A 65,991-nucleotide genomic window follows, 5' to 3' on the forward strand; every position below is an offset into this window, starting at 1 on the left:
GCCTGCTCTTCTAAAGGATCGGGGTTCAATTCCCAGCACCCACATGGCAGCTCACAACTGTCTGTAACTCCAAGATCTGACACCCTCACACCAAAAAAGTAAATTAAAAAAAAAAATTCCTCAAATCTCTTCTCAACTCTCCCATTGTCTTCCTGCATCTACTCATTATTCACGTGAGTTGCTAAGTGGTTTCCCTGCTCTAAGTCCCCACCAGTCCATCTTTCAGTCAGCTGCCAAAATAGTTAACAATTAAGTTAGCACACGTAACCACTGTAAAAATGCATCAGTGGTTCTCCATTGCCAACCAGACAAAACTCCTCAGCATTTTATAATGTGGACCGTGGCTCCATTCTCCTGGCTTTGCCCATGGTCTACTCAGTTCTGCCCTGCACCAGGCACTCTGATCCCCAGTGTTCACTGGTACTTACTGCCCTGTGGGCAATGACAGCCTGTGCTGTGTCTTCTTGCAGCCTTGACTCTTTCATTCTCAGCACACTTAACCACTCTCCGTGCTCACGGCGCCTTGCTTAATACTCCTACGATTCTAAACTCCATGTGACGGCACATTAGTTGTGAATACACGCTTAGTAAATGCTTTTGTTTGTTTAAGACAAGGTCTCATTGCGCAGCCTAGGCAGGCCTTGAACTTGTGATCCTCCTTGCTTTGCCTTCCCAGTCCTGGGATGACAAGGATGCACCACCATGCCCTGCTAGTGTTTTTGAATAAACACTGAATGAAATAAAATACCGTCTCTAAACACCACAGTCCTGTTTGTGACTCAGCTAATTCTATGGTGGGGAGAGGAAGGGAGGGAGGGAGACACAAAGAGAGACTAGGGTAAGTAAGAGCTGTGGAAACTGAGGATGGCCTTTCAGAGAATGGGGAGAAAAGATGCCTTTGGGCACTAGACAGTTCGAAAGTCTCTGGCCACCGAGGAGGGAAACAATGGGGATGTGGTTGGACAGGGTCAACACACAGGGCTCAGATAGGTGCCTCGGCAGCCCCAAGACTGTGGGCAGGGGCCCTTGAGAACCAGCAGGAAGTAGTGTTCTCTGTTGGTTGAGGACAATGAAATTATCTTAGAAAACCCCGTATGTGAAGTAAAAAAGAACATTATTTTATCAATTTGGCTTTATTTTATGCACTCAATTTCACAGCATTTAACCTATTTATAAAGGTGGATTGATAGCACACTTGATAAGCACAAACATTTGAATGGGTGAACAGGCAGTGACTACAGCCATTTTTTGTTTCATTTAGTTTTCTGTGATGCTATGAATCGAACCCAAGGCCTTATATAAGCTTGGAAATGCTGTCACTCAGCTATATCCCCAGCCCACTGACTGCAGCTTTTTAAAATTTCATATTATTATACATGCACTATGATCATGGGTTTCATTATATTTCATATGTCTGTATGATATATTTTGACCCCGCCCACCCCTGCTAAGTGTCCAAAGACCAGAATCTCTGATGCTACGATTCTTATGTCTGTTTCAGAGGTGATCTCACAGTCTTGGTCTCTCGGGGGGGGGGGGGGGTGGCTAGCATCTACCCATTTGATGAAAACAGTTCCTCCCAGATTCACTTGGCTTCTCTAGTGTGCCACCATGCCTGGCTCAGGAATAATTTGTTTTTCTTTCTCTCTTTCATTCTTTCTTTCTTTCTTCTCTCTCTCTCTCTCTCTCGTTTTTGGTTTTTGGTTTTTTGAGACAGAGTTTCACTGTGAAGTAGCCTTGGCTGTCCTAGACTCACTTTGTACACCAGGCTGGCCTCAGACTCACATCAATCCGCCTGCCTCTGCCTCCTGAGCACTGGGATTAAAGGCGTTTGTTCGCAGGCATCTAATTAGTACAATCACTGAATTTGTTCTTCAATTCAATGAAAAAAACATATCAGGCAGCACTTCCAATTTCCCTTGCTTACCTTGTTACAGTATATATCACTTTGCATATTTGCTTTCTCTTCCTGTCATTAAACACTGGCCAAAATCACCCTGGGGAAGGAAAGAACTTACTTAGTATACAGGATACAGCCTAAGAAAAGGGAAGCCAGGTCAGAACCTGAAGCAGGGTTGACGGGGGAACACTGCTTACTGGCTTGCTTCCTCTGGCCTAATCTCACTTTTCTTATACAACCAGGACCACCTGCCCAGGAATGGCCCCGTCCACAGTGGGCTGAGGCTTCTCAGGTCATTAAACAATAAAATGGCCAGTCTGATGGAGTCGATTTTTCAACTGAAGGCCCTTCTTCCAAGGTGACTCTTATTTGTGGCAAATAGACAAAACCTCACCAACACACAAGAAGTGATATCATAGTTTGTGATGCCTTATTAATCCTGAATTGGTAAGGTGAAAAAAAAAAATCAAGTACCACTTTTGTTACCCAGTAATTCAATCCAAACTCCAGTGGCAATTTTTGGTAGTCCCAGGCTGCAGATACCATGATAACCAAACAAGATAGGGCTCTGCCACTCCCCGCAGCTCCTAGCACTCACTGTCTTCATCCAGGTACGTGATCATCTGGAATGTACGTGAGAAAAGTTTCATGTACGTCACAAACACAGTTCTTTTGAAACTGTGCAATTATTCAGAGATGAGCATGTAAAACAAAAACTACAATGTTGTGTTAGACGTTAGTGAGAGAATTGTAGGTGGCTGCCAGGGCCACCTAGAAACAGACAGCTGAGATTGTCTGATTCCTTATATCCCACGTCTAGAAACTGATGACTTTTTTTTTTTTAAAGGGCAAGTGTGGTCAAGGCCTTGCCTGCATTCCTGATTGATTATAGGACCATCTTCCCCATCCTATGTCTCCATCCCTAGCCCTCCTTACCACGGGGCCACTTCCCCCTAGGCTATCTCGTCTTTGAGTCTGGAGCTATCCAGGATTTCAGTTTACTGGATTTGTGGGTCTTGGGGGATGTTCTCAAGATGATCTGATGCTAGGTTCCTTCTTGCCGCCACACCACAGAGCGTCCTCTTTCTCCTCCAGAAATGAGGTGACGAATGATGGAGCCCTCAGTGGTTAACGCAGGGGTGTGCAATTTGAAAGATGGGTGCTTTAGTGGTCCCTGTGGCTCAAGTAACTGAGGAATCCAAGCTTCCTTTAGTGGGACTGGGACCAGCAGAGGCTTGCTGGGAAAACTTGCACATGTTGAGTGTGATGTGCCTGTGGGATCTGCAGGAGGTACACAGTGGACACCCAAGATATGCAGCTTGAAAGCTGCGGAGGCCATGTTATATTTATGCAAATATTTCTCAGTGTGTAAGCATGTGTGCCTACACACACACATACACACACACACACACACACACACACACACACACACACACACACACAGGCCAAGATAATATCCTCAAAGCTGAGTATCTATCTATCAGTGATCAAGGTTTCTATATTCATATACAGGGAGAAATATTGGCTGGAAGTTATTAGTGAATGAAGCTACATTTCTTTCCTTCTATGCAAATCTGGGCACGTGGTCAATCAACATTCTGAATAATTAGGAGCTCATTTCCATGGTAATGTAGAAAACCTCAACCACCCTGAAATGCGCCTAGATCCGGTAAGGCCAAACGTTGAATAAATATTTATTCAAAGAGGACCGTGACAGGTCAGTGCTTCTAACCTGAAAGTTAATCAGTCTGGGGCTGGCTTGGGTTTTACGGATCTGTGGTTAGGGTTAACTGCCTTGTACCTCGCGATTAGTAATTGTTATTCTTCATGTCTCATACTCCAAAGACAGCGCACTGAACATCCAGGAATACCTCTGCAAAAAAAAAAAAAAAACCTTCAAGATTTTATTCTACCACAAAAACAAAAACAAAATCAATACAAGAAACCCAGGGAGAATGAGCAACCCCACCCCACCCCACATCTGGAGGGTACAAGCTCCGTTAATGGGGCACTCGTAATTCCCATTACAGGTAATGGGATGGCGTGTGTGTGTGTGTGTGTGTGTGTGTGTGTGTGTGTGTAGAAGAACACAGGCTCACTCCCACTATCAGAACATGATTCCTTTTGTGTTGATCTCCTCGCTGTGTTTTCATTCCGCCTTTTAAAACCATTACACCTAACGGAGTTTTGAGTGCATTACAGGCAACTTTAGGAAGCCGTCATTCTCTCTTCTCTCTTAACCACATAATAGGGGGTAGAAAAGTGAGAGTACAGGATATACACCACGCTGAGTAGAAAGAACTTGCCTTGAATTTTTGAGTCCCTCGGCCTATTTTCTGTAATGTTCAGTGGTGAATCACTCTAAAGTGCTCCATCATTTGCCAGGATATGTGCCTCCGCGCCAAAGGTTGCCAGATTACAAAAGTAGTCTCAGCTCAGAGAGGACTCCTAATTCACCACCACCTTATTTTGACACTAAGAGAGAAAATATGTGCATCAAGACAAGTAGAGGAAATAATGGGGGGAGGGGAATCCCGTATTAAGTTAACAATGCAGCGAACACGCTGCAGACCGGTGATAAGGATAATAGAAAAGTAATGCTATTAAATTATGAGAGACTTGCTGGTCAGCTCATGAGCACTCTCCTGAGGGAAGGGAGGTTCTTAAAGAGCTTTCCTTGCCTGTGAGAGGAAATGGGAAAGTTAAGATAGTTTCAAAGTTGGGAGAAAACATTTTCTTCTGTCAGTGTTTCTGAACAGGTCAAATACAGTTCCTGAAGGTGAAGTGTTTAGGGGAAAAAAATTAAAAGTGTGAGCAGCTCAGAGGAGCTGTTAACATTCAAAGACGAGCAATCTTTAAGTCCCAGAGGCAGAAGCCTCGTGAACTTGGATAACCAAAGTGAGATCTCAGACGACCCCTAATTAATGTGGGGTAAAGTAATAGCGATCACACATTTATGCAGAGATCGTGGAAAAAATGCTCTTTGCCTGCTGCGAAAGTCACAGAAATATATTTTCGAGTTAAATACATTTTATTTTAGTGAAAATGTATCTCACCAAGTGACAATACAGCTAAATACTAAATGGTGTAATTGCTAGTGTCTGGAGAGACAGATTAGCAGTTAAGAGACATACTGCTCTTCCAGAGGACAGGAGTTTGAGTCCCAATACCCGTGTCAGGCAACTCACAACCATTTGGCCTCTGCAGACACTCACACTCACAAGTATACACCCTGCACACAATACATATAATTTAAAAAATTATTTTTTTAAAAAGTGCCATGGCTTCAGACTACAGGCTTCTTGTCTACGCTGATGTCATTTCAGTAGTCTCTGAGATGAACATACACGCCACAAGGTCGTGGGCGAGTGATGGTAAGTGCTAAGGTTGACTATTCCGAAAAAGACCTGGTGAGTCCCGTGACTCTTTGGAGACCTGGAGCCTCTGGGTAGCAGAGTACAGCGGTGACCCTTTCAAATGCTTCCTCTTCCAGTTCAAGTGGGCGTGACTTCCTTTGGACAGATGCTTCACCGCTGCTTTTTGTTCTTAACTTCTCCATCACATACCGTATATACACAACAAGGAGGACCCATCCCAAAGGTCGAGTTCAGTGGGGCTTTCAGTGATATACAAATGAGTGCCGCCCCACCAGATCAGGGCGGAAGCACCATTACACTCCCATGTCCCGCCCCGCCCCCGCCCCCACCCCTGACCCCGTTTTTTTAATCTCCACGTGCTTATTTTATTGGGGTTTTGAGTTTCACTGTAAAACTTCCCAAGGGAAAGAGCTTTTGACATCCGAGAGGTCTCTTTTTTCACAACATACAGAGGTCATGAAACCGCATGGCCACGGCAGATGAGGTGGGGACAGTTGGTGCTGGGGAATCACATGGCAGTTCCAGCCGACTACTGCTGTGTGAGCTGCAGCCAACAGGTACCAGCCTTTTGTTTATTGAAAATGAGTTGGAGCGCTGGCCCTCACTCAGGCTCTGTCAGACTCTGTGGGGACTCCTGGGGAGCCCGAGGGTGACAGCAGAGACCGTAGGGCAGGGCACACAGTCTGCCTCATCCGTGGTTTTTATAAGTGAGTTTCGTCCAGTTGTGAAGACTGTCGCTCTCTGGCGTTTTCTTTTTCTGTCTTCTAAATACAAGTTTTCAGGCCCCAGCTGAGCAATCACAATACTAATACTAATTTACTCCAATACTAATTTCCAAGCCCTGGATTGCTGACTTCTTTCTTTCTTTCTTTCTTTCCTTTTCTTTCTCTTTCTTTTCCTTCTTCCCTCTCTTTCTTTCCTTTTTCTTTTTAAGGGAATGGCTGAGAAAATTTTTATTCTCCCCTCTGTACAGAATAAGAAGCAGGACATGGGGGCTGGAGAGATGGCTCAGAGGTTAAGAGCACTGTCTGCTCTTCCAGAGGTCCTGAGTTCAATTCCCAGCAACCACACGGTGGCTCATAACCATCTATAGTGAGAGCTGGTGCCCTCTTCTGGTGTGCAGGTGAACCTGCAGGATGCTGTATACATAATAAATAAATCTGAAGGAGGAGGAGGAGGAGGAGGAGGAGGAGGAGGAGGAGGAGGAGGAGGAGGAGGAGACGGAAGGGTATTCTTGCCCAAGTTATCTGAGCCATCCGACTGGGACAACGTTCCTTCATCCCTGAAGCTGTCTGTAATCCCAGAATAATTCTTCCCCATATCAGAAAATGAACCCATGAAGTCAAGTGTTGGCAGCAAACAAGGCTGGACATGAGAACTCTGGGTTTCCCTCAGGGTCTATGAGGGACTGTCTCCTATTGTCTGCTTCAGTTTTCTCTCCCCTCCTCCCCTCTCCTCTCCTCTCCTCTCCTCCCCTCCTCACCCCTCATCTCTTCTCCTCTGCTCTCCCCTCCTCCCCTCTCCCCTCCCCTCTCTGGGAGAGCTGTATTAATGAGGGTAAGGATGAAATGTAGTGAGCAGAGAAGCAGTAAGTGGGAAACAAGGAATGAGATGGGGGCCGAAGAGCTGGCTCCATGGGTTAATGCACTTGCTGGCCAACCTGATGACGCTGAGGTCAGTCCCCAGGACCGACTTGGTGAAGGAAGAGAACACATTTCTGTGAGTTGTCCTCTGATCTCCATATGTGCACTGTAGTACAAGGAAGCTCTCTCTCGCTCTCTGTCTCTCTCTGTCTCTTTCTCTCTCTCTCTGTCTCTCTCTTTCTCTCTCTTTCTCTCTCTCTCTCTCTCTCTCTCTCTCTCTCTCTCTCTCTCTCTCTTACACACACACACACACACACACACACACACACACACACACACACAGGAAAGTAGGCTCTCTGAGATGGCAGCTTCTATCCCCAGAAAATACTTTGAGGAGAAACATTGGGAAGGCTGGTTGGGAGATGGTTTCTAAGCAGGACCAACAGGGCAAAGGGGAGGACCCAGGGACTCTATAAAATACCCTGGCCAGCTGGGCATGGTGGCACACACCTTTAATCCCAGCACTTGGGAGGCAGAGGCAGGGGAATTGATGTGAGTTCAAGGTCAACCAAGGCCATATAGAGAAACCCTGTCTCAAAAAACCAACCAACCAACCAACCAACCAAACAAACAAACAAAAACCCGGCCAGAGTCCAGTTAGTGGGTTCAGAACCTTAGGGTATCTCCCATCCAGAAAAGAAAAGTCGTTACCTTCTCTTTCTCCAGTCTTTCATCCCACCACCCCATGCTCAATTTGTTCTTCCGCAGAACGAGCTCAGTGACTCCCTAGACAGCCAGCAACATCCGGTCCTAACATCTTCATTTTCCTGCTGTTGTATCCTTGCCTCGTGGCTTCCCCTGTTTTGTTTGTTTGTTTTGGTGTTGTTTTTTGAGACAGGGTTTCTCCACATAGCCCTGGCTATCTGGGAACTCACTACATAGACCAGGTTGGCTTTGAACTCACAAAGATCTGCCTGCCTCTGCCTGCCAACTGCTGGGACTAAAAGTGTATGACACCACATTCTTTCCTCTTAGGTCAAATTTAGCTGCAAAGCAGTCCTTAGAGAAGCCAAGATCAATTGCTGAAAGCAGAGTTTAGCATAAAAGGGCAGGGAAAGACTCTGAAGGACAAAGAAACTTCTGGTAAATGAGTCTTTCTCCAGACCATTTCTAAAGAACCATCTAAAATGTAAGCAATATCTTGTCATTCTTTTTCAATTAAAAAAATATATATCTACTTCTTTTTTTAAAAAAAGGTTTATTTATTATGTATACAATCTTTTTGCCCGCCTGTACTGTAGGCCTGCATGCCAGAAGAAGGCACCAGATCTCACTATAGATGGTTATGAGCTCACCATGTGGTTGCTGGGAATTGAACTCAGTACCTTTGGAAGAGCAGCCAGTGCTCTTAACCTCTGAGCCATTTCTTCAGCCCCACTCTTTCAATTAAAAAAAAATATTTTTAAATTTTAATTTATTCACTTTACATCCCATTTGTAACCCCCTCCCTCTTCGCCTCCCGGTTCCCCTCTCCATGTTTTTTCCCCTACTCCTCAGAAAGGGGAGCCCTCCTCCCCTATCACCTGACCTCAGCCTATCAAGTCTCATCTGGACTACCTGCATCCTCTTCCTCTGTGGCCTGGCAAGGCTGCCCCGCCAGGGGGAAGTGGTCAACAAGTGGGCAGTCTTTTACATTCCCCACCATGCGTCTCAATCTAGGCTGGCTAAGGGACTTTGCCCTTCCTATGGCTTCAATCCTGTTCTTATTTCAGCCTCCAGCCCTTCTGATTATTTCCTGGGTCTCCTCTACTATGCTCTCCCCTCTCATCTTTGTACTCTGAGCCTATTTTTCTCCTCCTCTCCTCCTCTTTTTCTTCTCCTTCTCCTATTTGCCCTGCATCTTGTTTGCATGGTTAACATCTAACCAACTTTCCAGAATCAAAGACTTGCCTCTGGAGTCATCTCTTGGTGAATGTTTTCCTTTCTTACCTAGTTCTATGGCTTAGTTACTCATCCTGTCTTTTTTTTTTTTTTTTTTTTTGTATGTATGTTTGTTTTTTTATTATTTTTTTCATTAGTTTATTCATATTACATCTCAATTGTTATCCCATTCCTTGTATCCTCCTGTTCCTCCCTCCCTCCCGCTTTCACCCTATTCCCCTTCCCTAGGTCTGTGACCGAGGGGGACATCCTCCCCCACTATATGGTCATAGGGTATCGCGTCTCTTCTTGGTAGTCTGCTTATCCTTCCTCTGAGTGCCACTGGGCCTCCCCATCAAGGGGACGTGGTCAAATATGGGGCATCAGAGTTCGTGTGAAAGTCAGTCATCCTGTCTTAACAGTCAGTTGAACTGAGAACCCAGTGTCTCTCCCTTGAGAAGAGGGAGATGTTTCGGCTCTTCCATACAGTATGAAGCTTCGGTCCTGGGACACGATGGGTGACCACTCATAAGCCTTTCTCAAGTGACAAAATGAAAGCTAAATATCTGGAGAGAAGGGAACAAAGCATGACTAAACACTCCCTGAAATTTTAGAGCTTCAAATCTGAGATCAAGCCTGAACTGAAGCAGTGTGCTTCTTGCAAACTTTCTCGAAGATGCTAAGAAAGATAATGCTTTGGAATTAGCTTTAGTGCTTGGCAAATAATGCTTCCAATTATTCAAATAAACTTTAAAAAACCTTTCAAGCCACATGTATCAGCCCAAGCACTTCTGATAAATTCATATTCCAGATATTTTCTTCATGTTAAAAATCTAATCAGTTCCAATAGTATAAAATGCTTTCTTACCAAACACACTTTTAGGGGAAAACTAGTCTGCTATAAAATCCTAGAAACTTTGTATGCTAACTACTATATTTTTATTTAGATCTTGTGTCGCAGGCTACAAGAATCCTCAGTAACTCCTCACCCCCAAATTCTATGTGCATGCCTATACACAAACTCTTAAATAAAGGAAAAAAAAGTGTCCTTTTCCCAGGTTCATTATGGAAAATAGAATTTCTTAAGATTTTGTCAGTGTTGGGCCACAGATCTTAAGATAACAACAGGAACAACACTGTTCAGCCAAAGAAAGCACCTTCAAGATAGGCTCTGGCATGGTCTCATTAACACTTTAATGGCAGAAGGAAGGCCTTGATGCTGGGGGCAGGAAAGCTGGGACAGAATACATATCCCAGCATACCTTGCCTCTATCGGGGACCACAACTCCCACAGAGCTCCGCTCGCCCACTAGGGCTCCTGGTTGCCGGGACTTGTAGTTCTCTGGGGGTGGTACAGGTTCCGCCCCAGGATGGGAAGTGCAGTTGTCCAGCTTTTTCCGAAGCGGAAATACTTTGGGCTCCGGGTCCTGTGTGTATCTGTTTTACCTGCCAGCTTCTCTTTTCCAAAAGGTAAGTCAAGGAGGTGTTTCCCTTCTCCGCCGAACGTCCAGGACTCTGCTTCTGTGAGAGAAAGCGCCTCGGCGCAGCTGTTTGTCCCTTGGCTCTCGCCGTAGCGGCCACCGCCCATCCCTCTTTGTGTGTCTGGGACGCCGCAGATCGGCGGTGGCGACAGTTGAAGAGGGACGTTCCCGGAAAGTTGCCGGCCAGAGGAAGCTTTCTTCACCCCGCCACCTGACAGGTGGGTCGGCCGTGCTTCCTTCAAGGGCCTTTTGCTTTCGATGGCGTCGTCGGAGCTCGTCGGGCCGCCCGATCGATCGTGCTGACAGCGCGGTCCCTGTGACTCAGGGCGGCCTGGGGAGGCCACCGAGGCCCTTGGCCACCTTTCGGGACCCTCTGCGGACGGCCCGGGGCCTCGGGGCTTGCCCCGCACTGGTCAGGCAGTCCCGGGACACACCGTAGCCCGGACCGCGCCCTCTTGGCCTTAAGCCCAGGGAGAAAGTAATTCCTTAAGCTTTGCCTAGTTTTTTATTTTTTAATAAATAAAGGTCACAGCTACTTGGGTCCGTAGCATGACCAGGCACCCTGCGTGTGTGTTGGAGGTCGCTGAACACTGAGAGGTTGTAACACCATTCTAGACACTTTCCTCTTCCCCGGAGTTTTAAGAAAATGGACCTGTCAGTCACGGAGCAGGCCTGGCTGAGGATGAAGGAGCTAGCTGGTCACCTGTGTTTAGCGGGACAGACAGACCAGTTATGGTTGACTGAAGAATTTCTTTAATCTAGATAGCAGGTGGCACTGGTATACTTAGTGACAGTTGGCCCTGAACAAAAAACAGTATGTTGAGCCTAGCATACGGAGTACTGTGTATTGGAAGCGCTCTTCTACAGCCCTTACTTACAGTGTGAAGCTTTTTTACAGACTCGGAAAGGGTGGGTGAGGAAACAGGGGCTCTCGCTTTTCGAGTTTGTTCAAGTAAATTGGCTGGGAATATGTGTAAGAATGTGTGTTAAAGAGATTCCCCTGTCACCTGCTCACCACTTTTTGTCCACTATCCTGCCATTCTTTCTGGAGTTATGTAGCCCCCTTTTTCACTTACAGTAGATGGAATTTGCCTCTTTACCAACTTGTCCTTAACCCAGATTTATTAATTGTGTTCCTAAGAGATTCTTCCCAAAATTTTAAGAGGTTTTTCTCCCAGTTTCCTTAATGTAAAGTATGTAATCCTGAAATTCTTTGGAGAGAGACACTGACAGAGATTAAACCAGTAATGTCTATAAAGGTAACAAATTCCTGGCTCCTACCTTGCATTCAGCCCCAAAGTTACTTTTCCAGTGCAGAAAGATCCTACTTCATCACTTCTTTGGTTTGTTGTTTGTTTGTTTTGTTTTTTTTTTTGGTTTTTCGAGACAAGGTTTCTCTGTGTAGTCTTAACTGTCCAGGACTCAGTTTGTAGACCAGGCTGGCCTCGAACTCACAGCAATCCACCTGCCTCTGTCTCCCGAGTGCTGGGATTAAAGGCGTGCGCCACCACTGCCCCGCTTCATCACTTCTTTGTAATAGTCAATATGAAGTCCTGTTCATGTTTGCATTTCCCATTTTGCATGATTCATTTAGACACTGTCAGTTCTATCAGTTTAATGTTAGGGTTGTCATGCCGTGAAGGTAACAAAAATGGCAAAATCACAGTTCCCAGATTCAAGTAGATGACAGTCCAGTAGGAAACATTTCAGGCCCATTCACAGATAATAATGAAAAAAAAAAAACCACAAGAAGGGGTTGGGGTGGAAATACTGTTTGGCTGACTGTTATGGAACTTCTATATGAAACTTAAAAGAACTTTTAGGAACCCCCTGTCTAACCATTGGGTGTTTTTTTTTAAATCAAGTTTCTAGGAACAGATGCAGACATCTCTGTTAACAGTTTGGTTTTATAGCTGAAGATGCAAGCATGCTTTAAAGCCTGTCTTGCTGTGTATGGTCCAGGCTGCCTGGAACTCGGAGTCTTCCCGCCTCACATCTGGAGAGCTGGAGTTACAGATGTGAGCCATCGTACTCGGCGAGGACTCACGCTTAGTGCCAGCAGTGCCTTCTGTTTTCAACACTAGTTATGATTTTTATTATCTACTAGTCAAATGCAGAGTCATCAGAAAACATTGGTTCTGGGGTGTGCTAACTGACTCCTGTAATCCCAGCACTGCAGAGTCTGAGGCAGGAGCATTGCCAGGAGTACAGCCCAGGCCACATGATTTCAAGGGCAGCCTGGCTACAGAGTGAGACGTCGTTAAATCCGGGCTTAGGAGCAGGAAAGTGCTCACGATGTGGTAGCCATTGTGCTCAAATTCTGAGCAGTGTTTGCTCATGTTTGTTTACAATCTTTTCTTATGCTTTAACAGTATGCATATAGGTTTTTATTATTTTACAAGTAGAGCTCGTGTGTTCTCCTCAGGTACCACTGAAATGCTTAGCCTCATGGTACGTGTCTTGAAGAACTAACTGTTTTTTAAAGCCTGCTGCTTTTTTTTTTAATGTAATAATCATTGCAAATGGTATGCTTTTTAAGGTCGCAACCATGTCGGACAAAAGTGAATTAAAAGCTGAGTTGGAACGTAAGAAGCAGCGGTTGGCCCAAATCAGGGAAGAAAAGAAGAGGAAAGAAGAGGAAAGGAAAAAAAAGGAGGTATGTTTGATTCACTAAAACAAACAAAACCCTTCAGTACGAATAAGGACATTCTGTTTCAAGTACTTAGACCTTCCTGTAATAACTTCAGAATAGCTGCAAATCCCACAGTTGCTATTGTCAGTGTGACGTTATCAGTGGATCTTACTTTGAAGCCAAGTATAGGAAACCGGTACAGTTTGATGTTTTTAATGGGCTAAAAGTATTTCATATAATTTAATGCATTTCTGAGATTTGAGTTATGGAAATTGAATTTACTCATGTAGTCTTCTAGGGATATGTTTTTTATGCAAAGTAAGTATCATCTGCATTATAGTGTTTTATAAGATAGCATATATATGCATATAGATAACAAATTAATTTACTGTGATAAATTCATTATCCAGATATTTTTCTTTCTTTTTAAGGAAATTCTTTTCATTTTATAATGATTTATTTATTGTTTATACAGTATTCTGCCTGCATGTGAGCCAGTAGGCCATAAGAGGGCATCAGATCTCATTGTAGATAGTTTTGAGCCACCATGTGGTTGCTGGGAATTGAACTCATGACCTTTGGAAGAGAAGTCAGGTCTGTTAACTTCTGAGCTATCTCTCCATCTCTACTTTGCTAGAACGATATTACTGGCAAACTGAACTATATATAACAATTTATATGAGTAGAGATCATGAGTCAGTCATTGAAATATAAGTGTGTTTGATAGTACCAAAAGGTAACTTTATCTTCTGATTTTTTTAATCATATGTAGTAATATACAAATATTACAAATATACATTGGCTCTGAGCTGGACATATTTTACTTGTCTCTCATTGATAGTTACCTATTCCCCATGCAGTTCTTTCAGGAAGATTTGTATACCTGTATTACAGATACTCTTCCAATGGCCAATATACCATAGCTTTCCCTAGTGCCTGTTGTGCAAGTGTATGTATATAAATGCCTGAGTAACAATAGCCAGGACTACAAGAAGACTGGTAGACCTCTCTCAGGAGCTAGAGAAAAAGCAATGGCGGGAAAACCAGAGTTTATCACAGTGACTCAAAAGCCGTACGTAGCGTTGCTAAGACAGTTCGAAGGACTGTAATTGGATGGTTTCCTGCTTTCTGTGATACACAGAAAAGGGCTGAAGCTTTGCAGTGAGCATTTGATCCACAGATAACTGGTAAAAGCGTAGTTCAGGCTGGCAGAGTCAGTACCAATAGTGTTTATTGCCTTCAGTAGTGAGCGCAAACTTGATTTGTTTCTTACAGGTGGCCATGAGTGGCCTCTACAGGATAATTAATCACTACAGGATTGGTGTCTAACTTAAAATCCTTAAAACACAAAGAGTTAATAAGCTGTGAGTCTACTGTATTACACACAGTGAGGGCTTAGCTTAGTAACATCTCTTTTGCTATATTTTGATGAAAATAAGTTAGTATGATATGAAATATTGTGACTTATAAAAGTCACTCAATATATGAATAATAGTTGTCTACTTGACAGGCTTTTCACTGAAAACTTAAGCTTTACTTGCTTTTTGTTTTTTGTTCTTGTTTTTTGGTTTTTCAAGACAGGGTTTCTCTGTGCAATAGCCCTGGCTGTCCTGGACTCTTTGTAGACCAGGCTGGCCTTGAACTCAGCGATTTACCTGCCTCTGCCTCCTGAATGCTGGCATTAAAGGTGTGCACCACCATACCTGGCTTTACTTGATGTTTTATATTCTCTAAGGATGTTGAGATTTGGCCAGTGTAGCTAGATTTTGCTAAAATTATATATAAATGGGTAGAATAAAAATTGACAAATTTTCCTAACAAAAATATTTTGTGTTATTTAAAAAATAAATTTTGATTTTAATCAGACCCAACTCTGTGTTTTTATTACTAAAGACCTGAGAGCTGGCTTTAGTGGTGCTTGTCTGTAGCCCTATACTTGGGATTTCTCAAGTCCATAGAGTTGAGGCCCGCATGGGTAACACAAAACCAAACAACCAAAACAGATAAAATAATGATAATGTCTGTAATTTAAAAAAAAAACTTTCTCTAGAAAATTTTTAAAAAATTATGTGCATGTGTGTGTGTGTATATATATATGAATGCTGGTGCCCAAGGAGGAGTCCAGAAGAGAGTGTTGGATTTCCTGCAGCTGGTGTTAACTGAATTTAGGTCCTGTGTAAAAGTGGTATGCACTCTCAACCACTGAGTCATCTCTTCAACCTCTCTGGAGAGTTTTTGACAAATAGTCTTTGTGTAAATTCACTGGAAATTTTATGTAGAACTTTAAAAAAATTTTTTTCAACAAATCTGTCTATTCAGAGATTTTGGGTTTTTTTTTCTTTTTCTTTTTTTGTTTTTGAGACAGGGTTTCTCTGTGTAAACTTGGCTGTCCTGGACCTACTTTGTAGACCAGGCTGGCCTTGATCTCACAGAGATCGGCCTGCCCCATGCCTTCCTGGAGTGCTAGGATTAGAGACGTGCACCAACACACCAGTCTTACTTAATTCTTAAATTTCTTTAATTTCCCCCCCTTCTGTCATAACTTATAACTAAGCTTTTTTTTTACTACTAGGGTTGGAGACTAACATGGTTCCTGTCTATGGTCATCAGTTTCATACTATAGAGAATTGGAACTTGACTGCTTTTTAAAGATGTATTTGCTTTTTAAAGTTATTTATGTATTTTAAGAGACCCTTGCAGATCGCTGAGGGTTCGAGGCTAGCCTGGTCTACAAAGCAAGTCCAAGACAGCCAAGGCTACACAGAGAGACCCTGTCTCAAAAAACAAACAAACAAACAAAAACCAAACCAAACAAACAAAAAAGACAGACCCTTGCCACTTAGCCTTGGCTGACCTGGAGCTTGCCACATAGACCACGCTGGCCTTGAACTTGGGGAAATCCTCTGAACTCTCGGATTATAGGCATGAGCTACTATTCCTGGATTTTTTGAAAATATAATCAAGAGACACCTTGATTATATATAAACATGAATCCCATGAGAATGATTTCTAAAAGAACTTTATATTAAAAACTAATTTCATTGTAAAAGTTTACAGTTATCACTTTATTTAAAAAGTGATTTGATATGAGGCTGGAGAGATGCCTTAGTGGTTACGTGCACACAGTGCTCTTCCAGAGGGCCAGGCTTGATTCCCAGCTCCCACATGGCAGCTCACAAGCATTGCCAGCTCCAGTTCTGGGCTTCCAGCTTCCTCTTTTGGCCTCCATGGGCACCAGGTGGTGCACATGCATACGTGCAAGCTAAACACCAAACACATAAAGTAAAATCAAAATAAAACTTTTAAATAAAGAAAAAATAGTTTTATAAGTAAAAATGTTTCATATTATACATAAAGGTGAGTTTCTGACTTAAACATTTTAGACGGATCAGAAGAAGGAAGCTGCTGCTTCTGTGCAGGAAGAGTCTGATCTTGAAAAAAAAAGGAGAGAAGCCGAGGCGTTGCTGCAGAGCATGGGGCTGACCACAGACTCCCCCATTGGTAAGGGCCTGCGTACATCTACTTACAGAAGGCAGGCATTTGTTCTGTCGAGCCCAGACATACCTGAGCTCGGTTCGTTGGTTTGATGTGTTTTGCATATTTTCTTTGCCTCATCAATCTTGTCATTTACTTGAAATTCCTTTTTTCCCCCAGATGTATCAGTACATGGTTATTTTGGTTATACAGGAGGTCAATATTAATGCCTATCAACACACAGCAAGCTACCAGTTGAATTTTCTTGTTTAAATCAGTAATTTACTATGCACCGTTGCTATGTTAAACTTAAAGATGGGTATTTCCTAATCTTATCTGTGTGTTCCTTTTTGTAGTCTAGGCAAAGGTATACTAAGTCAAAGTTATCACTAGTAAAAGCAGAGGAGCAGGAGGAGAAATTATAGTAAGAGACATAATACTAGTCGCTTCTTCTGGCAGTAAGTTTACTTGGTCTTGTTCTTTTTCCTAGGTTATTCATTTTGATAGTTATGCTAGACCAGCAGGCTGTGTAGAAGAGGTATTGGGAACAGGCTAGTTACACATTAAGCATTAGGTGTTAGGTGCTGCCACAGAGAATGCATCTTAGTGTGGCGTTTTGTCCTTTAGGGACCTGGCACTTCAAGGTTAGTTTTTGAGTTAATATCTTTGTGTGTTTGTGTGTGTGATGTGTGTTTGTGTATGTGCAGATTGGTGCCCATGCATGTAGAAGCCAGAAGACGATCTTGGGTGTTATTCCTTGCACGCTATCCTCTTTCCTGACCTAAGGCTCTCAGAGTAGGCCAGGCTGCTGCCTAGTGAGATCTACCGGTCTCTATGTCCCGCCTGAGATTACAAGCAAACACCACTCCAGCGGGTTCTGTGGCTAGAACTCAGGTCTTCATATGTGTACAGCAAGCAGGCACTTTACCAGCAGAACTGTCTCCTTAGCCGTGTTTTCACATTGTTGGGGTTTGTTCTATGATTTTTTTTTTCTTCCTTGTCCCCTGGCCCCACTTGGACTTCCATTTCACTGAGTTTACTTGCTCATGTGTCTTAATTTATAGCCCACCTCTGTTGCTTCTTGAAAGATCATCCTTACAGAAGCAGGGGAGGGGGCTTGCCCTCTTTCTCCATTTCTAATTCTTCTCCTTCTTGCCATACATAAAGTAACCACTCTTGAATTTTAGAAAATATAGGTCTTCTGAGTGCTCATATTTCTAGTGTTTTCCTATCTGTGTGTGTACACATTTAATATTGATGACATCGTGTTGTCCGGTTGTGTGGCCCACATTGTTGCATCTCTAGCTAGTGATTGTATTGTATTCTATTATGTTATTGCCCCAGCCACCTACTGCCATATGCCCTTGGGTTGCTTCAGTCTATATCATAAGCAACACTGCAAAGAATTCATGCCTTCCCTTTGAAGAGTAGAGGTTTCTCTGGGATATGTCCAGGAATTGACTTTGCTGTGATGTTTTATATAGGCTTACCTAGGTTCTGCTTCTCAGTCTCAAGAGTGCCTACAAATGCTAACCTCCCGTATCCATGTTAGCATCGAATATTATCCAACTTTCTAATTTTTGCCAACTTGATTGGCATTTCTGTGGCTGTGATCAAATATCACGACAAAAGACAACTTAGAGAAGAAGCATTTATTTTAGCTCACAGTTTCAGGTTACAGACTGTCAAGGGAAGTCAAGGTGTCAGGGACTCAGGATAGCGAGTCACATTACATGCACAGTCAAGGGCAAGGCAAAACGAATGCACTCATGCTGCTCGCTTGCTTGCTCCACTCAGTTTCTGCCTTTATACAGTTCTGAAGCCCCAGCCTGGAGAGTGGTGTCATCCACATCAGCTAATTTCCTAAAGACAACCCCCCAAAACATGCCCACAGACCAGCCTAATGTAGACAGCACCCCACTGAGACTCTGCCCAGGCGACTCTAGGGTGTGCCAAGCTGACACTAAGCTGAGCACTGTAGGCCATAAGCCCAGACTGTTTTAATGTGTACAGGGAAGTGATGGCCTCTCCTATAGCTGTCAGCCACTCAGCTTTCATCCTTTGAGATTTGCATATGTGTGTTGTTTTGCTTGTGTATTATTGAGGTTTTTATGTTTTCATTTGTAGATTTTTATATATTTTAGGACTTTTATCTGCATGGTCTTTAAAAACAAAACAAAACAAACAAAAAAGCATGCCTTTAATCCCAGCACTCAGGGAGGCAGTGGCAGGTAGATCTCTGTGAGTTCGAGGCTGGCCTGGTCTACAAAATGAGTCCAGGACAGCCAAGGAAAAACATGTCTTCAAAAACCAAAAACCAAAACCAAATCAAAACAAAACAAAAACCCCTTCTAATCGGTTACCTGTTGGCTCTATTCTTAATCTTTATTGAAGAGAGTTCTTTAATTTATGTAGTAACATCTATCAGTTGCCTTCTTGCTGTATAGCCCTGTCTGGACCTTCTGTGTAGACCTGGCTGCCAGTGTACTTAGGCTTTCCATGTGTAAAGATGGGAAAGGAGAGCCTTTCCATAGAAGGAATGTGAGCCAAGATCTGAAAATGGAAAACGTTAATGTGTGCTCAGAGCAATAGCACATGCTTTACTTTGGGTGACAAGGTAGGCAGAGAAAGAATGGCGGAAGTGAAGGCTGAGGCTGGACCTGAGAGGAGCTATTGGGAGGCACTTCACAGGCTTTACCTAGGAAGATGGTACGATCAGAAGCCCATTCCCAAGCCTGCTTTATCAAAAGTACTCAATATTTTTTTAAATTGAACAGTGGATGGGTAAATTTTTCTTAAAAAGCTGTAAAATGAAATGTTAGAAATTTGCCGGATGGTAGTGGCATACTCCTTTAATCCCAGCATTTGGGAGGCATAAACAGGCCAATCTCTGAGCTCAAAGCCAGCCTGGTCTACAGAGTAAGTTTCAGGACAGCCAGGGCTGCACAGAATAACCCTGTCTCAAAAGAGAGAGGCCAAGCTGTCTTGCTAGTTCTTCCTTACGCCATTGTTTTGTTCTAAGTGTAGACATGAGAGAAAAGGGGAGAACAAAAGGAAAAAGTATCGCCAGTCCTCAAACCCTGAGCTTGATGTTTTTGCCCACAGGTGGCTCCACCCGTAAAGGGATGGGCCCTCCTTCATCATAATTTAAAAACTGCCCCATAGGCCTGCCTGCTTCCAGTCTTACGGAGACATTTTTTCAATTGAGGCTCCTCCTCTCAGATGATTCTACCTTCTGTCAAGTTGACAGAAAACCAGCCAGCACATTCTGTTGAACATAATGTAAAGTCACGTGAGATCGTGTTTACCAAAAGAGCGTAAGCTGATTAACACCGAATTAATATCTTTAATAGCTGATGTGGGCTGGACTGGGTTTAGGATTTTAACCTTTCCTTTTCCTAGTCAGATCACTACATGTTTTTCCTTTATTTCTAAACTATTTTCCGTCTCTTAGCTGACTTAACATAATGAAACCAATAAAGGGCTAAACACATCATGATGATAAATACACAGCCTTTCAGCTTATATCATGACCTATATGGGTCCCTGGTCTCTCTTCACTAAAGAATTTCTTGGATAATTATCAAATATATTTACAGTTTGGAAATGTAAAAATATTACTCAAAACTCTCTAATATGATTTCTTTGTTTCTTTTTAAATTCAGCTAAAAGAAATCCTTTTTCTTTCTTTTATGTAGTATTGGCTAGACTGGAATACACAGAGCTCTGCCTGCCTCATGCCTCCCAAGTGCTGGGATTAATTGTGCAGACCACCATGCTTGACTAATTTTTTTTTGATGTCACTAATAAGGCATCTCAACATATTCACTGGTAGATTGTTGCTTAGTTGGCTAGTTGACTGGTTTTTATCTGATATTCTTAAGATTTATTTATTTATATATATTTATGTTTTGTCTGCATGTATGTCTCAATTCCCAAAGAGGGCATCAGATTCATTATAGATGGTTGTGAGCCACCATGTGGTTGCTGGGGATTGAACTCAGGACCTCTGGAAGAGCAGCCAGTGCTCTTAACCACTGAGCCATCTCTCCAACCCCCATGTCTGATATTCTGGAGAGCAGAACTCTCTCGTTTTTAACTCTGGTGCCAGCACAGGCTAGACTTTAAATATCTGTTCAGTTCTTATTAGACCATGTCTTTCTACTTGGAAAGGCCAAACAAAAGATAACCTTCCTTAAGATACTGTATGCAAGCACATAGCAGAAACTGAAATTTAAATATTAAGTCTACGCACAGCATTGCTACTTAAGTCTCACTTTATTGTGTTCCCTTTCTGAATTTTCTTGTAACTTTTGGATATTTTTGTTTTTGTTTTTGTTTTCGAGACAAGGTTTCTCTGTTGTAGCTTTGGCTGCCCTGAACTAGCTTTGTAGACTCACAGAGATCCTCTGGCCTCTGCCTCCCTGAGTGCTGGGATTAAAGACGTGAGCCACCACGCCCAGCTAACTGTTGGATATTTTAAATCAGATTTTTAGAGAAAACACTGTCCATATTGCCAGGTTGCTTTTTTAAGATACAAAATCAAAAATATTTATAGAAGTTTAATAATGTTTCAGATAGAACTTTAAAAAAAAAAAAACAGAAGAAACCAAAGAACTCATTCATATTCCAAATTTAATGTTTGTTTGTTTGTTTCTTTCTTTCTTTTTTTTTTATAAAACCAGTTCTCTGAAACAAGCATTTCAAAGCACAATTCAATAGCTTTTTACTAATACAGTGACTCTGAGACACCCAAATAAATGGCTGCATTTTGCAGCAGCCTTTGCACCAGTGAGAGTGGGAGCCGTCTGTTGAAAGCAACACGTTATCCCACTTAGATGAAAATACCTTCTGCTAGCGCCCACAGACACCGTTACTGGAGAGGACTTAGCTAATTATCCCAGGAAAATGCTGCCTCATCCGAAACTGGAAGTTCATAGTGGGCCCAAGGCATCTTATCTTTGAGCCACTTAAAAAAAAAAAGCTATTTTATTCAAATTAGCAATCTTCAGCAAGATACATAAAAAGAAAGGGCTTCTAAAACAGGAACATGAGCTCTTACATCAGTAACCTGACTACCATGCTAAAGTTATTAAATACTTACGAATAAAATTATATTAACATATATAAAAACCTCCTAACTTAAAAATCAAAAGTGAGGAACCACCACAGATGAAAGTTACTTGGTGAATTTTTTTTAATGCACATTTTTTAAAATGTCAGAAAAGAATGCTAGCTCACAATAGATTCTTACCGAATGCCACTGTCACTATCCTAGGTAGTTAAATTCTTAAAGTGGTGGCTTATTGGTGCTAGTATTCTTATGTTGTTTAATTTTAGCCAAGCTTCTGTATGAAGCTATAAGGTCTGGAAATGCTATACAATCCTTTATTGCCATATAATACTTGTAAATATGATCCTGCTCCCAAGCGAAATGAGTTATATGTTGTATATATGTGTATAGAAACACGCATGCGCAGTGCACATACACACATGTACACACACACATCCAGTTGGTCTTACTGCATTTTAAAGAGCTGTGTATATCAGTAGCATTCAAAACCCAAACAGACACCCTTGCTGTATCAATGAGGAAGTTATATAAACTTGGCCAGGCATGGTGGCACACACCTGTAATCCCAGCACTCTGGAGGCAGGGCCAGGCAGATCTCTGTGAGTTTGAGGCCAGCCCGGTCTACAAGCGAGTCTAGGACAACCAAGGCTACACAGAGAAACCCTGTCTTGAAACCCCCCCCAAAAAAAGAAAGAAAAACAAAAACCCAGAGTAAAGATCATGGCACCGGAGACTGCCTCTTTGACTCATGGCTCTTGTTTTGTGGAGACTTCCCCTACTCTGGAAAATGTTTTGCTTTTAGATATTCAAAATATTTAAGAGTATTTAAGCTTTCCAGTATGTCACATGTAAATGGAAAATATGTTTTACAAATAAAGGCAAATTAAAATAATATTTGCATCTTAGGGGAGAAAAACCCAGAAATGTTGCTAATTTTGCTTAAATTTGCCACATATAGGTTTAGAAATACACCCTCCCTGTCCAAAATCAGCTTAACATGCTTTCCAGCAACAAGTCATTCTTTTACCATTGTGCAGTTTAATTTTTAAGATCTGTTTCATGACAAGGAATGTTGGTTCTTAATGATATTTTAATACTGCAACTTTATTTTATCAACTTCATTTAAAAGCTTAATGCTCTAAATTATATTGAAGAGATTATTCTTAATGTTAATATTCATTATCAGAATAGAGGCATTGTAAATGGAGAAATTAGTATTTCAAAGTTAATATTTAAAGCAGTGTTCCTTGGAAAGACAAAGAACGCAGATAGCTTAGATGTTGAGCCGTAGGCTGGGAGCACGCGTGCCGACCCCCAGGGGCATGATGTGCGAGTACTCTGTGCGCATGGATGAGCTGGCCCAGAGACCTCGCCACCTTGGATTGTCCCATAGGCTTATTCTATCCGTTTACTGTTTTCTGCCAGTGTTCTCAACCTCTGCGTTCACGTCCCACACCTGCCTGCCTTTTCTATGCCCTTCGTCTTGGCAGAGTCTTTTTTCCAGAGACTTGACAACTACGTATTAATGCTTATGGTAGTTTCAAAGCCAATTATATTTACAAGCCATCCTTTAAAATGAATTCCAGAAGTGAGTCTTTTCTAAAATTTGGTAGCTCATGAGTTCAGGGTCTTTCTCCTTCTTGGGTGCTTGCTTTCATTACTTCATAAGTTTGTTAAGTCTGAGAGTCGCAGTTTCACCTCATTGAGTAATTACTCTATTCTTTTTTTTTTTTTTTTGAGACTAATTGAGTTACTAATTGGTAGTCAACTAATGTTCTCATTCCCTTGTTTTCTGTTAACATCCAGCTTCTGATAGTAATAGTGATGTGCATTCTTCATATTGTCCCTTCTGAGGTGCGTTACTGACAAGATGAAGTTGCTCAGCTAGACAACAGCTGAGCCTTTGTTAGCGTGTCCTCTCCATCACCTGCCTTACACTGCCGCGGAGCACTGAGAATATAGTTTGGGATGGAGATCTTTATCTACTTGTACATTTAAAGTCATAGTGATATTTCTCCTGGCTTAGTCACCATGAGAATTTGGTAGCCCTGTCACTCTTGATTTATTTACTTATTTTCTAGACTGGGTTAATACATCTATTTATGTATATGTAATTACTATTTAATCTGTTTCTAAAGAACCTTGCTGACATTTGTAATGCAGCCTTAACAAAGTGAGTTACTATTGAACTAAATAGAATCAGTGATACTGAAATCACCTGAAAGAGAAGACAACAAACATGGAAAATATTTCTGATGCATCCCAACAGATAAATAGATTAATAATAACCGTACTCTTTTCCCCAGTCTCCCTTATATATATCTGTAAGGAAATTAGTTTCCCAATTATGAGATTATATATACAATTTAAAGGACATAGACTTTCTGTTTTGAAGGTCTTTGGTATGGAAATATGGTGCCTCGCTCTGATTTAATAAACATGTATTTGTGTTTACAGCACAGTAGACAAGCAGCTGTTACACAGTGCCATTCCTGTGTGCAGCTGAGTTTAGACTAGCAGGAGCCCCCCCAGTGAGAGGGAGGAAAAGATAAGGAAGCAGGCCTTAGAGACGCGGAAGGGTTATGGCTTTAGATACATTCTTGTTTGGCCATATTGAACTATACAAGCAACACCTAACACAGAGCCAGCCATAAGTGAACTGTATCACGTTTCCTGTGGTTGCGTATTTGTTTCCATTGCATTTAATCAGGATATTAGAAACATTGTTTTAAAAATACTATTTCCTTACTGAAATATAAGCAAGAATTAACCCGTTAGCTTAGAAGACATTCTAGCTGTGCCTTTTTTTCTTTCCACATATTACTGATTATATCACTAGGAATTTGCCTTCTGTTTATTAGACTGTTAAGTGAAATCAGTGCAACATAAAATGTGTTAGTCACTTAATGTTGCACACTGAAAGATTATTTTAAAAAGATACTTGGGATTGGGGACATTGATGGTAAAAATTTAACCAGAAGATGGCAGTGATGAGCCTCCTAATACCTCCTGCTACGGTAATCAAAAAGTTTTCCAAATGTCATAGCATGAAATGTGCATGTTTAACTGCTGTTTCATAGTGTTGAGACAGTGGAGAAAAAAAGGTGCTATTGTTTTATATACTGTGAAGAATGTATGTTTTTCTCTAAGAAGGGATTAAGAATATTTTGGGTGTCTGTATCTTTGTCTGTACGTTCAGTTTTTTCTGAGTACTGGGGTAAGGAAGTTACCATACATGTTGCCATGTGTAATTTGCATGTGTCGCCTTTTGTTATGCATCGTGTCTAGAGCATGCTGTTTATGGCCTGTTTGCATTTTCCATCCAAATTGCTAGAAACTAATGAACATTTTAAAGGAGCCATTCCTTTAGCTGTATCATTTCTCTAAACTACCTCTTTTCAGTAGAGAGAAATGTATTCATTTTAAATACTGATTTTTTTTTTTGAGGCACCAGGGATCAAACCCAGGGCCTTGCACTTGCTATACAGGTCCTGAGCTACATCCCCAGCCCTAAAATTGTTTGAAAGAAAAAAAAAATTAGACAAAGGTTTAAAATTTTAAAACAGCTCTTGGAAACCAGAGATTAAATTACTTGAAGCATATTTCAAAGTTTTAATTTTGGCACTGTACTCAGTTAACCCTTTTGGCACTGTACTCAGTTAACCCATAAAAATGATGTTTTATAGGAGTGACACTAAAAAGGGGAGGGGGAATGTTCTCCTTTGAAATTAGTGGCCGCTTTGATGATGTACAAGGTGAAGCTACATCTTTCCATTGTCTTATCTTAAGAACACAGAGAGCCTGACTGCATCTTGCCAGAGGAGTTGCATGAGTCTTCAGCATGGTTGTTAATCTTGTCTTTTCCCCTTTCTTCCTACTGTTCATTTTCACCCTTGTATTTTTGTTGTCTGGTTTGTCATTATTTTTCCCTTTTTTTGTTTATTATTTCATGTTAAATTATTTTTGAAACGCCATAAGCTGAGCCACCTCTCCGTGTAGTAACAGCGGATACCTGTCTATTTCACTATTTAGTCCCTCCGCCTATGTCTCCATCCTCCAAATCGGTGAGCACGCCAAGTGAAGCTGGAAGCCAAGATTCTGGGGATGGCGCCGTGGGATCTAGGTATGTAATTCTCTCTTAATATCTTAATGATAGAATAGAATGCATTCAGTGCCAAATGCTGTCAGTGCTTTATAGGGAGCCTAAATATTTATGTTGACTTATTGCTTACAGCACAGAAATTCTCTGTTGTAAATTGGGTTAAATTTTTGCAGCAGTATTTTAGCTGTCGCATGTTAGTAGTAAATAGTTTAAGTAGTTAAGTGGTTTCTATGATAATTTATATTTAAAAAAGAGGTGTTTATGAATTTAAATTTGTTCTGTTTAAACAAATGTACCAGTTACTTTGTGAATGCTCTGACTTCGAATAGTGTAAAATATCTTTGTTGTGCTTAATTCTCCACTTGATGATGGAGCATTGAAACAATTCAGTTAAGCAGCCTAGTTCTCTTCTGTTAAGTAGCTAATTCTGCCAAATAAGATTTTTTAAAAAATCGTAACACAAAGTATCAGACCTGGAAAGATGGCCTCTTGCAGCAGACCTGGTGAGGTTCCCAGCACTCATGTCTCTCAGCCCACAGCCCTCTGTAACTTTAGTTACATGGTATCTCCTGACCTCTGTAGGCACTGCACACACACTGTGCACATACAGACAAGCATGGTGCACACACATACACATATACCAATAAAACTATAAATAATGTATAAAGTGTCAGTGCTAAGGAAGTACTGCCAAGAAAATACTGGGTTACCTGCAAGTTTCACTGAGCTCATGTCCGCCTCATAAGCTGTATTCCATGTTTGTTTTAGGATGCTGCATATATGTTGAAACTTGCTTTGCAGAAATTCAGTAATATATCCTCTTTTTCTAAAAGCCACATTGGGGACCAGTTCTTCCCGTGTCCTACTTGTACATAGCAGTAGGCATGTTTTTATTACCAGCAGCCCCATCACTACAGCTGAAAGGAGAGTAAACACAATGGGTCAATCCACAGCTGATTCAGAGTCCTCATGTGCAGCTAAGAAGTTAGGTATCCTGCCCAGGAAAATGTCTTAGCCTCATCTTAAAGGCTGGCTTATAGCTCAGTGACCAGGGCGTAGCTAGCATGTGCAAGGCCCTAGCTCTTGATCCCGAGCACTACAAGAGAAAACAGTTATTAAGATTTCTGTTTTATTTTTCCCTTCTGCATATGTGTGCATGTGCCTTATTAAAGATACAAATAGACAATAAAATCTGATAGAGAAAACAAACAAACAAAAACCCAGAAACAAACCCTGCAAATAAAAGGAATTGGATGGCCGAAAAAAAAATCAATGCTATATTCTGCTCTAAAATAATCAAATTATCACTAACAATTAAAAGGTACAGCAGTAGGCTGAAGAGGTGGCTCAGCAGCTAAGAGCGTGCATTGTTCTTGCTGAGGACCTGGATGTGGTGCCCAGCATCCACACAGAGGCTCACAACCAGCTCTAATTGTAGTTCCAGAGAATCTGCTGCCTTCTGACCTCTGCGGTATCAGGCACACATGCACTGGACAGACATAGATGCAAGCTAGCATTCATATATGTAAAGATAAAATCTAAAAAATAAAAGTACAGAAAGCTTGCCAGCTTGAAGCTGAAATGTGCTTTCCAAAAATGACAAATCTAGCAATGCTGTTGTTGCAGGTAAACAATAACTCCTATTTAAGGGGGGAAAAAAACCCCTTTCTTTTGACAAGTAATAGTACTCCTAAAATATATATTGTGAAGATGGTTTAATCTAAATTAATTTTTAAGACCAAAGTTATATTGTTTATGTTTCTAGGCTTTAAGGTTTTTTGTTTGTTTGTTTTTAAGATTTATTTATTATATATACAGTGTTCTGTCTGCTTGTATGCCTGCATGCCAGAAGAGGGCACCAGATCTCAGTAGAGATGGTTGTGAGCCACCATGTGGGTGCTGGGAATTGAACTCAGGACTTTTGGAAGAGCAAATGGTACTCTAACCTCTGAGCCATCTCTCCAGCCCCACTTTTTGTTGTTGTTTTTAAAATAGGGTCTAATTGTGTAGCCTAGGTGGCTTGGAATTTGCTCTGTAGACCAGGCTGGCTTCAAACTCAGAGATTCAAATATTTCTGTCTCCTAGTGCTAGGCTAAAAGGTGTGTGCCACCATGTATGACACATCCACATTATTTTATGCAAACTTGTCAATATTCCTTTAAATATTTAATATTTAGATATTTTCAAGTAAAAAGTGTTTTTCTCTTCTATAACCAACATTGTAACAGTGAAAATCTTTCTCAACGTAAGTTATTATATTTACTAAATTTCTTAGTATTGCATATTATCTTTATGTAAATAATCTATAGTTTATGAGCTCATTGTATCTCATTCAAATAGGAATAGAGGGATTATTTTAAAGCATTGTCAGTAAGTTTGTTTTTAAGAGTACTATGAAACACTTTATTTGTGTGTAGAGCAGATAGATATTCATTAAATTGCCAGCTTTTAAATTCTGTGATTACCACATAAAATAGATTTTTTGCTTTCACAGACTGCCACTCCAGTAATTGTATCATGAGCTTAAAGATGCATTTTCAAAACACTCAAAGGAGATTTTACTATCTTATGCTTACTGTAAAATGTATTTTATGACTTTCTGTAAAATAAGAAAATAAGTAACTTGATGATTTTAAGTGTTTGCTCTTATTAGAGAAAGTAAACAGTTTTTATCTAAGTGTAACAGGAAAGAAAAGAACTTTCAGACTTTAATTCAGAGTGTCCTGTGAAAGCACTGACTCACCTGCAAATAACTTTCAAGAAGGCTAAGTTTGTTCATTTTACACATACAAATAGAAATCTGAATTTTGTTGAGTCATCTCCAAGTTCCATAATGAGAAGAAAATTTGTAGATGCTTAAAACAGCAGTAAAATAATGCATTTTAAAATACATTGTATTTAAATAGAATACTCAGATCTGAAAGTAAAACGAAATGAGCTCATATGGAGCAGAAATGATCTTGAAAGAGTGAGAACAAATGTCACAGGAAATGTCTGAAGATGTGTTAGATGGACCTGTACACTCAGCTGCATTTTTTGGCCAGGATGGTCTAAGATTAGTCCACACAAGGAACAGGGAAAAGATAGAGTTGGCTTACAAGATAGGATGCTGTCAGATAACTCTTTAGATGATCAAGATTTCTGCTGGTACTGCTGATAATTTATGAGTAACTGTAAAAAGACGAGCTGCTCAGTTTTGCGTGGTGGAAGCTGTATTGCATCATCTCTACTTACTTTCTCAATCACTTCTGCGCTAAATTTAAGTGATAGTTATTCGATTAGGTAATCCATGCTTATTCATTTCCTTTTTCTACTTTTGATCAGTCTATTTCTAAGAATTAGGATTGTACTTTATGTGCCTAAAGAACCTTTTAATGTATAGAACCACACATTTTGAATGATGTATTTTTTAGTACTGGCCATATTCCGAAATGAAGTTTTGCTCAACCTTAGACTAAAATGACAACCTCAACAAGGAAGTTTATGTCCCTGGTCAGCTAGCGCCCTTGTGTGATGTAACGGCTGTTGACAGAGCATTCCGTGGAGACCGTCTCATCAAACCGCTGTGGCTTAACAAAGCTTCAGTGTGTTGCTGTTCATTGCTCAGTACAGAGTAGGTCCTCACTGGGCCCTCTGTTCTTCATTGTATGTATACAACCCTGTTTAAATCCCAAGATCCTTCCACAGAAGAGGAGGAAGGGTTTCATTTATTTTATCTAATCGGTTTTTATTGATAAATAATGCAGGCAAGCTGAGAAATCATTTGTCATATTAAATATTATAGAACTAAAACTAGTTGTATGTTCTATAATGTGAGAAGCAAAACTGTCCCACAAAACGCTAGGACTGAATGTGTGTCTACCCTGAGCCTTTCATATGGAACAGTGATGCTAACATGCAAGAAGGCCTGTGCTCGTAATGACTGGATTTAGCTTAGGTGGAAAAGATCAGATACAAGCTGTTTACCCACTAGGCAATGATAAAACATCACTATTTATTTAGGATTGAGCATTTTCCAAAAGCTAGGTAAATTCTTTTGAAAGGAATTTTTTCCCCTAGAGACAGAAGTCTTTGGCTCTTTTCTAAAGCAGTGACATGAAAGCCCAAGGCAGTGTTTAACCCATGACTTACAGCAAGGTCACAGTTTAGAAATGTTAGCTATTTTGTATCCCAGTGGGAAAGTCTTGGTTTTCTTACCAAAAGGCTTATGTGTTGACTCATTTCCGTTACCAGTATGGCAATTTCCTGCACACATGTAAAGCTTTGGGCAAGATTAGAATATGCTAACTGTTTTTACTAATCTTTTTTTTTTTCCAATTAGGAATCTTAAACCTTTTAACTCTTTCATAGCCACTTTGTTTATCATCCATAAATATGTATACTTGGTTTGTATGCTTTAGCTGTTTGTGTCCCCTTTTGTATTATACTAGTTTCCCACATTCTGAAAATGTACTGAATTATGCTGTTGTGTATCTGCATCTTTAACACTTGGTGCTTATTGTGTACACTGGAACACGGGAGTTAGACCTGGTGTTGGGGTTTGCTCTGGTCTTACTAACCAGCACTTGTAGTGCTTCGTTACAGTAAGTAGTACGTTAGCGCTGGCTGTTTATAGAATGCATTTGCTTGACTAACTTCTGACCTTTTTTACTAATGCTCCATGGTTGTCCTACAACCACTTAGGACGCTGCACTGGGATACAGATCCATCCGTCCTTCAGCTTCACTCAGATTCCGATTTGGGGTATTGCATAGATTTATTATCTTCCCTCTTTAATAATTAACTTGCTTCTTTGCGAAACTGTCCTAATCTTACTTTGCATAAGTTTCTAAAATTGTGTCTAGTTAAGACAAGAGTTGTATTTTACTGTGGCACTTCATTTATCCTTTTCTAATTAGTGAAGGAAATAGTCTTCATATGTGATTTTCTAGGTACCATAAGTTTGCCTGCTTAAATGGCAAAATTCTTTGTTATTTCCATTTTTGATACACTTTTCTAAAATACACTAAACATTTTTCAGATTTAAATACATATATACATACACACACACACTATTTTTAATTGACCCTTTTCTGAGTTATTTTATATGAAAATTAATTTTTCTACAATAAAATTAATCACTGAGTTTAAAGTCCTGGAAGGAACAAAGTATGTTAGTCTCTATACTATGGCCCTGAATTTCTGTTTATTTGTTGCATCACTTGTTCATTCATTCAATCTAGGCTCCAATACAAATTAAAAGTATTTGCTGTGGTTATTGTTTATGACTAAGGTAGCTCCTCTCCATTGGTAGTTTGCAGCTCCTGAGACATGCAGTCATATACCTGAGCACCTGAAGCAAGAATAAATAAGCCTTAGGTTACATATAGGAAAAAAATCTCTGAGCTTCTTGTCCATCAGCTTCAGGACCGCTCGCTCTCTGGCCACACCAAGTCTTCTCCCTCCCCTCTCGCCTTTCCCATTGGTTTCTTGCTTTCAGTAAATGTAGCGTTTGGAGAAGTGAGATATTACCTACCTCTTCTACAAATCTTAGAATTAAAAAATATATACTTCTCTTTTACTATTAGGTTTTTTGAACTTTCAGGTTAGTAATTTGCTCCTAGAGCTGTTAGCCTGCCCTCTCTCTTTTTTTCCCTAGGTAAGCAAATAATTTACCTGATGGTCGGCATCTTAAAAATTAAGAGTATGAAGTTATTACTTCAAACTTTATTCTTAGACTACTCTAGATTGCTTCAAGTCTCCTTAAATTTTACCATTTAATTATTTGATGGTACTTTTCCCCCTAAGGCTAAGCTATTCCTGAGGTAGAGAACATATTAACAATGTTCTATGGCTCACATGTAGTGCTTTAGAGCAAGAATTGTTTTGTTTTTAATTATGCTTTTCCTCTTTCAAGATAGTGTCTCGTGTAGCCCAGGCTGGCCTCAGACTGCTGAATCCTATGTGCATGTCTCCCAGGTGCTGGGACTGCAGATGTGCACCACCATGCCTGGCTCAGAAACTAATTTTTCCAGTGTATTAAATTTATTCCACTTTTTTCATAAAGAATCTAATATAGTTGTTAAATAAAATGGGAACATGTTTACTATGTATTAACAGTGACATAAAACAGTGTTTATGAAACACGGGAGACATTTATTGCAGATACTAGGGAAGTTGTAACAACATCGATATTGGATGTCCTCTCAAGAGATTTTTATCATTGAGGACTTTTGGCAGGGTGGAAGCATACTTTAGCTTATAATTTAAATACCGAATAATCAAGCGAAAATCCCTGGAATAACTAATAAGAGGTATTTTTCTCTTGGTCTGTATTTCAACTCTCCTGTTATTTCTTCTATTTCCTAAAACCAGAAGTGGCTTCTGTAGTTTCATATGTTCAAGAAACTTGTGACTTTAGGCTTAGAATATTTCAACCTTGGTTTGTCCACTGTGAATGACAGACAATATTGACTATGTAGAAATTGAAAATAATTAAATAATTTATTTTAAAATCCATACCGATGTGATTCTGATGTCTACCAAATGTAAGAAATAGACAAAAGGCTTCTCTGGGCTGTGGAGATGGCTTGGGATAAAGACCCTTGCCGTGCAAGCCTGGCCCTCAGTGTGATCCCTGGAACCTACATGGAGGTGGGTAGAGAGAAATGACCCCACAGAGCTGCCCTCTCACCTACACACACACGTGCATGCACTTGCATGTGTACACACACGCATGCACACATACACACTCGCATGTGCACATACACACATACTTGCGAGTACACACACACACACACACATGCACGCGCGTGCACGCATGCACCACACATGGTCACACACACTATAAAAACTTATTTAAAGAAAAAAAGAAAAGGCTTTCAACAAAAACCTACTTTTCAGTCTTAAAGTCGGTGTCTGCTAATGGTAGTGGAACTAAACAAGGGCCGGGTGAGGTGCCGGCCTCTTGCAGAAGTCTGCAGTCATAATTGCTAGTTCTTACAACCTAGCAGCCCGTTCCCAAACGCCTGTCCACTCAGACTGCTACTACCCAGACTCTTGCCCTAAGAAATGACACTACTCAAACTTTGAAATGAAAAATAAGTACCCTGAGTGATTCAGAAATATCTTTTTTCTGTGCTACCTTTTAATCTTTTTGCTAAAGTAAAGCCAATTCATTGTTCACCTCACATTTCTCAAGTTAAGTGGGGTTTTAAATCTCAGTGCGAGGGGCAAATGAATATTCAATTCTTAATTTTTAAAAATAGCATGCTTGACATAATTTAAATTTATCATTTTTTTGTATTTAAAAGCATTTATATTTACTTATCTAGACGAGGACCTATTATTAAGCTTGGAATGGCCAAAATTACTCAAGTTGATTTTCCCCCTCGAGAAGTCGTCACATACACAAAGGAGACTCAGACCCCAGTTACAGCTCAACCCAAAGAAGGTGAGTGTCTGACCTTAACGTGGCTGCTGTTAGGACTGTTAGTGGGTAGATGCTGAGCTTTTTCTTCTTATCTCTTCTGTTTGATGTTTAGGGGGTGGGGGAGTGTGGTGTGTGCACACATGCGTGAACATGCCGGCCAGAGGAGGGTGAGGATCCTGCTCTGTCACTCTGCCTCATTGCCTGAAGACAGGCTCTGTCACCGAACCTGGACTATACTGGCAGCTAACAAGGCCCAGCTGACCTCCTGTTTCTGTCACTACAGGCGTACACACACACACACACACACACACACACACACACACACACACACACACACACACACGTGGGCCTGCTGGTTGGTTGGTTTGTTGCTTTTTAAAATGTGGATCCTGGGGATTTGAACTTAGATCCTCATACTTACCACAACAAGCACCTTACCCACTAGCCATCTTCCTAGCTTTGACATTTTCTTAGAGCCCCATTATAAGCTAACAGTGCTTCACAGTTTCTGTATTTATATACATATCTTTTTAAGTCACATTGTAATGAACTCACAAATTCAAAATACCACACAGCCAAGCTAAGATAGCTACTCAAACATTTACCCAGTGATTTTTCTACTATTTATTTAAGACTTTTAAAGCCTGGAGAAATGGCTCAACAGTTAAGAGCACTGGCTGCTCTTCTAGAGGATCCAGGTTCAATTCCCAGCATTCACATGGCTCCCTCCCACAGACCTGCATTCAAGCAGAATACCAATGCTCATAAAATAAAAATAAATAAGTAATTTAAAAGTTTTTACTTTCTGGCTTTTTATTGATTTAAATTTAAGTTCAGTCTTCAATTTGTCACTAATGTGTCCTTTTTTGAGACGTAGAAAAGCTTATGTTGTATTTCCATGTCAAGCATATTTTTTCCAAAAGAGATTGTGTGCCACTGTAAAGGAAGTACTTTTTTTCCTGTAGAATATAATGTATTCGGATAATACTGTTGTTATTGTTGAGAGCAATAAGCACAATCTTGGGCTGGGAATCTAGTGGACTCTAGAGGGCTTGCCTAGCACGTGTGAGGCCCAATTCCCAGGACACGGAAGCAAACAGCTGACCAGTGCAGACCTAATTCGTAAGCTTCCTCTTAGGACTTAAGGGCTGTGTTAATTATTGAGTAGCCTCTAATCTGGGTGAGTGCGAGGTCCTGGGATGTAAGGTGTGTGCCACCACTGCACGCCTTCAAGTGTCATTTGATAGCTAATGACTCAAGCACAAATAAATATGATAGTTTTTTTAACCAGCTAAACTAATGAATTTATGTTTCACATAAAAGAGACTTAAATAAGATTCTGAATATAAGCCTATAATCTCTTATGTAAAACCTTGGAGCCATATATATGCTGGGTCTTGTAACCACTCAGCCTTTAGGAAAGTGGTCAAGTATATTACCAGACATTAATACTCCAATGACATCTTAAAACACTGATGTTTCAGAAATAAGAGGTATAAGCATACCAAATGTGATAAGTAATAATTATAAATAGCTTTTCTTATGATCATGTCAGGTTAGCCACTATATATTTAAGATTTCGGAGCTGTTGACACTTTGGGAATTTTGTATAAGGCATTGTGGGACCGTTATAAATACTCTTCTAATAGTTGGTGTATACGGTGCATTTTCCCCTATTTATATATAGAAAATCAAGTGCTGGAATTTAGCCTAATGCTTCATTTATCTTTCAATTTTCAGTTAAAAATCTTCAGGTAAGTTGGGGCCCATAAGCTCTAGATAAAAATTAGGTTGGTTTCTGTTGTTGTTTTTCCCCAGTGTGGAATTTCTCAGGGCGAGGCCTTTAACATTACTGTTTTTGAGCTTTGCCAGCTTGGCCAAGAGCCTAGTAGTGTTTCCCGCTCTGATGCCTGTGTCTGGCGTGTGGTGGGCACTCACTGCAAACCTAAAGGGAGCACTCAGAGTTACCTACTTAGGAGAAGTCTTAGCTGTCTGGGATACTTAATTTCCTTGCTTTCTTTATGAAAGCAACTTCTAAGACATATTGTTTTCAAGTGTTAGTTAATTGTTGATGAAATTTGGATGAACTAACAGCTATGGTTAGTCCAGTACTTATTGAGTGTATCCTAATCACTTGTGTTCTTAGGTCCAAGTCCAGAAGCAGAAAGATTGTAGAGTCCACATCTAGGGGATCTGATGCTACTCTCTGGCTTCTGTGGGCGCGCGCGCGCGCACACACACACACACACACACACACACACACACACGCGCGCGCACATGCACAGACACACTATCACTAACAACAACAACAACAACAACAACCTCAAATATGGAACCTTAATTCTTATTTGTACACAAAGAAGCTAAAAATGAAAAAATAAAATAAAAAAGAGATCATTTCAAGGCTTACCATTTAGTAACTACAATTCCAAACCAAGTCTTAACTGGTTCTAAGATGGATTTTCTCTCTCATGTTGCCACGAAACAGCAAATTTGGTATATTTATGATAGCAGCCTACACTAAGTGGCTTTAAGTATTTTTTTTAAAAATTACATTCCAATACAGCTGTAGATAGTGAAATTTTATAAAACAATACCATCTCTTTTCTCAGTATATCTTAAAAATAAATATTACCCACAAGTGCCAAGTTTACTGGTTTGGAACTGTGATTTAACAGCCCTTGATTCAGGAGAGTGTGGCTTGGATAGCATGTTGGTGTGTCTGCAAAGGAATGTGTCATTTTTCTGGTGCTCTCCGAGAGTGAGTAAGCACCTCAGCCTACCCCTGATGATAGAGCGGAGGGAATTGTTCTTTACTGACAGAAATGCAAGTGGCAAGATGGGTGGACGGAGCCCATCCACTCCACCGACCTTTAAACTTTTTTATGTAGACTAGATTTAGAGGTTCATTTTATAAAGGTCTGTTTGCTCACTTACAGTCTAGCAAGTGTTCATTGGGTTTACTGAATGTCTGTCGTGTGTATCTGAAGGCACTGGATGACCTTTTCCTTGCTTTTGTGGTTACTTATGGAGTATCCAGGCGGAGAAGGAGAAGCGTATGCTCACTCATACCATGAAGCCATCCTTAACCTTCACAACTACCTACAAAAATTAGATAATTTGGGGTTTTTTTTATGTCATTACAATTAATTTAATGACATTAAACTTTGCCCCCATGTTGTAGAAATTTTAGAGGTAAGAGGGGGAAAAAAAAGACACTGAATAAGATTTTTATAATTGTAAACACTCTGTGCTTAAGTCCATTCATTGCTTAACTCAGGGCTCCTCAGACTCAGTCCAGATGGTTGTTATTTAACAGTCACTTAAGGAGCTGCGGTGGGGTTTTTGGTTGCATGTTTGCCTCACATTCATGAAACACTGGGTTCAAGCCCCAGCACTGCCATTTTTTAAGATTGTAATTATCTGAGAGAGAGAAAAAAATTCACCATGAAAAAAAGAATTGGAGTCTCCCAACCAGAGTGTAACAGTAAATTCAGAAGGCAGTGTAATAATCAGTGCAGGAGTCATGTGAGTGAGTGAAAATTGGTCTGCAGCCTTACCAATCTTCCTTTTATTTAAATGGCTAAACTATCCTTTTAAAAGGGAGTTCCATTTCTCTTTCTAGCTATCTTCTTACTGTCAAGTTTGCTCTGTGAGTTGGTGGTACTGTTTCTGAATCAAGGTACTTCAATGTCTTAAAGCGCCTACTGTGAATGAAATTGGCTAAGACCATGTGACCTCAGCCAATTCCCTTCTCTGCAGGTAAACAGCTTCCAGAAGGCCAGAGCGGGCCACAGGCACACTCCTCTCGCTCATTTTCTGCCTTTACCTTTTACAAGTTTTAACTCTTGAAAATAGCATGTTTTTTAGTCCATCTCTTTGATGTGGACTTTTGTTGTTGTTTGTTTTGTTTTTAATTATAAAAAGGACTTAAAGTAGGAAGAAATCCTAAAGGCTCTAGCCTAACTAGCTTGCTTACACCTTTGGAAACTGGCCCTGGGAAGTTAGTCAGTGAACCTAGGTCTGCGTGGGAGAAACACCAGGCTGATAGCAAAGCAGCCTGCCACGCCTCCACTCCACTCTGTATCTGGAGGGATTTCTGATCTATTGCTTATTGGTTTAGTGAACTGGATGTTAGTGTTGATTAGCATTTATAATATACAGAAGATTGTTATATGTAAGCAACTTGTAATCTTTTGTTGTATAATCTTATTATCTAGCATCTACCCTTCCCACTTTGTAGACAAACTTGTAGACCTTCTAGTAAATAATATAGTATTAGCCTTATCTAAACTGAAGTTTTAAAAGGCTCCAAAATAAGATATATATTTAACAAATTGGTTTTAACTTTTAATATGTGAGAATATAAGTAGAACCAAACATTCTATCATTTGTTCCTAATTTTGAACTGAAGAATTTAAATCTGAATAAAACTATGGCCCAGGGGAAAATGTAATATTTAGTAAGATCACAGATAACTCATTACTAGTGATACCAATACAACCAAAATAAAATCCAAATTTCCTGCTTACAAAAGATATGTTAAGGGGCTGGAGAGATTGGTGGTTAAGAGCAATGGTTGCTCTCCTAAAGGACTCGAGTTTGATTTACAGCACATCATGTGAGCACAACTGTCTGTAGCCCCAGTCCTAGCAGGCCACACTATCGCTGGCCTCTGTGTGTACTGCACATACATACGTGGGGCACAGACATATGTGCAGGGAAAACAATCACGCATATAAAATAAAGATTAAAAATAAAGACTCTGAAGCAAATTCCATATTAAAGTAGATGGCATATGCTATTATCCCTTTTTTATTTCCCCCTTAACATTATATCTAAATTCAAAATACTGGTGATTAAACTGTCAGCTCTGTTTCCCTTGTTGAAAATCCAAATTATTAAGCAAATACAAGTGATTCTATTCAAGATGTAAAAAAAAAAAAAAGCAAACCCAAGAAAAGAATGATTCTTATCAATACACTGATATAACTTCTCCTATTGAAGGTTGTCATAAATATTCATTTGATTTGAAAGTATAGGAAGATAGATTTATAGGGGTGGGCAGAGTGGCTCAGTGGATAAAGATTCTTGCTGCCTTCCAACCCTGATGGCTGACTTTGATCCCCAAGACACACATGGTGAGCTTAACTCCACAAGTCATCCTCTGACATTCACATGTGCATCATGGCACACATGGGCCCAAGCATGTGCCTGCCCACATAACACACACATTAGATAGATAGATAGATAGATAGATAGATAGATAGATAGATAGATAGATAGATAGATAGAGTTTAAGGTTATTTAGAAAATATTAAGGGAAAATCATCCCTCTCTGGTCTAGAATTTTAACTGCTGACGGGGAATTCACACTGCTAATAGATGTTTGCAGGGTTATACATCAGTTGAAGTTTTGTAAGTTGAATCATTTTTATGATCAGCAAATTCCCTGCTTTGTCAGGAATTTATGATAAGATATTAAATCATCTTAGATTAATAATGTACAGTTATATTTCCTGATCAGCAATGCACTATTGAAGAGATTTATCAACTTGATGCTGAAAATCACAAGAAATCTATATGCTGTGATGTTTGTTTATCATGTGCTTTCTAAGATATTGCATATTTCTGCTGAAATGAGGCTATTGTAGAATTATTCAAAAGTGTATCTGTGGTTTCTTAAACATATCCTAAGTGTGAGTGGCATGTAAATGAGAGAGCCTGTTCAGAAGACACCTTCCTTCAGTTGAACAGAGACCACCCATTTCACAGATGATTAACTGATCAATACACCGCTTTGCTGATTATTCTAGCAACCAGAATTTCACTCCTTGCTTTTGTCTCTAGGTGCAGCTTCACGTACAGAACAGTTTTTTTTTTCCATCTCACCAAAACGCATCAGTTTTGGTGTTAACTCGAAGTAAAAGCTCAGTGGTTCATTAAAGCTAGTTTTAGCACGCACTGACAGGAGATGCGTCCCCACCTCTCTGCACTCTGTACTCCTCAGCCTGTAACCTTAGCTTCTCTGTCAGGGAAAGCATGGAGTTAACCACTTAGCATGTAGTAATGAATATTCATCAGAACATTGATGTGGCATGGCAGCCTTCCTGCTCCCTTCCAGTCCTCCAGTTTTAAGTATTTAAGTAAGCTTATCATGTAACAAGAAGTATCCGAGACAGTCTTTACAACTCTGGTGCTGCATTTGGGGCCATATTAGTGGTCCTGTGACATCCATTGGGCATGGTTGTAAAAGTTCTTAGTGAGAAAGGCATATCAACTCAGAGGAACATTCTTTTACTTGAGACACACACACACACACACTTTATATATATAGATATATGTTTTTGTATATATACATATATAGTAAATCATCTACTATATATAGACATATATATGTCTATATATGCATATATGTAGGTGATTACTTAAGATATTCTTTATAACAAAAATAGTCCATTTTTAGTTTTTTTAGAGCAGCTTAATACTTGCTTTTATATTCTTGGAAAATGACTTAGGTTAATGACCTTTCTGAAGCTTGATTTAAGTACTAATTATATTTAATCATTGTAGGAAAGAATATGTGTTCATTGATTCTAAAATAACATTCTAAGCAGTGTGTTTAAAGAGTTGCTGCTAACCACCCAGCTGCAGTGTGGCCTGGCGGATGCTGAGTAGCAGACAGACACAGAGCAACGCCAACGCACTTCACCTGCATGTAATATTTCAAAGGAAAGAGTGTCTGTAAACAACATCTTTCCTGTTAAGTATGCGGATTAGGAGGTCACTTAGCACTACAATATGCTGGCTCTATGTACTGCGACAGGAACTGGTGCTCGTCTTTGGGAATGACGCTTAAGTGGTGTAGTGCAACAGAGCAGCGGGCGATGTGGCCAGGACACTAATTTATAACTCACCATGCTGGACAGTGACTTATCCAAGCTGATGCCTACATCCTTAAGTTTACAGTTTACGTACAGTGAACCTGCTAGTTGATAGAATTGACTAGGAAAGCTGATAGCATTTGCAAAAAATAAGGTACATTTTTTTCTCAAACTAAGTATAAAAAAAAAGAAACCCACAGTGCTATGAGAGCAGCACTCATACTAAATTTTTCATGAAAATAGAATCTCCATTTAGTCTAGAAATCAACTTATAAGTAAATGCAATTAAATTATTTTATTCCAGTATCCCTGCCAATTGTTTTATGGCAGAGTCTCATCCTAATGTCGGAATAGGATAAGATAGAGTCACCGTCAGGCACACTGTTTTCAGATTAATAATCCTTTGTGTATGAGAATTCATCTAAGAAGGAGTAGTGTCTTTCTGTTTCTCTATGTGATTATTTTGCCCCCCAAAAAGCTTTCATTTTTTAAGTAGCACAAAAGCTGTAATTGGCATGCTTTGTAAGGAAGTGTCAGTGTGCAACAGAGTGGCGATCGCTGAGAATTCTTTTACGTGTTCTTTCCCCTCTGCGCCACCGCCTCCTCAGCAGGGTCACTGAGATCACTAGCTTTTCTTGAAATGGCCATTTTCACTGGCAGGTGCATTATACCCTGTATTTTCAGATTGTTTTTCCATTCTGAATGTTTGGCAGGTTGATTGCTCTGGCTGCATTGACGGAGAAAGGGCTGACAAATGCAGTTGGGCTGGCTGAAAAGACAGTGATTACTGTTTTCCTTTGTGGCTGATTGAGGCCCTTGAAAGGAAAAATTTTAACCTTCACCATTTGGTTCAAAAGTATGAGCATATATTGAAATCACTCGTGCCATTTATCCCAGTTCTGTAAACTTGTCAGACGTAAAAATCGCTCAATTTCAAGTAATGTAGGATTGGCATACGTCATTGTCATTCTGATTAAGTTGGAGGTTGTATCATTGTATGCGTTATACAGTGTCATTTAAAGCTTTCTGTGCACAGGTACAGCTATATTTTTATTGCTTATACTATAGAGTTGGAAAGATTTTCTTAGCTCTCTAAATCTAACACTGTGTGTGGTTTGGCAGCTGGTGTGGCCTACAAGCTGCATTTTGTTTGCAGGGTAAAGGCTTGTCTGTAGCCTCCTGGAGTGTGGGTAATTGCACAGGCTCACCATTGGGGAGAGACACAGGATTGGAAGCAGTCAAGCGGAAGAGTGTTATGCCATCCCCTTGCCACCTTGCAGCAGAAAGACACAATCCCAGCAGTGCCATCTGGTTGCTGCTATCTAGTCAGCTGGCCTGGCTGCTGGGACCATGACTCGGCAGCTGGTTCCCATCCTTGACCGTTCTTTTGTGTAGGTTGTATGTGTGTGTGTGTGTGTGTTAGATCATTTTGTGCATGGGTCAAGGAAATGACTGTAACAGACAAGGAAAGTCCCCTTCTGAATAGGCTTTCATTACTGGGGATGCACTCTGTTGCAGATGCCTGCTGCCATTCCCTAATAGACAACTGAAATGTGCGCGAACAATAAAAATACTTGGTTTTCTTCATGAAATCTACCTTGGGTTGTAGCTTAAGGAGATGGTGGAGTTATATGTCCTGTAACATTTTTAAATAAATTATTTTGTTATATACTGGTTTGGGGATTCATGAGATTTGATAATTTAAAAAGCTGTATAAACATTGCATATTTCCATTTATTTTTATTAAAATTAAAGAAAACTGTTTTAAGTGCTTATTGCTACATCATACAGTGATAGATAATGAGACTTGCATTTAAAAGTGACAGAATAGAAAATGTGATCTCCAAGCTATTATCTTTAAAATCTGCCTCTCAAATAACAACCTGAGAGTTAATGTAAGCATTGTTATGTCCTAGGAAGACCCATCAGACACTGATGGTTTCAGATCACAAGTAAGCAGCCATCTCTGTGGGCTGCTTCAGACATTTGATTTTCTTCATTCTGCAGCATTAATGTGTCAGCATGCGCTACACAACTGTGTAGGAGTCACATGGTGTTCTGCTTTTAAAGACTTCCACGAGGAATTCATCCTACTTGTAGCTTCCTTATGCTTTACATACTTACAGAATTTAGGATAACTCTTGATGAGGTACCACAGATCTCTCCACAAATCTAGAGTTTCCATTTCATTCTCTATGTTGGTGCAGTGAAATTCCTGTTGTTTGTACCTGGTCTTCACTCGGAGGGTCTGCTTCACCTGGAGGGAGTTGTGATGCTTCTGAGATGCCACATCAGAACTGGTTGCCAGCTGTCTGTATTAAGCTAGTGTTTGTTTATTGTTTCCCTCCTTGATCAGATGAGGAGGAGGAAGATGACGTAGCAACTCCTAAACCTCCTGTTGAACCCGAAGAGGAGAAAACTGTAAAACAAGATGAAGAAAGTGATAGCAAAGGTATCTTAGCATATTTAAGACATTTTCTTGTGGTTGGTTTTTTGTTTTTGTTTTTTCTCTGATTCCTCTTAAAACTTGTTTTATTATTTATGAGTTAAAGTAGAATAAAATGCTCTAAATCAAAGAGGTGAGCTTCATTTTAAAAGAATGCGTGGCAGTTCTTGAACCAAACTGTAACAGTGAGCTGACAGGATTTAATTGGCCTAAATCATACTTTTAAAATAAAACCTAACCCTCTCCCTTTCCCCCCCAGCTCCTCCACATGAACTAACTGAAGAAGAAAAGCAACAAATTTTACACTCGGAGGAATTTTTAAGTTTCTTTGACCATTCTACAAGAATTGTAGAAAGAGCCCTTTCTGAGCAAATTAACATCTTCTTTGACTACAGTGGGAGAGATTTGGAAGATAAAGAAGGGTAATGTTTGATTCCTAAGATCATAATTTCTGTAGCCTTAAATTATGTGAATATTAAGAGTAACACAAGTTGTAACGCTGTCTTTTGTGGGGGGGGGGGGGTGATCTTTTTCTATAGGGAAATTCAAGCAGGTGCTAAGCTATCCTTAAATCGACAATTTTTTGATGAGCGCTGGTCAAAGCATCGGGTTGTTAGTTGCTTGGATTGGTCATCTCAGGTAAAGTAGAGCAAAACTGGTTGTCATTAACTCACTTGTTAGTTCTAATTAGCATACAGTTTTATTTTGGTTGGAGCATTGTTTGTAATTAAGTCTGTGTATCATTTAAAATAGGTAATAACAGGTGATGGCTCTAACGTTGCCATTATCATGTTGACTTGTGTGCCTTGGAAGGAAGAATTGGAACTGCTTTTGATTTGAAATTCAAGACTTTATACTCAAACCCAATTTTTCTAATTTAGTTACCCACTGAACACCTGATATAAAATTTAAACATTTTAATGAACTATTTTAACATTTAAGCATTTTAAGTGTTAAACTGTGCTAATTTAAAATTGGATTGACTTCTTAGTGTGTATAACTATGAAGGTAATTTTCAGAAAAATCTGATAGACAGCTAAGAACATAAAATTCCTAACCCTTTTTTCTCTTTGGTTCTTGTGAGCAGTATCCAGAGTTACTTGTAGCTTCCTATAATAACAATGAAGAGGCTCCTCACGAGCCTGATGGTGTGGCCCTCGTGTGGAACGTGAAGTACAAAAAGACGACGCCCGAGTATGTGTTCCACTGCCAGGTAAGATGCTCACTCAGCTGTCTTCCCACGGTTAAGGATTCATTCCTGACTTTAGACAAGTGCTTTTTTCTTTCCCTGTCAACACAATTCCATTGGCTTGCCACTTACTAAGCCACTCCATATTTGCAACAGATGCCAAACAAAAAGCTGACCATTCTCACTTCAATAGAATCTGCCTTTTATAGCTTTCCTAGCATCTCTTATAGTGTTCAGCCACACTAACGTCCTTTGCAGTTGTGACTTTCTGTGCTTGTGATTGACCATATAGAAAGAATCTTTTGGAAAATGTCTTTCCCATGGGGAGTTTCTCAGGGAATTATTGCAGCATATACTATTAGCCATCAGCCGCTGAATCACCTAAACAAGGCCTGAGAAGTCGCAACTAGATAAGTAAAACCATGTGGCTGAAGTAGGAAGCAGATGTTGATTTTTAAAAATGGATTTAGCAAAAGGTTAGAATATGTGACTCTTTGTGATTGTATAACTTAAAATCTTAATAATGCCATAATCCAAATTAAACACTTTGAATGAAAACTAGTATATTAACTGTCATATTACAGTAAGAAGTCAGTCACAGGCCAGCTTTCCTTTAAAATCTGTAATTGATTGAAGCAGGTTTTATTTTGTTTGATAATTATGTAAACATAAACATCACATTTGACTTTTGAAAAAAAGCTATTCTAATTTTGTTCTTAGAAAATTAAAATGGAATGGACTGTTTTTTAAAACTTCTAATACCATAAGCAGTAAAGAGGGACTATTTCAGTTAGTAGGGTTTTTTTTCTATTTCATCAGACTCCACTTAAATCTTAAATACAAAAATTCTACTTTTTTGCAGTCAGCTGTAATGTCTGCTACATTTGCAAAATTTCATCCAAATCTTGTTGTTGGTGGTACATATTCAGGCCAAATTGTGCTTTGGGATAACCGTAGCAATAAAAGAACTCCTGTTCAGAGAACTCCACTGTCCGCTGCTGCACACACAGTGAGTAACTAGTTACTTCATTAGACTTGGGCATGCTTTCCCCACCGGCTGTGGGAGGACCCGGCAGAGTGGGGTCTGAACATGCTTCCTTGTATGTGGGGGCTGTGTATATCAGGAGATCATCTCTCTTCTAAGACAACCTTTTATTAATCAATGTAATAGCAATTCAAACTAACTGATGGAGTCCTGGCTCAACAATGCTTAAGGTCCTGGGTTCAACTCCCAGGAGCAACAAGACAAAAGTTGTCAGGTTATAAAACTGGTTTGATATGAAATGAAATACTCAAAATTAGACTAATTCTATCTGGGATTTGTTTTTGTTAGTTTGTTTGTTTTAGAACCCCTCTGAAAACTCCTTTTCATGTCTTTATAGCACCCTGTCTACTGTGTAAATGTTGTTGGAACACAGAATGCTCATAATCTGATTAGCATCTCTACTGATGGAAAAATTTGCTCCTGGAGTTTGGACATGCTTTCCCATCCACAGGTAGGTGAAACTTAGGAACATGAAAATTTGAAATAAATGATAGTTTTTAATTGTATATATACCACAGTGTGCATTTCATCATAAACTATTTTTAATACTCTTACACAGATTATAAACATAGGTGTATGTTGATAATTTCAACATATATCAACCTTTTTTTCATTTACTGAGGTAGGTTTATAATAAAAGTATGTTAAAACAGTAGCTTGTAAACTAGTTAAAATTAGAAGTTTTTAATGAATATTTGAAATTAAAGCTTTACAGAACAATTTTCTCCTTTTTTCTCTATGTAGGATAGCATGGAGTTGGTGCATAAGCAGTCGAAGGCAGTAGCTGTGACATCTATGTCCTTCCCTGTTGGAGACGTCAACAACTTTGTTGTGGGCAGTGAAGAAGGTTCTGTGTACACAGCATGCCGCCATGGCAGGTAAACCTAATGGGAATTAGCCATTATTTAAGTTTCCCCTTGAGTCATTTCATTGAAATAACTTGTTCTTTATTTAAGTAGAATCCTCTCCTAGACTTGTGACATTAAATTCAGGCACCTAAAGCTTAATTTCCTTTTTAACAATAGTAGCTTGGACTCACGTGTTTTGGATTGTGTGGGTTATGGTGTATTGTAGGGATTTGTATGTGCGTGTGTTCACAGAAGTTACTGGTGGGAGGCATGTTCAGCAGTTAGAATGCAGTGTGCATGTGCCACATATTGGCCCTCAGGCTTGTCAGTGGGACTGTCACCTGTTTTCTGTTAGGGTTTATTTGAACTTTGAGTTGCAGTCCTGGCCTGCTGATAATGGTATAGCAATGCCATTACATATGTTAGCCTGAGTCATATTTACCCTGCCCTTCAGTCTGTTGTGAAATTGTCTAGCTGGACACCTGGACTTCATCCCCAATACAGATCACCTTCACTCCGAAGCCTTTGATCTAAATTAGTCCAGACTGTCTGGGCAGCATCCCTTTGTCCTAATTCTACCAGCATGGATGGATACTGGTCTTTTGTGTTCTCCTGTCAACAGCATGGTGTTTATGTCCCCACTCCATTAGTAGTGTTATCAAATCTGAACACAGTGGCATTTGGCATAAGCTATGCTGATGAGCTGTGAACACAGAATTGTGTTTGAAATTAAGTCAAGGTCTGGTATATAAACCCACAATAAGATACATATTGGCTGGGTGTGATGGTGCAGGCAATTAATCTCAACACTCTGGAGGCAGAGGAAGGTGGCTGTCTGGGTATAAAGCTAGCCTGGCCTACATAGTAAGTGCTAGGCCAGCTCAGGCTACTTAAGACCCTGTCTTAAAAATGAATAAATAAAAATATTAAGAAAATAATATATGGTATATTTACAAGAGAGTTTCCTAACGTTTTTCACTTTTGTGAAATAGCAAAGCTGGAATCAGTGAAATGTTTGAGGGGCATCAGGGACCCATCACCGGAATTCACTGTCACGCGGCCGTTGGAGCAGTAGACTTCTCACATCTGTTTGTCACTTCGTCATTTGACTGGACAGTAAAACTTTGGACAACTAAGGTATCTGATATGCAGCATTCTGCTCATCTGGTCAGATTTCTGACACCAGGTGGTGCTCTAACACTGCAGGGAAAGACTCGGCTCTGAGATGTCTCAGAACTGTTTCCCAGTAAGTAAAACCTGGTTAAAAAAAAAAAAAGTTACATGGTGTGCAAGTATGCTGATGGTACGATGCTGACAAATAGGATGACCCCACAAAAAATTGAAGATTAGTCTTCCTACCACTTTAGGCTTTTCAAGCAAAGATTTGTTTACTCTGAGGTCATTGGGAGGAAGCCCCTGGGGAGCCTATACTCCCTCATCCAGCCCCACACAAAGGCATTCATTTGCTCTGTGGAGAGCCAAGAGGCTTCAGTCAGGACTGCAGTGGCTCTCAGACCTGATGGAAAATAGAGAAAAGACAGACCATTTGCAATGAGTCCTGTACCATAGGCCACACAACAAACTTGAATCCGGAAGGTCGTTGTGAAGGCACCTGTTTGTTTTCTTATTGAAATCTAACCAGGTTTGTTTATTGAGACTTAGTTACCCAGTTGCTTGAAACACCCACTTAGTGAAGGAAGTCTTTCCTAGTTCTCCAGTAATTCCAGTGAGTGTAGCTTAGCCTGGCAAAGCTTAGGGAGCACGGCCTCATTGGGAGACGTTTTTATATTTTTATTTTTTATGAATGTAACTCGATTGCTTTCCAGTTTTCCTGCAGGATCATAGTGTTGCTATTAGAACCACACACTCAGTATATCCTAGTCTATGCAAGCTGCATTTGAAGCTTTATTTTTCCTGTCCATCTACTTGCTCATAATATTGGCTGTTTGAATCCTTTACCATGGAACAATGCTTAGAAGCATGCTGTGGTTCTTAAAGATTTTGAGGAAATATAGTGTTTTTTAAAAGGTCCCTACTACTGTCATGTGTTTACTCAGCTCTGGTCTCAGCATCCAGAGTGATCTGATGGCTCACTCTTGTCCTGTCTTGGTGGCCCCCTCTCAGTCTAACATGAAATGACGTAGAAAATGGCCTTGCAAAGCTTGCATTTTAAAATTGAGCATTTTGAGCTTTGACATCAACAGACACAAAACGAGCACTTACCTTAAGTCTAATGAAGGAAATGTCTAGAACAGTGCTTAAAATAATGTCCAGCATAGCCGTAAGCACAGCAGTGTATGATCTACCACTCTGTATATATGGGGAAATACATAATGTGCCAGTAAACAAAGCAAGATACAGAGTTCCAAAGATAAATGTTGGTTTGATATAAACTAACCACAACAGATAATACCTGCCCTTTCCAATAGGCTTCAAATATCCATGTATTGTAAGATTTCTGGGTGTACTTTCTCATGGACTAGCCCTGTTGGAGTCAGGACAGACATTATATCTTTGCTGAGTTCTTGGCCAGCCCCTTTACTTTTCTGGTATTGAAAGAATCTTCATTTGGTGACTAACTGAGTGTTTGATTTTTAAATGTCAGATTTTCAATTTGCCAGCTTCCTTTATGCTTGAAGTCTGAATATACTTTAGCAGGGTTTGTACACGAGGAGTTCTTCCTGTGAGAGCGGACTGACAGGCTTTCGGATCTGTGCTTCCACACATGCGCTCCATTAATAGCTCATGGCTTTGTTTCTGTGTTTCAACATAGAAGTAGCTTTTGTTTACATGTGTTTGTGTGATGTGTGTGTTGTGTATGTGTGTGAATGCACATGTCTTGCTTCCCCGCCTCTCCTTTTTATGTGCCCTCTTGCCCTCGGAGCTAGAAGAGTGGGTCCCTAGACCCTGAGTATCTCTCTGTCCCTTAAGATCTGGCTCTCCCCCAGTATCCAGACAGGATTCCTCCTTTTTCTCTTTTTGTGTAAGTCCTGTAAAAGTGGACAGCAGAAACCTCAGTCTGGCACTACCTCAAATGTACTTTAAAGCGGTCTTCAGTGTGGCAGTTTCTATCTTAGCTTGCTTGGGAAGTTTACAACCTAGCCCCGTGGTTCTGTTCTATCAGATTGCTCTGAATACTTATAAACTTTAGCAATTTGCAGCATAGAAAACACACAAAAGTATGTGATCATGGTTGTCTGCATATTGCTTAACTTTGTGTTGTTTGGTTTTTTTTTTTTATATTTTATTTTATTTTTTGAGACAGGGTTTCTCTGTGTAGCCCTGGCTGTCCTGAACTCACTCTGTAGACCAGCTGACCCCGAACTCACAGAGATCCACCTGTCTCTGCCTCCCGAGTGCTGGGAATAAAGGTTTACTCCACCACTCCTGGCTCTTTTTTTATTTTTGAGACAAGATTTCTCTACACAGCCCTGGCTGTCCTCCAACTCACAGCGATCCGCCTGCCTCTCCCTCCCAGGTGCTGGGATTAAAGACATGCACCACCATGCCCAACTGCTTCCATAATGTTTAGAAGACACTTTTAAAATCCCCAAACACCAAACTAAAAGTCCACAATACAAGTGCATTAGTGGGTCTGAAACACAGCAGGGAGAATGAATGAGCAATGGCAGTTTCTTTGGGGTAACCTGGAAGGTGGGACTATCAGGTCTAACCTGGTAATTAGCTGAATCTTCCAGCACATCTAATACACCTGTCATAGGTGATTCTCAAAAGTATTTTCAGGAGATGACGTCTTAACGCATACATAGTATTTTCTCCTTTCAGACCACATTCACTGTAGTGGCAGAGTTAAGTTTGTTGATAGGGTCATTCCTTAAAATAGGTTTTAGCTTTTTGTAATCCATTGCAACTTAACCTTGTCACAGTCCACTGTTTCCTTATCCATCTTTAGACTGGCAGTGTGCTTGCTTAACTCACAGCAATACAAGCATTAAACGGGGTTGAAAGAGCTTGAAAGAGGAATGTTTACTGTGTGGTGCTGGTGCACATCATTAATCCCAGGAGGATCTTTGTGAGTTCAAGGCCAGCCTGGTCTACAGATTGAGTTCCAAGACAGCTAGGCCTACACAGAGAAACCTTGTCTCAAACAAACAAACAAACAAAAAGAAATGTTCTTATAATACACAAGTTAAAATGAAAATGTGCTTTGAAGTTGAGCAAATGTCTGAAGGAAGGCTGACTGATGAGCCAGACCTCAGTAAGTTGCCCCAGGTCAGTGTCTAGCCTCCTTTGCATACTTAGAAACTCAATTTTGTCAGCTACTGGAATTGATTAGACAAAGGAATGCTGAATGTAACCAACAGGCTCCTAAGACACTGATACACTGGAAAATGTCGATTTATTAATTTACAGTCAGAAACTTAACTGCCAGAAGGGCCCAGATCTTCCTGCTGGCCTGGCCAGCTCATTGTTTCCCTGTAGACTATCCACATGGGAAGCCAAATTATAATCAGAAGATTGCTTGGTGAGCAAGGAATTAGAACAAAAGGAGTTTTATCATTTGAATATTCAGCGGCATCAAGCTAAGATAGCTTGATTCATCCATCTTCAAGTAAAGAGAGCCTTGCCCTGGGGTAGTGATTCTCGCAATCTGTTGTCTGAGACTCCCTGTCTCCTGGGCAGTGCTGAAATGGGATTGTCTTCATTTGCCTTCCAAGAGTGGCTTTCCGTACTTCTAATAGCTCTACTTGGCAGAGATTATCCTTACTCGGGCATTATGGGAAGTTATTTTTGACCTTGAAATGATTTTGTGTGTGTGTGTGTGTGTGTGTGTGTGTGTGTGTGTGTGTGTGCGCGCGCGCGTACATGAGCACTGGGCCAGAAGCATTGGGTACCCTGGAGCAGGCGTGACAGGCAGGTTCCCAGACGTGGGTGTTGTGTTGTCCTCTGCAGGAACAGTTTGTGCTCTTAACCTCTGAGCCGTCTCTGCAGTCCTGTAATGACTTCTTTTCAAGGAAACTTGTTTATTTCGCTTACCATCCAAATGGAGGGCATAGTTATTTCCAATGCACTGTTGATCCTGATGTGTTGACTGCGGAGATGCCTGTTACTAATCTAGAACTTCCCCATCACCCCTGCTTTGAAAACAGTTATGTGTATCTGGTTCTTCTGCTGCTGGAGCAGCTTAGCACCAGCGCCTTAAATAACAGACCTTTGCTGTCAGTTTAGGAGGTGTGGGCGGGCCGCTTACCCTTGGAGGGTCTGAGAATTTGTTCCATACTGTCCCTAGCGTCTGGTGACTGCCAGGAGTCCTTGGTGTTCTTTGGCCTATAGCTGTCATCACTCCGGTCTCTGCCTTGGTCATCATCACTGGCTGAACCTGTTGCTTCCTTAAGTATCTGCATCCAAATTCTCACTTTTAAGACACAGGTCTTAGTAGATGTAACCCACCCTAGTCCACTATAAGCTGTTTAACCTGGTTCCATTTACAAGCACTAGACAGACATGAATTATAGGTCAACAACATTCAACCAGTACACACCTCACGCTTAGGAAAACTGTGCGGCTTATGCTTTGACCATGGAGAACCAAATGATTATTCTGTTTATTCCAGTGCTATCTGTTTTTCACAAAAGCCCTTCGTCTTGATTTCCTTTTGGCAAATATGTTTTTGCTGGTCATTTGTCAGAATAAGAGACTTAATATGCATTATATGGCTCAGAGGTTCTCAGTCATAGACGGGAGCAGCTTTTTAGACTTTGAAGTGCCCCTGATAACCAGACCCATGAAATCAGACCCCAAGAGCGAGACCCTCACAACACTACACTTCAACATTCTCTGATGGCCACAGCATTCAGTCAGGCTTCAGAAGCACCAATCTGAAGCCTCTGTTTTATAGACAAGGAAACGGACTTTTCTCAGAGCTGCGGAGCTGGGTGCAGGCTGGGTCCCACCCGTCCCCAGCTCTCCTGCTGCCTCTGTGCCGTTTAGTCAGAAGTGCTCTTCAAGGAGAGGGAAGATACCACTTTAAAGAGATATTTAAAATGTTCCACTTGGGATTTTAATTTACAATATTATATATTAAATTACTGTACTATGAAACATTATTTGATGTTAAATATGTGCATTTTCTCAGTGGGGCAAAACTCTGGCTAATCATTAGATAACTATGTTTTTAAAATTAAACTAGAAAAGGGTTGTTAAATAGTCACATTTTAAACTGAAGGACATTTTGCTTTTTTTCTCATAATTTTTAGAATTGTGATCTTTTCAAGTGGGTGGTAGTGGTACATGCCTTTAATCACAGCACTTGGGAGGCAGAGGCAGGTAGATTCTGTGTTCTAAGTCCAGCCTGGTCTACAGAATGAGTTTCAAGGCTACCCTGTCTTGAAGTAACAAACAAAAATTTTTTAATAAATAAAATTGTGATCTTTTACCCAAGCTATATAACAACCCACTGAGTAGATTAAATATTTGATCTAACCATTTCCTGAGACAGTTAGCAATTTTCTTTTTATTATAAATGTTTTAGTGTATTTGCATATTGCTTTTTAATAATTTGGGGTTTGTAAAAAGCAATATTTACTCATCCTAGCTTGATGAGCACTCCAATTGTGGGTTTGTGGTTAAAGTGAGAGTATGCTTACAGAGCATTCTCTTTCCAGCCATGTGAATACAATGTAGTTTATGTACAGTCTGCTGATGGTGTGCGGGCTACTTCACTTCTGCTAGGAAAATAGTTAGAGTTGTCTTTTGTGTTTTAGGTAGACTCTTGCTGTGTAGCCCAGGCTAGCCTCCAACTTATGATCTTTCTGAGTACTGGGATTATAAGTATGTGCCACATACCAGGCCACAGTCGTCTTTTAGTGGCCATAAGCAGTTCTGCAAGCATATACTTAGCATGGAGTGGCCTGGCCAGAGGACTTGCATGTGTATTCAGCTTGAAGAGCTAGCACCTGGCAAATCTGTGAGCCTAGCAGCTCCTGACCCACCAGGAGCAGCATGCTTAGGTCTGACTGCTCTGTATCTTCGTCCCCACTTAGAGTTTTCTGATGTTTTGCCTTTTAACCGTCCAGTGGGTGGAGTGGTGTTGCTAAATGCTTTTGTTTGCATCGTGTGGAATGTCCATTACTTTGGCCTTTTTTGCAGTACTGTGCTTGAACTCAGAGACTGGTGCATGTTGGGTTACTCCAATGATCATGATATTGACATTAACTGTCATCTTCAAATTTTTAAAATTTATTTAAATTTATTTTATGTGTATTGGTGTGACAGTGTCGGATCCCCTGGAATTGGAGTTACAGACAGTTGTAAGCAGCCATATGGGTGCTGGGAATTGAACCTGGTTCCTTTGGAAGAACAGACAAGTGCTTTTAACCACTGAGCCATCTCTCCAGACCTATATCTTAAAATGTTAAATTCATGACCTAAAACTTTCTATTGGGCCTATAAAAGTGTTTTCCACCAAGGCTGACAGCCCGAGTTCAAGCCCCGAGACCCACTTGGTAGATCGAGAGCTGCCTGCCCAGGCTGTCTTTCAACCTCCACACCCACCCCCATTCTCAAGCCTGTCAGTTTTAAGAGTGTATGAGGCCCAGAAACAGCATGACACCTTGCTTACATCACCTGCACCTGTGCTGTTCCGTGAGCGTGGAAAGACGCTGAACTGGTCTCTCCGGAGTGCTGCGGCTGTCAGTCACTTCTTAGCACACAGATGCTGGTGCCGTTTGCGTCTTGTAGTTGGTAGAGCCTGGCTCCGCAGCCTACAGCTGAAGCCTGCCTCACTTTTGCAGGAGACACTGTGAGCCTTTGCTTTTGCCATCCTCGTTGCTTTATCTGCTCCACAGGAAGAGCTCTGGGCAATTCAAGATGTCCAGTGCCTCTGCTGCCATCCTCCAGGGACTGCTCGCTGACACGTGTTTTGAGGCTTATTCTATTTTTCCTTTTTCAAAGACGGCATGACCACTACTAGTTAGGAAGAAAATGCCACCTGCCACTTGGTTCTTAGTTCATAACGCCAGGTGATTCCATGGTGAATGAGGGAGGCATTGTAGCCTGAGCTGGCATGAAGCTGTACGCCTGTGTGATCTCCGCCGTGCTTCTGTGTTGAATGGGTAAGGACTTGTGTGCGCCGTGTATGCTGATTGTGCTAAGAATTAACTTTGCCTTTTCAGAATAACAAGCCTTTGTACTCATTTGAAGATAATTCAGACTATGTTTATGATGTTATGTGGTCACCCACCCACCCAGCCCTGTTCGCCTGCGTGGACGGCATGGGGAGACTGGATCTGTGGAATCTCAACAACGACACAGAGGTGAGCAGCAAAATAACAGAAAATCGCAGATTTATTGAATAATTTGTGAAATTTCTTTTATCCCAAGGAATGTAAAAGTGCTCTGTGATTGTAGTGTCATCACAAAGAAACCAAATAAGCTTTGTACCCTACATAACAAACAGCATGCTGTGCAGAGCTGAAGGGAGAAATGGCCCTGCCATGAACACCGGGACATTCTTTACTGCTGAAAAGCAACAGTGCGTGTCTCCTGTCCAGGCGGAGTCTCATGGGGACTTGGAATGTGTTTCGCTAGAAAACAGACAGTTGCAGATTGTCAAAGTATAGTAACCTTTATTCTGAGTTCCCCGTTAGTCTTGATGGGCTTGTGCATCATCCTAAATGCTGGTCTTAGCCTGACATGTTTGAAAGGAAGGAAATGTATTTTGATGGCCTTTTCCATGAAGCATTAAGATCGTGTGCCATTAACTCTAAAGTAAGCGTGGAGCAGAGCATGATGGCACATGCAGGTAGACCCAGCACTTGGGAGGCAGGGGCAAGGGGATCACAAGTTAGAGGCTACATATATGGCAAGACCCTGTCTCAGAAACCCAAGGTCTGGGCATGTAGTTCAGAGGTCAAGCATTTGTTTAGCATGTGCAAGACCCTGGGTTTAATTCCCAGCACCAGAAATAATAATAATAATTACATAGAAACCATCACATTGCCTAATTGCTATACCGAATTTCCCAATGCAATTTAACTGTGTCTGTGAGTTATCTTTAGCCAGTTTAAAGAGGCTTAAATTGTGCTTAGGTACCCGTATTGCCCCTGGTTAGCTGATGGGATACGACCAGTTGTCAATAGTGGTTGTGGACGAGTCACTGGTATCTCTCTCTCCTGATTCCTGGTGGCATCTTTGCCTGTACTTGGTTATACAAAGATGAGGAAGGGAGAGATATATTGGAAAATGCAAGGATTTTTAATACTATTATTATCTACTATTCATCTATCTATCTATCTATCTATCTATCTATCTATCTATCTATCTATCTCTCTGTCTGTCTATCTATCTATCTATCTATCTCTCTCTCTATCTATCTATCTATCTGGCAAGCTCACTAGATAACCCTGGAATTCACTGTGTGAGCTAGACAGCTTTGAACTCACAGAGGTCCTCCTGCATCTGCCTCCCATGCCCATAACCATCCCCAGTGTGGGGATTAAAGACATGTACCACCATGCCCTGTCTAAGTTTATTTTACTTTTTATTTTGGTTTTGGTTTTTCAAGATGGTTTCTCTGCATAGCCTTGGTGGTCTTTGACTCACTTTGTAGACCAGGCTAGCCTTGAACTCACAGTGATCCACCTGCCTCTGCCTCCCTGAGTGCTGGGATTAAAGGCGTGCGTCACCACACCCAGCTCCACATTTACTTTCCTAGTTTGGATTTTTTTTTCCTACCAAAGATTTATGGCCATAATTAAATAAGGATCTTTCTCTTAATTGTTTGATCATAATATCTCTGGCCTAATCTCTCGGGAAAGACTGACTGAAGAAGGACTACTTCGGTCATATTTCAAACAAGTTTAGTTATGCTCTTTGGTCTGTCTCAGTGAACAACCATTCCTCAAGTGTGGCAGAGGTGCAGCCAGAACCCAGAGGCTGCCACAACTGTGTAGGTGCGATCTCCTGCCTCCTCGGGGTCGGGGCTCTGGAAGCTTAGTGTACCCACAGGGTTAACTGCTTCCGGAGCTGCTGTCTGTCAACTGACTTTAGCTGGGAATGTACAAGCTGCAGGTGTAACTCAGGTTCTCTGAGACGGAACTGCGATCTGTTTATGAGCACCTTGGAAATATTTTCTTTTTAAGATGGGTTTTAGTCTCATGTTTTTAAACAGCTTGACTACTTAACAAAGTTAAATCCAAAACCTCTCTACTGAGGAGATACATGCAACCACGTGAAGATGTCTTGAATAAGTACTGGGTATTTCCCCAATCATAATGTGGTCATCATCAATCTCTGAACAGAGAGGAAGGGGCAAAATGCTTTGTCTACTCTCACAGATTGGAGGAGAATTGTTATTGTACATGTTTAGAAACTGACGAAGTGTTTAATTGCTGTGTGTTAAATGACATAGGTGCCGACTGCCAGCATTTCTGTGGAGGGCAACCCTGCTCTTAACCGTGTGAGATGGACCCACTCAGGAAGAGAGATTGCCGTGGGCGATTCTGAAGGACAGATTGTCATATATGATGTGGGAGAGGTATGAAACTTGCTGCCTATAATTTTGACGTAGCTGCTTAGTGACATCGTAGTGACGGTACCGTGGTAGCTGAGTCTAGCAGTGTGGCTCATGAATTGTAAACTACGTGGGTGTATGCTTTTCACTACAGAAATGACTTCTGAATCTGTCTCTAACTGGGTGTCCTAAGCCCTCGTGCAGCAGGCGTGAGGGTAACACCATACTACACAGTACCGTGCTTGTAGATTCCTATGTTGCTAGGTATTCTTCAGGCAGAAAAGGAAGTGTGCGATTCCATGTGGAGGAGTTTTATAGAATTGATATTGAGATTAAATTTTATTTTTCTGTGTTTATAGATTTGTTTGAGTCAAATAATAGGAATAAAAGATACCATCTTTCAATAGCTTTTTCCCCAGAAAAAAAATTTTTTTTGTTCTTTATTTATTATGTATACAATGCACATCAGATCATATTATAGATGGTTGTGAGCCACCATGTGGTTGCTGGGAATTGAACTGAGGACCTCTGGAAGAGCAGTTGGTGCTCTTAACTGCTGAGTCATCTCTCCAGCCCATTCCCCCCAAAATTTTAATGTGTATATGTATGCCTGAGTATACGTGTGTGCACTGTGCATGCAGGAGCCTGTGGAGGTCAGAAAAGGGCATTGGATCCCTGGAAACTGGAGTTACTGTCTGTTTGTGAGGCACCATGTGGATGTTGGGAACTGCAGGTTCCCTGCAAGAGCAGCCAATGCTCTTAGCCACTGAACTGTCTGTCTCCCCATCCCCTTCCATAGGTTTTTAGTAACTGTGAGAAAAATGAATCTTGAGACCTAAGCCCGGGTGCCAAGGCACGAGATGAGCCAGCTGTCTTGTCACTCTGTTTGACTGGACACAGCGTCCAGTGACACAGGGCTCAGGTCCTCCTGTCTGGTCCTGACTAGACCTTCTGGACATTGGACATTCTGTGTCATTATTCTTCCTCCCCCCCCCCCCCCATCTTGTCCTGATACTTTGTGGCTTTAGCAATCAGACCTTGGGGAAGAGAGCTGTTCTGCATCCGCACTGGCTGACAGGTGGTCACTAGCCATGTGCTCCTACTGAAAAGCTGTGGTTAGTGAAGCTCAGCCGTGGTAAACTGTCACACTTGGCTGCCTAGTAACTACCCTATGAGATCTTGTATACTGAGAAGCAAGTTGTCCCCCTAGCACAGATGGTCTGTGTCAGTGTTAGTCTCTATAATAATAGAAGATCAACTATAGGGAACTTCTGTGAGGCAAAAGCACCATAAACTTCTTTTTCTTGTTGTCTTGACTCGGCCCTATCCTGAGTAGCACTGTAACTTCTGACGAAGAAGTTAGAGCATCAAGAAAGCGCACTTTATGCTCCACACAAGCCCTGTGCTCCAGAGGCTGACGTGAGAGCGTCACAGACTGGAGGCAGCCTGGGCCACAGAGAGAGACCTGTCTCAGAAAAGAAAAAAATAAAATAACTATTTCATACAGCAGTGGTGCAAAATATTCAATTAAAAAAAAAAAAAAAAAAACTGAAGGCATTCCTCTCCATCAGCAAGACCCAGAGAGGCGCCAGGAAGTCTGTTTACAAAGCATCTTTGTTGTGTCCTCGCACTGGTGGTGGTAACAACAGATTCATTTCTGAGGCTGTCACGACATGTTTTACAAACACCTTTTGTTTTGAAATGTTGTAAATCATTATTATAGTCTCTGTAATTATGGAAGGGCCCTTGAGGTCAATTATTGCTTTTTACTGGAAAAATTATTTGAAAACAGAGTCATAGTAGATAAGATGAGCGTTTACTTCCTTGCTCAGCAAACATTGTCTTTCTTTTAACAGCAGATCGCTGTTCCCCGAAATGATGAATGGGCAAGATTTGGCCGAACACTCGCAGAAATTAATGCAAACCGAGCTGACGCAGAGGAGGAGGCAGCTACTCGCATCCCTGCCTAGGCCTGAGAAGTGGACTGTAGCCTTAGCAAACTTGACATAGATGATTAAGTAGATCCTAAGCCATTTGCATGGTTCTGATTAAATGAGTGTTAAAAGGAAATTCCATGGGTAAACTGGTTTAATGCAGGAAGCAAAGCTTACAGTGCCCTTTTTATATTATATTCACTTTGTTTGGGATTGGTGTCATTTTTAATACAGCTGACAACTTTACAGAATGCAGCCTTTTCTGAATTCTAACACAAAAGTGTATATTCTTTTGGATTCTTTTCAACTTGTAATACTATATATAATTATTTCTAAAGCACAGAGTAAATAATTTCTGCATATTTCTAAAAAACCACAATTCCTTGTTATGCAAGACAGTACATAATCCCTTGTCAATTCTGTTCTCACTGCCCTGGCTATGTAGGAGCGTTGGTCTCAGCCCCAGCATGCACCCGCCTGCCTGTTGTAAGTCTCACTCCGATGCCATTTTCCTTCTCTGTAGTTCTAGGATAATTATCTATAAATAAAAACAAGTATGTGCTAACTTCTCAAATCTTCACTTTTTACTTCTTGAAATTTGAAATTTTCTCCTATAAAATTTTTGTTAATTTTTTAAAGTTCCTCATGCAAGCAGCCGCCTTGAATCCCAGCGGCCTTCCACACACACCATCTCGGGACAGTGAGCTTGCGCTGGATAGCCTGTGAGGGGAAGCTTCCTCCTAGGCCAGCTTTGCCTGGCTCTCTTCCTTCCTTCCCCCATGTCTGTTCTAAAGAATAAATGCTCAGTTGCACTGATGGAGTCCGGCGTGCGCAGAATCTCTCGGAGGGTGGACTGCTTGCTTGGAGAGGGGCTTGCCGTGGGTGCAGCAGCCACAAGCAGCTGGCCGCAGGTGCCCGCGCTCTGCAGTTAAATCCCCTCTACGTATTGGGCGTGGCTAGTACAGCTTTATAGATCTTCAAGGCAGATGGCAAATGTCTGCAGTAGTGTGGGAGTCACGTGTCTCAGGAGGAGGGAAGGGGTGGGGTCACATCTTGAAGGCTTACAAGTTGCCTTTACCTTTGATCTTCCTGCGTTTAACTCTTCACTCAACAGAACTTGAACTAAAAGATTAGAAATCAGAGTTGGGACTTTTAATTTGGCTTTTATAAGAAGGATTTGTTGAGAGAGAATTGTACGTAACTCTTGCTCTTAGAACTCTGTGGTGTAAGGAATAATTGACCAGGAACATTAGACCCAAATGGTAGTTCTAGCTTTGCCATCTCTGAGAGATGTGAAATGTTAGCCAAACCTGAACCTTATGTTGATGAATTAATGACATTATTCTAACTTGTCCCCCAGCTCTAAAATTATTATCCTTGTGTCCATTACTTCACATTACTAAACATTTTCAAATGTTTAGTTTTCATGACTTGACCCATATAGTTGCCTGTTACCTAAAGAACCATCTCAGATTATCTCATGGTAGTGATGTCTAACTCCAGAGTTCCTGTCAGCAGAGCCCCACTGTCCATCTGTGCAAGAATTCATTTCCTCAGCGGCACGATGGTTTTACTCTCATTCTGTGAAAAGGACTAGAAAAAAGGGGGAAAACAAGGTTGGGTGAGGTTGGGAATTGACATGTAGCGAATCAAATGGTCGCTGGTGTCAAGTTGTTCTTCTATAGAAGAAAGTGTTCATTCTCCCTCACGCCTCAGAAAAACTCAACACAGACCCTTCCTTTCTACCTCACTGTGCATTTTCAGGAGCGCATGCACTTACTGTAAAGAAGCCTATAACGAATTAACTTAAAGACTAAGGCTGCCTAGCCCTGAGGCTGCTGTCACTGACACACTCAAGACTGAGGAGATTAAGTTTGTTGGGGGCTGGGGAATCATGCACTTTTTACTTCTAGGTGTGAAAGACCTTTGTAATTTTGAAAAATATCTTGGGACATAAATTGTAGCTTATTGTGGTCAGTTTCACTTCTTCCGAGGCAGGAAACAAGTTCTAGCTTTGTGGCTGATTTGTTGCTTCTCTGCGTTTGAGTGGAAAGTTAAAGATTGTTACCCTCATTTGTGTTGAGAAAGTGTATTCAGTTTTTCACTTGGAATAAATCCCTGAGATAATTTTTAGTATGATTTAAGCCAAATACTCATCAGTGGAAGCCTTTTCCCTCATCACAGGTACTGTTCTCTAGAAATGTCTGTGAGATCACTGAGAACTATGTCATGGAGAGCCGAGCAGCTCAAAGTGTGTGTGTGTGTGTGTGTGTGTGTGTGTGTGTGTGTGTGTGTGTGTGTGTGTGTGTTTAGGGGCAGGGAGTGGCTTGCCGGGTCTCTGAATGGTTTCCTTTGTTCCACACTCACCCTGATAGACTGTAACTTCGAGCCATGCGGAGACTTGAGTCTTTGAGGTGCATTGGTTACCCTCTTTCTTTCTCTTAGCCAAGTGAAGATGTCTTTTCCACAATCTCAGTGTTTCAGGGTCGGCACTGGAGTCATTTGCTAACTGGAAATGCTGCATGACCAGACACATGCTCACTGGAGCTCAGCTTCAGCTGCTCACTGCTCATGGGCATCCAAGATGTGGTCATGCAGAGCTTCAGCAGAAGCCTAGGGTAGAAAAGCCAACCACGCAGATGCTCCAGATGGCTTAGTTACAGCCGTCCTGTTGAGGTGGGCTTTGGTTTTTGTTTTAATCCAAGATACATAACAGTAAGGAAGGAATTCCTACTGCTGAGCTGTCATCTTGCTTACAGCTTTGGGAAAAATACTCCCAAGTAGAACTCTATATTTCACTCATAAAAATATAAATAAATGAGAAAAATTTTGTTTGAAAAATACTGGCAAGATGACACAATACTTAAAGATACTTGCCACCAAGATGATTATTATTATTATTATTATTATTATTATTATTATTATTATTATTGGATAAAAATTTATTTAGACATACAGCTTTGAGGGAATTTGGAGTGTTGTCCTAAAGGCACTATCAAAAAAACATCAGGGCCTGGAAAGATGACATGTGGCTTAAGAATGCTTTCTGCTCATGCACAAGACCTGAGTTGTCCCAGCACCCACATCCCACAGCTCACAACTACCTGTAACTCCAGCTCCAGGGGATCTGACACTCTTTTCTGGACTCCATGGGCACCTGTGCTCACATGTACAGACATACACATATACACATAATTTCAAACATCTTTTGACAAAAGGGCCATACAGAGGCTGGGGAGGTGACTTAGTTAAAAGTACTTGCTAGAAAACAGCACTGCCAGAGTTCAGATCCCTAGAGACAACATAAATGCTAGCCGGGCGGGAAGGGTGGCTCATCCACAAACTGAGAAACTAGACAGGATCCCCAGCATGAGAAATGCACACATACCACACGCACATGAAAAAGACAAAATAAAATCATGCTGCATATTTCAGCTGGAGAATGAAATACCATTCTTTTAAGTAATATCTCTAGTCCACTACCCCCAAAGTATTAATAGCTTTCCTACTGTTTCACACACAGATTTTAAAATCTTTTTTGATATTTAGGGATCATCTTTTAGGGGTAGGATCATCTTGTTGGATCAGTTGTAGAAAAGATTCCCAGTCCTGAGCCAAAATGCCAGTTGCAAGACTTCACGTAGCCATCAAATCACCATGTTTTTCACAGTAAGCCAGCGTTCTCAGACCTGATGTGTGAACGTAGGTGTTTAAATTCCCTTTTTACGTGCCGTGTTCCCCATTCTTCAGCCTAAAAGAAGTCCGAATGGATGTCGGGCGTTTAAGTTTTCAATGTGTCGCTGTAGCCACAGAGAGTTCCACCACAGCCAGTCAGCAATCTTTTACAAACTTTTGTAAAATGACAGTAGTTTGTGTTGTTAGTTTCCTAGCAGGGATCTCAGTTTGGGCTTCTTAATATTCCATTAGCAGTTCTCAGCTAGAGCATGGAACAGCTTGCTCTCAGGTAAGCTTGCTGAAAGGTCTCTTTCACTGTGTGAGGTCACTGATTCTGGGCTCTGGGAATGTATTATCCTGCCTCTCTCATAATGTACTTGATTTGGCCAGAAAGCGGTGGGGCGGTGATTGTATGGGGTGTGGAACACACCTGTATTGCACCAAGCACACAGAGACCTGACCCTGTGGCTGGAAATCGGGGAGTGCCACTGGGAAGACTCTGATAGCAGATCATTTTATCTTTTGTGGATTTTTGTGCTGAATTTTTTGAGTACTTTTCTTTTCTGCGCAGAGTAATGGAAATGCTTTGTAACAAAAGTTTTTATACTTAAAGATAGCCTGATAGAAGAGAAAGGATACTGAGCCCCAAAGCCTCTGGTTCCAAGGAAGGCATGATGATGGTACATGCCTCTGGTCCCAGCACTTGGGAGGCTAAAACAGAAGAATAATAAAGTTGAGGCTAGCCTGGGCTACCGAGTGAGAGCATCTCCAAAACAGAAGCCTGTGTTCCATTCTTGTTGGATTCCATTATATAAGATAACAAAACATCTTTCTCTCTTACTCTTCCTTCCTTCCTTCCTTCCTTCCTTCCTTTTATTTTTTGAGACAGGCTTTCTCTGTGTAGCCTTGGCTATTCAGACTTGCTTTGTAGACCAGGCTGGCCTCAAACTCACAGGGATCCACCTGCCTCTGCCTCCCAAGCCCAGATTTTAAAACTTAAGGTGAGAAGTAAGAGGAGCTCATGCTTAATGGGTCAAATGCCTTGGTGTCTGTCCAAAAGGAGCTATTCTCAGGTGCTCGTTCTCATCGTAGAGTGAACATCAGAGCCACCTGATGTTGAGGAGGAGCAGGGCACCAAGGGAGAAGTTACACCTGCAGCATGGGCTGGGATGCCTAGAGCGTTAGAAACGAGGAGATGGCAGTCCTTTTTCAGTGAGTGAGAAAACAAAGTTGCTTGAAGATCATACATTGCAGACAAACACCGACTCCCAGGACAAGTGCAGCATCAGGGATCTGGGTTTTGCATTGCCCTTACCCTCGCCAGTGGTTTGTCCCCTTGGAAATGACGTGCTCACGGTGGGAAGCTGGTAACTACAAGAAGATCCTGTGCTCTGTGCAGCTCTAGAGGTTGACTCCCTAGGGTGGCAAGGGAATAAAGAAGTGACAGACACAGGAAAGCTGGGCTGGGGTGGCATGGGCTCTGTGCTGGAGAAGCCACAGCACCCGAAGACTTGGGGTGTTTATTGTATGCAGCTGAATGAGGAGGCAGGTATGGCTAATCTTTTTAGGAACAGTCTTGGTGGGGGAGCAGTCTTGAAGCCATAGCCAGGTCGGAGGAGGCTATGATGGACGTTTTCTGAACACACTGTCAACATCAGACATGGACCAGAGCCAACTCCCATGGGGCTGGGATTCTTTTTTTTTTTAATTTCATAACATTTTTATTGGTTTATATGAATACTGTATTGAAAGCCCAAGCATTCAGTTACATACGAAATTATACAATTATATACCGCTTCACAAAGGCAGATTCTTGATGTAGCTGTCCCCATATCAAGCAAAACACATTCACTGAGGACTTTCTTCAGTCCCAGTAAGAAAGGGCTCTGTTCTTTGAGAAACTGTGCCTGTCAGCCATAGAGAAAGCTCTGAAATCAGTCCTCAGCTCTTATCCAGTCTGGCAGGTCCCTGTTACTGTATCCAAAACATCACCTCCAGGCACAGCAAAACCTTCCATAGTGAACACCCGCTGTTTCGTTTTGCTTCTCTGTTGATGTAATAAACAGAGACCAAAAGCAACTCGGGGAGGGAAGGGTTTACTTGGCTTCCAGCTTCCAGTCCATAATCAAGAGAAGCCAAGGCAGGAACTGAAGTGGGTACCACCCACTGGTACCCTTGCTCTGACTTGCTCAATTGTATCCCTTGTACTACCCAGGCTGCCTCCCCAGGGATGGCACCGCCCACAGGCAGTTGGACCCTCCTACATGCCACCAGGCCAGCCCAATGGAGGAAATTCTTTGGTTGAGGTTCCTTCCCTGTTATGTCAGGTTACTAGCTGAAGCTGACTAGATAGAATTGAACAAAAATCTTGCTACAATGGCCAGGCCTTTGCTGATGGGTTTCATGCTCATTAATGTCTGAGTGTAAATCACAAATCTGTCAGTACGTTGAAGAAGGAGTCTGAGTTTCCTAAGGTAAAAGTTTTCTTTGTTTTATTTTGGGATGGGAGGCTAGGATTCTATTGCTAGGGCCGTGCCTCAAACTTGTTTGTTTGTTTGTTTGTTTTTCTTTTATTAATTTATTAAGATTACATCTCAGTTGTCTCCTCCCATTCCTCCCTCCCTCCCTTTTTCACCCTATTCCCCTCCCCTAGGTCTGTGACCAAGGGGGACCTCCTCCTCCACTATATATGGTCATAGGCCATCAAGTCTCATCTTGGTAGCCTGCCCATTCTTTCTCTGAGTGCCACCAGGCCTCCGCACCAAGGGGAAGTGGTCAAATATGGGGCATCAGAGTTCATGTCGGAGTCAGTCCCCGCTCTCCACACAACTGTGGATAATGTCTTGTCCATTGGCTAGATCTGGGTAGGGGTTCAATCATGTATTGTCCTTGGTTGGTGCAGACCCCCCCTGGGTTGTTTGTTTGTTTTTTGAGACAGGGTTTCTCCATGTAGCCTTGGCTGTCCTGGACTCACTCTGTAGACCAGGCTGGCCTCGAACTCAGAGATCTGCCTGCCTTTGCCTCCTGAGTGCTGGGATTACAGGTTTACACCATCATGCCCAGCTATCCAAACTCTTGAAACTTGGTGCCTCAGCACCCTGAGCAGCTGGAATTACAGACACCTTTACTCAGCTAAGCCTATCTGCGCGAACCTGCGTAGCGGGCACTAAAGCAGCGGTTTTCAACCTTCCTAATGCTGCAACCCTGTAATACAGCTCCTCATGCTGTGGTGACCCCTAACTACATAATTATTTTCATTGCTACTTCATAACTGTAATTTTGCTACTGCTGTGCATTGTGATGTAAATATCTGTGTTTTCCTATGGTCGTAGGTGACCCCTGTGAAAGGGTCAGGCAACCCCCAGAGGGGTCAAAACCCACAGATTGAGAACCATGCGGTCAAGTGTCTCTGTATGAGAGTGATTATGACAAGGGTGGCGGAGCACGCCTGTAATTCCAGTATTTAGAAGTTGAAGCAGGAACGTCAGAAGTTCCAGGCGATCCTGGGCTACACAGTGAGACTCTTGGGCATTGGGGCGGGGACTGAGACGATTATGATCCTGGTGTCCAGGACGTGGTTCTGGAACCTCTTACTCTTCTGCTTATTGCAAATGACCGGGGGAACTTGGTTAGATGGAAGTAAATATTCATCTCAAGAAGTTGGAGGGGGAGGGCAAAATAAAGCCAAGAAAATAAAACAGTTAAGAGCAAAAATCAATGCAATGGAAATATAATAAAGGGCTGGAGAGATGGCTCAGTGGTTAAGAGCACCGCCTGCTCTTCCAGAGGTCCTGAGTTCAATTCCTGGCAACCACATTGGTGGCTCACAACCATCTATAATGAGATCCGATGCCCTCTGTTGCAGATAAAGCACTCATATACAATAAATAAATAAATAAATACATACATACATACATACATACATAAATAAATATTTTAAAAAAGAAATATAATAAAAAGGATCAGTAAATCTAAAAGTTGCTCTACAAAAATTTGGACAATCTCTTGAATCAAAAGGCAGAGATATAAATTTCTTCTCACTAAACACCATAGGCATTGATCAATGAATGTATTTCCAAAATCTAGCTAAATTTTGATTTTGAATCTAAATCCAAGAAACTGAAGTCCTCAAAAATCTAAAGAATTGACAGAAGAAACAAAACAAAACATAGAGATTTCCAGGAACTGCCGAGCCTAACTGGGTAAGACAGAAAGAAAAGAGATGTATAGTTAGACCAGTCATATTTACAGCACAGAGAAAATCAGGGTATCGTCAACAATTGATTTATTACTTAAAATAATGAATATCATAAACAGGACTACATTCCAAATGTTTTCAGGAAAAGCCTGTCAGCCAAGAATTTTATATCTAGCAAAACCACCTTCCAAAAACAAAGAGAAAAATGACATAACGGCAGGCATGCTGATAGAGAGTATGCATTGCTAGCCAACCGGCTTTTAGATTGCTAAAGGAAATTCTATCTGAAAAGAAATGACAGGAGAAGGTAACTCATATTCATGAGAGACAAAGCCGGGGAAACA

At 41.1% G+C, this 65,991-nt stretch overlaps 1 protein-coding gene across 3 annotated transcripts; it reads left to right on the forward strand.

Moving 5' to 3' along the window:
• Positions 1 to 10,102: 10,102 nt before the first annotated feature.
• DYNC1I2 (dynein cytoplasmic 1 intermediate chain 2) lies at positions 10,103 to 58,348 on the forward strand. Of its 3 annotated transcripts, none has more exons than XM_084800077.1 (17): positions 10,103 to 10,250; positions 12,801 to 12,917; positions 16,277 to 16,394; positions 25,474 to 25,564; positions 30,227 to 30,286; positions 32,857 to 32,975; positions 42,195 to 42,290; positions 42,544 to 42,706; positions 42,824 to 42,923; positions 43,372 to 43,497; positions 44,336 to 44,482; positions 44,856 to 44,969; positions 45,263 to 45,396; positions 46,359 to 46,503; positions 53,502 to 53,642; positions 55,739 to 55,864; positions 57,697 to 58,348. In XM_084800077.1, exons 2-17 carry the CDS (start codon positions 12,810 to 12,812, stop codon positions 57,808 to 57,810), a joined length of 1,902 nt encoding a protein of 633 aa, XP_084656203.1. In that variant the 5' UTR covers positions 10,103 to 10,250; positions 12,801 to 12,809; the 3' UTR covers positions 57,811 to 58,348. The 3 variants fall into 3 exon arrangements, with proteins under 3 accessions (XP_084656203.1, XP_084656202.1, XP_084656204.1); XM_084800076.1 differs by lacking the exon at positions 10,103 to 10,250 and adding an exon at positions 10,271 to 10,479; XM_084800078.1 differs by lacking the exons at positions 10,103 to 10,250; positions 30,227 to 30,286 and adding an exon at positions 10,273 to 10,479.
• Positions 58,349 to 65,991: the final 7,643 nt, after the last annotated feature.

The sequence above is a fragment of the Acomys minous genome (assembly GCF_964271855.1).
Source record: "Acomys minous genome assembly, chromosome: 10".
In the NCBI taxonomy this organism is placed as follows: domain Eukaryota; kingdom Metazoa; phylum Chordata; class Mammalia; order Rodentia; family Muridae; genus Acomys; species Acomys minous.

Coding starts and splice junctions, on each gene's coding strand:
- DYNC1I2 (XM_084800077.1), top strand. CDS start 12,810: ATGTCGGACAAAAGTGAATTAAAAGCTGAGTTGGAACGTAAGAAGCAG. Junction 32,976..42,194: donor TACAGCTCAACCCAAAGAAG/GTGAGTGTCTGA, acceptor CTCCTTGATCAG/ATGAGGAGGAGGAAGATGAC. Junction 43,498..44,335: donor AGTATGTGTTCCACTGCCAG/GTAAGATGCTCA, acceptor ACTTTTTTGCAG/TCAGCTGTAATGTCTGCTAC.